The sequence below is a fragment of the Erpetoichthys calabaricus genome, chromosome 5, assembly GCF_900747795.2.
Source record: "Erpetoichthys calabaricus chromosome 5, fErpCal1.3, whole genome shotgun sequence".
Taxonomy (NCBI): Eukaryota; Metazoa; Chordata; class Cladistia; order Polypteriformes; family Polypteridae; genus Erpetoichthys; species Erpetoichthys calabaricus.
The window spans coordinates 210,506,442-210,578,530 of record NC_041398.2 but is presented as its reverse complement, the minus strand read 5'-3'; the positions used below and the strand labels follow the sequence as shown (position 1 = coordinate 210,578,530).

Here is a 72,089-nt window from a genome sequence, read left to right as displayed (position 1 = left end):
TATTTTTATTATTTTGCAGTGTACATGAAAGTTGACTTTTCATGGTCAACAAACACCGCCTCCATAACCAAGAAGGCGCAGTTTCTTCAGTGGCTGAAGAAGACAAGCCTACCTCCCCCATTTTCACCACACTCTTAAAAATACTGGTTCTTTAATGGCACTTTATGGTTCATTACTGGGTTATGTGGTTCCTTGTTAAACCTTCGGTTGATAAACCACCATTTCATTCTGGTAGGGTTCTTTGCATATGAAGTTTGTTCTCTCTGCTTTGAAAAACTTCCTATTATGTAGAGAAATTATATTTTTAATGTATGGCAAGCTACCAAGAAGGAAATAAAATAAATATGTAGAAAAAACTGAAATCTTTAATATATGGTAGACTACCTAGAAAAACATCAACAGATTAAGAAAACCTCAACGTAAAATGTATTATTGTATGTATGCAGAAAAAGTCCCTTTAAAATCATGACCCATTGATGTTACAAATCTGTTACCATCTAGTCATGGGTATGTACTGTATGGAGCTTGCTGCATATCTAAATAAAGAAACCTTTATGTGGATATGTCTTTTAGGAACCAAAAATAGCTCCACTGTGGCATTGCTCTGAAGGACCACCCTGGCACCTTAAGTATGCACCTTTTACAGGGGTACCATTGAGAGAGTTCTGACCAGCTACATCACTCTCTAGTTTGGGAACTGCAGCATCTCTGACCATGAGGTATTACAATGAATAATACACACAGCAAAGAAGATTATTGGGACCTCTTTGCATTCCATTAAAGACAACTTTATCAAGCATTACATTTGCAAAGTCTATTGTATTTTGAAGGACCACTCCCGACCCTCCACAGTCTCTTTGTTCTATTTCTATCTGTCAGAAATGTCTGTAGCATCCAAACAAGTTCTGCCAGGTTCTGCAACAGCTTGTAGCTCTTGGCTGTCTGGACTCTGAACTCTTTGTTGTTGCCCTGCCCTCAGATCTGCTCCTAGTGGCTTATAAAATGTATTATTATTAAGTGCCTTGAGCCTGGGAAAGGCCCTACATAAATATATTATCATTATTGTTTCTATTATTATTATCATTATTATTATTTTTTTATGCAACATATTTGTTAAACTTGTTACTGCTGTTGTTGTTTTATTATTATTTGTTACTATTTATTAGTGTATTTAAAATTATTACTACAGTACCTGTGTACTTGCCTATTATTTATTCATTTATCAGTCTGTATTGTAATATAGTTCTTTATCTGTATTGCACTTGTCCTGTGCTTATGTTTATGGTGTTTATGTTGCACTGCAGTCATGGGGACATTATTTCATGCCACTGTATACTGCAATACTGTGTATAGATGGTGTGACAATAAAGTCACTTGACTTGATGTTTCTTCATTTTTACTTGTTCAGCTGGATCATAGCTGGATCATAGCCCCTTTCCCATTCCATTTCTATTCCAATTACCTACAGTTGCACAAGACGCTAGTACTACTTTTGGTAAGTTACACCTCCATAGCTATAAAACAAGGCATCATCACACCCTCATAAAGTTAGACCAAAATTACACTCATTGATATTTACGTTAATAATTTGTAGACTGCCCATAGGAAAAGTGGACAACTAGTTGAACTAAATTAGTTAAACTTTGACGTTTGCTTCACAGACTGCCTTCGACCTACAATGTTTAATTTCTTTAGGAATCCTGCCAATAGGAGTTTCTGATTTCCTTTCAGCTATTGCCAACTTGGTAAATCATACACTAGCTTATTTATATTAATATATCATTATTATGAGAACCCTCAGAATATCAGCAAAGTTTCTTTGCAGTCTTTGTCAATTTTCGTAAAGCGTTTGACTCAGTTGATCAAGCTGCCCTGTGGGACATCCTGAGGCTTCATGGGATCCCCTCAAAGCTGCTGGATATCATGGCTGGCCTGTACAGTGGTACTATGAGTACTGTGCAGAGTGGAGGCAGAGCCTTTGCATTGTTCCCAGTTGAGTCTGGGGTTTGTCAGGGTGAGTTCTTGCTCCTACTCTGTTCAATGATTGCATCAACTGGGCATTGGGCAGGGTCATGGAGTCCAACGGCTGTGGGGCATCTGATTCAAGAGATTCACTGGTCTTGATTTTAACGGCAATGCTGTGATGTTCGCAGAGTCAATGGAGGCTCTGATTGGGGCTCTCGAGAGATTGAGCAAGAAGTTTGAGTGCCTGGGCTTGCGAGTGTCCTGGATATAAACCAAGCTCCTAGCCGAAGGATCAGCTTTGAACAACTGCTCAAAGTAGCCAGCCCAGCAGGTCACAACTGCAGTGTCATCCATAAGGACCGTTCCATCAGCTGCCCTGACTGCGACATAGTGGGTCCATCAGCTAGAGCCCAAATTGGTCTTGGACTTCTCGGCTCTTTCTCTGTCTTTTCCAAACCTCAAGTCCGCAATCTTGGTGTTACCTTTGATAGTAACCTCTCTTTTGAGAAACAAGTAAATTCTGTAGTCAAGAGTTGCTTTTTCCAACTTCGTCTATTAGGTAAGATAAAGCCTTTTTTATCTTCTAGGGTTCTTGAGATAGCTACTCATGCATTTATTTATCTCGCCTCGATTACTGCAACTCGCTGTATTCTGGGATTAACAAATCCCTGATACACAGGTTACAGTTGGTCCAAAATGCTGCCGCTCGCTTTCTGATTGGGGCAAGAAAGCATGACTCTGTTTCTCCTATTTTAGCTTCTTTACACTGGCCTTCAAATTGATTTTAAAATCTTCCTGCTAGTTTTTAAATCTTTACATGGGCTTGCTCCTGCCTATTTATCTGAACTGCGTGTTTTACATCAGCCATCTAGAGTGCTTAGATCTTCTGGTCAGCTGTATCTGGTTGTCCCTCATACCAAGTGTAAAACCAAGGGGGACAGGGCTTCTGCAGCTGCTGCGCCTTGCCTGTGGAACTCTTTACCTCATCATATAAAGGAGTCGTCTACAATTGAATTGTTCAAAACAAGATTAAAGACTCATTTCTATTCACTTGTATTCCGTGACTTTCAGTAATACTGATGGTTTCCTCTTTGTGATTATATAACATTACTTCTAATTTTTATGTATATAACATTGCTTCTATTTATTATGTATTTTATATATTATGTATGTTAACATATTATGTATGTTCATATATTTTATTTCTATTTATGTTTTATGTTAACTGTTTTGTTTTTCTTTTATTCTATTATTGTAAAGCACTTTGGCCACAGCATTACTATGTTGTTTTAAATGTGCTATATAAATAAATTGACATTGACATTAAACTGACAATTAACATTGACTCTCTGAGGAACAGATTCAGATGTGCGTAATGCTTCGATTCCTCTGTAAGCAGGACGTGGGTCGCTAGACCACAGATGGTGTGTCACTTGCTCACAGATTCCTCTAACAAACGCCTCTTTATCTGCCCTCAAAGCCCTCACAGCTGTCCTTCTCAGTTCCTGGTTCAGACCAGAGTTGCCATTGAGCTGTGCACTGCAACTCCTCTCAATGATATCTAGGGTGCCCATCAAGATGAAACACCTCCTTCTGGGAACACCGGTAACACCAACACAACCCTCAGCAACCTTCAGGGTCTTGTCATGGAAGGTTTCCCACATCACATTAGGATCGGCAGTCGTACCCAAATCTGAAAGTTCCTCACACAAACTGCATGCAAACTCATTAGAAACAGCCTGGTCTTGGAGTCTGGCCAAGCCCAGGCTCATTTTCCTAGTAGGTGGTAACCTACTGGACCTAAGCTGGATTCTAAGAGTAGCAACTACAAGTCTGTGGTCAGAATTCACAAACTGGGCACTTATGTAGACCCTGCAGTTTTGCAAGAGCCTCCAGCGTCTGCCCACGAGGATGTGATCGATCTCCTTCACCGAACCACCAGTATTGGAGTACCAAGTCCAACGATGCGGTTCAGGTTGCTGCAACCAGAATCCAGCGATTCGCAGCTCCTGACCTTTTGCAAAGTCAAGAAACATACCATACTGCTTACCACAAATTCCGTACTTTTTCTTTACCCAAAACCTGTTCAACCTACTGGTCAAGACAGCAGGAGAATCTCGGTAGCTAGATAGGGCAGTCATGCTATATATGGATTTTGTATCCAAGGCCCATAGTCTTCCAAGATTCTCTCAGTGTATACTGTAGAATACTTAATCTAATGTTAAGAGCAGACACAAAAATATTCATTTTGAGTTAATAATTTTGTCAACTATTAATGTTATTTCTAATATTCAGAGCAATGTTTTTATAATTTTTAACAAAGGCAAGGGAGAGTGAAATTCTAAAAAATGAAAATAAAAAAGCCTGCCTGTTAATCACAGCAAAGGGAATCCGTATTCTTGATCATTATTCCTTTCTTATTGCGACTTTGCATCATCATCTTTTACTGGGTATTTAATTATCAACTGCTTTTGTTAAATTTATTCCTGCTCAGATTTCTTATTAGTGATAATTATAAATTCTCTGACATATTTGATTGTCAAAGCTTAATTTCTTTTGGATTCAATGGAGAACACTGTGTGTTTAAATAGAAAAGTATGAGTAAGCATGTACATTTTCAATAGAAAAGCATTAGCCGTGCCACAGTATTTGTTTATTTAAAGGTTTATTTGCTTCACAGGTGTCTAACACAGCTGATCATAATAGTAAGTTATCTGAAATACTAGATTAACGTCAAAACCAGAATGTGATAAATGGTTCTGACTGTAAATATGATTAGATTAACAGTACATAAACAAAGAGCAATTCCTTTGTAGAATTCTGTTTCTCATCCTTTTCTATTACTCAATAGAAAATTTACTATATACATTCAACTGGAAACATCACCCATGACCTACCCAGAATTTGCATGAAGTCCTAATGACCAGCATAATATTAAATAAAAACACTTATTCAGATTAGGCAGTCTAATTCATAAACACTTTAAGCAAGGAAATATCAGTAGAAAAGCAATTGTAAACCCAGAGAAATAAAAGAAGGTTTAAATGCGTTAAGGTTCAGATCAATAACACGATGATATCTTTCAGTGTGAGGAGATCTCAGTGACTGCTACTTTTCTTTAATCATATTTTTGAATCAGAGTACAATTCTTGTCTTTTTGATCTTACATTAGAAGTACAATAGATGATATACTTTCTTTTTATTTTAGATCAATCTATAAATGAAACTTTATTCATCCTCAAAGGTAAATTAATTTGCTCTGGCAGCAACATAAAACATATTAAAAAGATGCCATTTTAAATTGTTCATAAGTTTTATACAAGTATAGTTCAATGAGTACTTTCTAAGTTTAAACCTGTGTAGGATGATTTGTGTTCTTTTTGTACTGCTGAGGAGTGTCTGTGGTAATTTTGTTTCTAGCTGTATTTTTTCAAAACTAATTTGCAAAGTTTTGTTTTTAAGGAATTAAAACTGTATTTGAGATTTAAGGATCTAATACTCTACTGTATTGTATAAGAGAAAATATGGATGTAATATTTATTACATACTGCATTTATTAATCACCAGTAACAATGCACTGCATGATAACGTGCAGTGAATCCACTTGACTTGAGCATTCATAGTTTTCATACTTCTTTTCTGTACGTTTAGTATTCGTTTGCTCAGAGGTTGATGCGCTTGCTGCTTCCTGAGCAGCTCTTCTTTTCTCCACCCTAGCGGCCCGCTTCTTCTCTTCTTTCGTAGGCATCTTTTCACATTAAAACTGAATTAAGACAGTGTTTGTGTTCCAATTACTTAGTATGTTTTCGTTTATTTTTCACTTAAGCTGGCACTTAAGTCTTCAATCTGGCTCAAGAATGATTTAAGATATGAAGAGGTAGGGGAAGTGACGGCGAAGGTACTAGGGAATGAGAACGGCACCTGTATACATGTGCTGCACAGCCGCCCTGCCGGCTGCTGACAAGACTTGATTCTACAATAAAATAAAATAAAAATAAAAAGAGGAATATCCTTGGAGGTCAATCATCACCCCAAAAGCGGATAGTAGACGTCACATAGTATGTGTGTACCAAATTTCAGGTCAATAGTTCAAACGGTTTGCAAGCTACAGGTGATTTAAAATCCTGGACATTCAAATGGACAGCCATGGTAGCGTATTAGAAAATTGTGGGTAAAGTTCACTTTAATAATTAATAAATAGAAATGGTTTAAGAATATGTCCTATTTCAGGATCTTTGTGGTGGATTTCAAATATTATTGAAAGCCTAAGGTTTGAAAAAAAAGCCAAAGCAAAGAAACTTTTTGAATTATGTAAAAAAAAAATACAATTTGTTTATATAATGTTTAACATATCACTTCTGGATGAAATTAATTTAGGTTCTTGATTTTTGTGAAATTTATTTGTATTGTTTCTCTTTTATGTTTAAGCTTATTTAAAGCTTTGTAAAATTTCTTATAATTAACAAATATGTTTTAAAAATCAATAATGTTACAACCAACAACATTCTCTCTGTTTCATATCCTAAATCAACCAACCAACACAGGTCAATACCAATCACCAGATCTAAATCCAGTGGGAAAAAAATGAGGAGTTTAAAATAATCTCTATCTATCTCTCTCTCTCTCTCTCTCCCCTCTCTCTCTCTCTCTCTCTCTCTCTATATATATATATATATATATATATATATATATATATATATATATATTTGCAGCTGGAGATCCACAAAGGGAGAAAAAATGAATGACGTATCATAAAGTAGCTTTTATTCGTTATTTATGTCCACTCATAAATCCAGCATATGCTAACTTAAGAAGAACATGTACATAGCAAATAAACTATACAACCCCCGTTCCCTTGATCATACGGACTTAGTCACCCCCCCCCCCCCCACCACCACTTTAATGTGTTGCTATATATTGCCTTTGATTCTTGTAAGTCTAAGCATTATCCTCTGATGAAGACCCCTGATAGGGGTTGAAAGCTCAGGAATAAAAACTACTTTATGATACGTCATTCATTTTTTCTCCCTTTGTGGATCTCCAGCTGCAAATATGCAAACCGTATCACAGACCTTCTCTTCCATATATATATATATATAAAATCCAACGTCTGTCTGTCTGTCTGTCTGCTTATCACGAGAGAACTATTTAACAGATTTAGATCGGGATTTTTTGTAGAATTTGCTTGAACATGCCAGTTGATTTGGCAACTTCTCTGATCGCACTAAGAATCATAGTTCGCTTGCAGGAGTGATATATTCACGGTAATCTGAGACAGAGGCTGCGGGCCAAGGCGAGGAGGAAGTGTGACGTCAGGAGTGGAGAGTCGGTCTACTTCTTTGTTTTGAAGTGTAACTTGCCTCTGCTTACCTAGCAATACCTTTTTCTTAATTGATTTTTAAAGTTTGTGCTGTTTCGCTACTACACGGGCAGAGCCGTGGGGAACGGCTGGTAATGAATAAATCAGCTGTCCTTCCTCACAGAGGCTTCTGCCTTTTATGAGGCTCAAAATCCTTACCATATCACCTGCATTTAACTTCCAAAAACTCTTTAATTTTCATGAGGGCCCCCCTGAGCTTTTGGGCCCCTGGTTCAGAGATCCATCTCTGATTGTACGGTCTCAAAAATAAAGGTTCCTTAATGGCATAGTTCTTTACTGGATTGTGCAGTTCCTTGTAGAACCATTGCTTGACAAAGCACAATTTTATTCTGGCAGGACATTAACAGATTAAAAAAACCTGGACTTAGCCTGTGTTAGTCTATTGAGAGAGGACATGCAGGTGATGGGTGTAACAGAACAAGATGCAGAGGACAGAAAGATTTGGAAGAAGATGATCCGCTGTGGCAACCCCTAATGGGAGCAGCCGAAAAAGGAGAAGAAGAAGGCTGTATGCAGCAAGTGTCCTTTTAAAATCATGACCCGATATTTTTTTTACAAATCTGTTACCATCTCTCCATGGTTGTTTACTGTATGGAGCCTGTTACAGATAGAAATAAAGAAGGGTTCTTTCTGGAACTTTCTTTTGGGTTGGTCTTTTGGAAGAACTGCTCTGGCACCTTTATTTTTAAGAGTGTACAAGAACACTTGCTGTATGTTTTTAATGAAGAATACACATTTAAAACCACTAAAAACAGAACACTCCATGATTTAATGAGACCAAACCTGGCCTTTTTAAACCTCAGCACCATGTTCTATATTCGCTTCCCTCCTTAGTGTGAAGTATTGCAGTACAGTATGAGCTTTATGCAGTGAGTGTTGTATACCCACGTGCATCAAGGGGACTTGAACAAACAGAAGGTAAAATGGATGCAATACAGCACATGCGTTGAAGTCTTATACTAATGGGCCGCATTGGCTGCAGGTTTTTGTTTAACCACTTTGTAACATTTCCTTAACATCGATGATACCAACTCTTTTGCATTCATTTTAGGTGAAGTACTTTTCAAGATTCAGAAACCTTAATTATTTTCAGCAGAAAAACAATACATAAGCAAAAGGACTAACAGATGTACAGATTTGTACGTGTGTGCCCATCATATGAGGCTTGAAACTGATTTTTTGAATAGGGCGGGGGGGGGGGGTCTTCCCTTACATTTAACACAAAGGAAGATTTCAGGCAGAAACCTTTGCTCTCATGTTGGCACTTAGGAAGAAAATAACAGCTTTTGAAAATTATCTGGATAAAGAAGACTACAAATGAGGAAGTGAAGTGAGGCTATCGTAATGGAAGTACTGGGGAAGCAGATGTTAACAGGGCACAGCCTCCCCCAGAGCACTAGATGGCAGCCCCCTGGGTTGCAGCGCCACCTCAGATCCCCGCAGTGCTCCATGGGAGTTGAAGAGCCCTACTTTGTCAGGGGTTCCACAACACCTGGGAGTGCTTCCAGACCCCAATAACAAGCCACCAGGAGTTCTCCCAGGTTCAGCATAAAAGGAGTTGCCTGCCTTCATTCAGAGAGCTAGAGTCAGGAGGAAGAGGATGAAGCTTGCCAGAAGAGGAGCAAAGGCAGACAAGAAAAGAGAAGAAGCTGTGTTGTGCTGTTTATTGTATATTTGGTACTGTGCTTGGTTCTGGTGGGAGATAGGTGAAAAGCATTTCACTTGAAAATAAAGCCATGTGTGTTGCAGGGACTTGTGATGGTGTCTGTGTCAGGATTGGGTGGCTTGTGTGCCCCCTGGTGGCCACAGAGGAAAAGCAACATTCTTTAGTCATATTGCTAGGGACTCGGCTGGTGAAGAACTCTGTAAAATCGGTGAAGAGAATGGGAATAAGAAAGGGACAGGAAGAAGAAGGTGATGGATGGATGGATGGATGGATGGATGGATGGATGGATGGATGGATGGATGGATGGATGGATGGATGGATGGATGGATGGATGATGTAGAAGATGTTACAGGCAGTCGAGATGTGAGACTTAACATCAAAAAACCCTGAGACAAAACCAAATAGAATTAAATGGTTGATGCAAAATTCCCAGTTTGAAGACACCAAAGACTGCATGCAGTCATGAATGTGCATTGGCAGTAAGGACATTTCAGACTCTTTGGAGGGAATGAAAGACCGGGGGAACAAAAACCCACAGTTTTGAAAGGACACACTGATTAGGACTACCACTTTACAAATCCAGCACCTGACTGTCTGTGTGGAGTTTTCATGTTCTCCTGTATCTTTGTGTTTTTTGTTTTTTTTTTGTTTTGTTTTGTTTTTCTTGTAGCTCCTCAAATTTTCATCCCACATTCTCAAAGCCTTGTAGGTTTGGTTAAATGCTCTCAGTGTCAGTCTAGGTGTGTGAGTGAGTGGAGCCCGTGATGAACTTGTCCAGGCCCTTTTCCTACATTGTGGCCAGTACTGCCAAGATAGGTTCTGACGTGAACCCTGGCCTCCTTAAACTGGCCCTTACTGCGAGGCAGCAGTGCTGCCACTACACCCCTGTGCCACCATTAGTAATAGGAAAAAAATCCTAATTAACGAAAAAGGCACAATTATTATTTGAAGAATTTAAACAAAATATGTTGAATATTCTTGCAACAAGCAACAGAGATTGCTTACCAAGTAAATTTGTGCAGGAAATTTCCTCATCAAAAATTATTATTTGCGGGAAATACTAAATTTGTTCCGAGTGCTCCTAGCTCTTTCCTCCCAAAGTCAATAGAATGCAACTGCAGCCCGCAATATCTATATGATGTCAGTCATGAAACGTCACAAATGTCAAGGAATGCCCACAACATCAATGCCAGACATGCAGATTATGTGTGAGTGAGTGCGAGCGTTTTGCTCTTCAATGGACTGGTGCCCTCAAATTAGCTGGATTAAACAAATTCTTCAAAATCCATCTAGTAAATGGTACTCTATACCTAGTTTTACTTTTAGCAAAGTTGTTGGGTTACAATTCTTGCTCTTATGTCCTTACAAAATTAGTAAGCTACTTATAAAATTGTGTGCTATTCATGAGCAAGTTTTCTTAAGTTGGCTTTTGACTTACAAACATAATTTTTCTCCACAGTATTTTCTTTCGCTCTTGAACATCCATCCATCCATTTTCCAACCCGCTGAATCCAAACACAGGGTCACAGGAGTCTGTTGGAGCCAATCCCAGCCAACAGAGGTCGCAAGGCAGGAACCAATCCCGGGCAGGGCGCCAACCCACCGCAGGACACACACACACCAAGCACAACATAGGGCCAATTTAGTATCGCCAATGCACCTAACCTGCATGTCTTTGGACTATGAGAGGAAACCCACGCAGACACGGGGAGAACATGCAAACTCCACGCAGGGGAGGACCTGGGAAGCGAACCCAGGTCTCCTTATTGAGGAGGCAGCAGTGCTACCACTACGCCACCATGCTGCCCCTCTCTGGAACAATCAACACTTTACCCACAAAAGAAAATCACTATTTTTAGATAAACTGTTTAATAACAATATCTTATTGATTCACTAGTTATTTAATTATAATCATTACAGGACTGCCTGTTTTGAATTTTGTTTAAAATTTGTTAATATGTCTTCAATAAGAGAATATAAAATGGTATGTGGGCGGCACGGTGGCGCAGTGGGTAGCGCTGCTGCCTCGCAGTTGGGAGACCTGGAGACCCGGGTTTGCTTCCTGGGTCCTCCCTGCGTGGAGTTTGCATGTTCTCCTCGTGTCTGCGTGGGATTCCTCCGGGCGCTCCAGTTTCCTCCCACAGTCCAAAGACATGCTGGTTAGGTGGATTGGCGATTCTAAATTGGCCTTGGTGTGTGGGTGTGTTTGTGTGTGTCCTGCGGTGGGTTGGCACCCTGCCCGGGATTGGTTCCTGCCTTGTGCCCTGTGTTGGGTGGGATTGGCTCCAGCAGACCCCCGTGACCCTGTGTTCGGATTCAGCAGGTTGGAAAATGGATGGATGGAAAATGGTATGTGACTTTATCCCAGATGGTTTTATTTCCTTAATTAAAAGCAGCCATACCATTGTAGAAATCTTTCTCATTAGATGGGTTCTAATTATCTTTAAATGGAGTTAATATTTTGATCAAGAGCTGTAATATTAATTTTATAAGGTACTTATCAGTTCATAAACCCAAACCTCCAGTAATTTATCAATTGTCAGCTCAACACAGGGAAAACTGTCACTCTATATGGACTTTTTCTTATATGTTTTTTATAAATAACAAAATTAGAAAATTGTTGTTTAAAATATTGCATTGATATTACCTGGTTAATAAAACACTCTGATAAGTTCCTAAATGTAAGTGATGCTTGTGTGTTCTGTAAAGGGGCTACAGATTTTATTGAACATTTATTTTTCATTGTGTACTTGTCAGTTCTTTTTGGTTCAATCTTTTTCAACACTTGAAGAAAAGAACTGGCAGAGAGATGCCCCTTGAAAGTTGCTACATACTGCTATGTTTTCATTAATGCCTCCTTTAGCGCAGACAAACACTATATTATTAACTTATTATACTAGCTAAATTTTATACTCACAAGGTGAGACCCTCCTGAGGGTTATCATCATTTATAGCTTTCGTACACACTGATTTATTGAATTATTCTACCACATTAATAAGTTTGCGATCCTGACAAAACAAAAAGTTAAGTAAGATCATTTCTTTGTTAAGGTTTTTCGTCTTTATTTAGTGTATTTTTTTAGTATTGGTTATTTCTTTGTGCTTTCCTTTATCCTGTGTATTAGAAATTTAAGAATATTTATGTTATATTTTTTTGAATGTTTAAAGAATTTAATAAAGTTTATCTTTATAAAAATGGTGTCCACCTTAGGAATTGTTCACAGAAAAAAGGCATGTCAGATTAAAATAAAAAATGATGTACATCAGTTGCACATAATAAAATTGTTTTTATCAAAAATAATTTAATTATGCTTAATGCACTAAATTAATATATCCTGAAACAACCTCATATTTTTATATAAAATGAATGAAACTTTTTATAATATAATTATATTATGTTAAATGAACATGTCAATAAAGCATAATATTTTAACAATAGTTTTATAAACTTTTAAAAAAATGCACCTCACTGAGTTACTTAGCTATAACCTTTTTAGGTTGTCAATTATATCTGTCATACTTGTTCCAGTATCATTTTATAGTTCATGTTCTATCAAGTTATTAGTAAGAAATTAACAGGTTTGCTTATACCAAAACTAGTTTTATTTAGTAAAAACAATACAAACCAACAAAAATTCAAAAGATTTGTATTCAAAAGCTGAAATGTACAACAATTGTACAAGAACACTGCTTCTTTAGCTGTGCTAGAATGCCATGACCAATGTATACCTAAATATGAACACAAAATGCACTTTGGATAGAGTGTTATATTATAAAATACATTTATTTATATTTACATAACTGTATATATTATAGAATAAATGTTAAATATTAGTAAAATTTGAAGTGCAAAAATTGCTGCTTGTCACTTTCTTTCACTATATATATACTGTATATATATATATATATATATATATATATATATATATATATATATATATATATATATATATATATATGGACCCATTGTCAGACCCTATGCTGGTGCAGTGGGTCCTGGGTTCCTCCTGGTGCATGACAATGCCCGGCCTCATGTGGTGTGAGTATGCAGGCAATTCCTGGAGGATGAACGAATTGATACCATTGACTGGCCTCCACACTCACTCCCCTGACCTAAATCCAATAGAACACCTCTGGGACATTATGTTTCGGTCCATCCAACACCACCAGGTTGCACCTCAGACTGTCCAGGAGCTCAGTTATGCCCTGGTCCAGATCTGGGAGGAGATCCCAGAGGACACCATTCGTTGTCTCATTAAGAGCATGCCCTGACGTTGTCAGGCATGCATACAAGCATGTGGGGGCCATAGAAACTACTAAGTATGATTCTGAGTTGCTGCAATAAAATTTTGGCAAAATGTACTAGCCTGCCGTATCATCGTTTCACTTTGATTTACAGGGTGTCTTTGAATTCAGCCCAATGAATTTTCTTGTCCGTAGTAGAAGAAGATTTGAATGTGTAACATTTTCAAGACCTTTTTTAGTAATTTATTATTTATTATTTTATAGCACTTTTAACCATTTATTTATTTTTTTAAATGTTTTGTCTATTTATTGACATATTTCTTGCACAATGAATTGCACCATTTTTCAAATTGCACCCCTGTGTCCACCTCCCTTACTGTTCACTTAGCCTTGATCCCTAAATCAGTGTTGATGCGTCTTCCCAATTGACAGGTTAAGAATCCAAAGGGCTAAGTTGACAGACAGGCTCAGTGTGCATGAGACCTGGCAACCAATGAATGCTCAACCAGAAGTAGAAAGCATATAACAGAGTGATGAAAAGTAAGAAATAAGGGTTTTTTAGATGTTATAAATGGAAGAGAAGCTAGTCTGACTGATGTCTAAAGTTTTATGTACCAGGACCAAATGGTAAAAAGACAAAAATGGCAGTAACCAAGGCAGAACTCATTGTAGCAGTTAAAACTTCCTATAGCACTGTCTCCATCAGGCAGTACACTACTGGCTGTCAGAAAAAGAGGCAGGCACATGACATTTTCAGTCATTTAAATTGACATGGTAATGTGACAAACTCATTAACTATGGTCGACAAATCTGATATCCCACAAGTAGTGGTTGATTAATGGGACATCGGCTTAATATGTCCTCCAGACACGTGCTTAGTTAATTTTGTGAATTTGTTCTTCACTTTAAATTTACATTTTACAGCATTTCTACCACTAAATACAGAGTTATCCAACTTTGCATCTCAGAAAACAGTTTCTGATTTAGCTAGTTTACAAGCCATATTTCTCTTTTTTGTAATCTACCTGGCTTGTCAAAGGCCAAAATAGAGACAGTGACAGAAAAATTAGTGTGGCCACCAGAATATTACTTTCATTTTCAGCATCTGATGAAGTGTCTTTAACAACACAAATAAATCCATTAGTACTTATTGTTAAGATATGGCCAGTTGACAACAGAAGGAAAGAGAAAATAAACCTTTAGGACACCCACTGTCGGTTATAACACAAAGTTATAGCCAAAGTTACACACAGTCACAATTCTGAAGACCTGAGCCAACTAATTACCACCCCCTTCTTTGCATTTTACTGTATTATATCAATTTGTGCTGCGTTTATCTTTTTCATCCTCATAATCAGAAGAGGACTTGTGTGATCTTCAGTCCACAAACAACAAAACCAGCAGTCATCAGTTTTCCCTTTCAAAATGGTGTCAACTGCAAGTTCATTGTGCTTTGTTAATGTAGGGAATATTGATGAAAGCAACACCCACTATAAGGACTAACATCCTGGCTGAGATTTGTTCTTGACATGCACCCAATCCTGCAAGAACAAACCTTGTACTAAAAAGTTTGATTTAATAAAAGAACGGATAAAATATCATCTAAATGGGCCAGTATCACCATTCACAATTGGATCATTTTGCATAGTGATGGATTTGAAAGTCCTGTGTGGCCATTACAATATTCTAGACTAGGATCACATGAAAAAAGAAATTCCAGTATGCATCACACCATGGAACTGAGATTCACTGGAAGAATAATCTGGCTGTGTTAAGAACATGATCTCACACACACAGGGTGAAAAAGTGTGGTTTACTTGGGATAGAGAGTATAATATGTTACAGCATACTCATATCTTTGCTTTGGTAGGCAAAGATGACACAGGTGATAAATGCCCACCTGTGGAATGTCAAGAACATGCTGTTTTGCCTGAAGGTATAGCTGGTCAAGAGTCATTGACAGTGTCCAGGTGCAAGAGATTCACTATCCCATCTAGTCCCATACATGCTTGATCAGGGAGCAGTCCAGTGAGGGCGCTAGTCATAAAAGTTAATGAATAGTCTCTAGGACCCTTCATGTTTTATGAGGAGAATGTGGACGGAAACTGTCTTGATGAAAGAACACATTTCCCATTTTATGGAATGAGGACTAGCTGAATTATGTTCCTGACATAGTGATGGGGACACTTAGTAGCACAACCTAACACCAGATACAAACAAGTAGTAGAACTGATAACCTTTCACCCCATGATGTACGGTATGGGCCCCATGTGGCACAGGTGAATAAATGATAAATGCAGACGCCACAGCCCACCAGAACACTCATTCCCAGGTACAATCTGTTCTCATTACTATAAATGACAGACCAACATTCTTTTTTCCAGTCAGCCCATATGATTAACCACTGAAGATGCGCATGGGTCGGTGACATCAAATGAATGGTAATTATGTCTGGTAACTGACCACTGTCCTGCTTCAAGAAGATGATTGCATATGATGCGAGTGGACACTTCAGATACAACAGTGGCTCTGATGCATGCCATTGTGGTAGTTCAGTTTGCCTCAGCCTTCTGTCTGATTACATCCGTATGCCAATACCAAACACTGTAGATACCTCTCATCCATTTCATTCAGCAATTTGACAAAAGGACCATTCCGTTTTGTGAACACCTACTATTCAACCCTGCACAAACTGCATTAATGTATAAATGGTGCACAATGATATCTACCAAGCCTGAAGAACAATCAAAGAATACTGAACAGCATATGGTATCACAAATGGCTGGTCTTCATAATGCTATGAGTACCACTTATTGATGGCAGTGGTGTGACAATGTTCAGTATCGACACTAGGATACTCCACTGACCTTCGTTCTGATTCCTGGGTGCTTTTTTTCTCTCTATCTAGTTTATTTACAGTCAGCTCCATACAAAAAATGTATTCCATTAAAAATAGAGACAAAGAAGAAAATCAAGCTGAAAACATTTGTTTCTTCTCTATGTCTAACACATTCATCCTCATTCATGTAATACAGTATATGTACAAAATACATGAAGATGCTGAATTTGAAAGATAGCTCACTTGGTAGTATGGAAGAGAAAAAATGTATATATTAAGCATAAATAGCATATTAGCATAAACAGCCATAAAAGTAATTAACAGCTTCTGAAGCATTAGATTTAGCATAAAGTAGAATGTCAAGCAAATAGTTAAATAAAAAATATTAGTCATATTGCATTATTTTTAATCTTGAAGCAGAATTACCAATTTGGGGAAGGAAGGACAGAATAGAAAGAGAATGACACACAGAAACTATTGAGGACAGAAGAAGGGGAAAACATGGACACCTGTGTTCAAGGTTAGGAAGCAAGGAACCTAACAAGGAAGAACAAATGGTCATGATAGGTGCGTGAGAAGCCAGCTGGAATAGTGAATCAGCAGAAAAATATATAAGCATTAACCTTAGTGCAGAAAATAATACAAGTCAGGCCTGCCACGCAAAGAAACAAATAAAGGTACATGTTATATTTCTTTTTAATTAAAGCTTAGCTTCAGCTGCTAAATAAAAAATAGCATGAAGGCCAAGGGAAAAGGGAAGTGATAAGAGAGTGACCAAATATGGAAGAAGGAACATCTGCCCAGCCGAAGACCAATCAAAAATAAGCAAAACAGAAACTAAAAATGGACAATAGACAGTGAAAATACCGGAGGGGCCAGCTGCAGGGAAAGTCAGGAGATAATAATGGTTCCCATGAGAACTAGAGGCACTGGCTTGGCAGGTGCAGAGGGGAGTCAGAGAAAAGAGCAAATGAGCTAATTTGAGCAAGGTCGGAATGATAAGAATTTACTATATAAGTTTGGAGTCCTGAAATGTTCAGGGCTCAGCTCAATTTGGCCGTATTGGGTTGAGTCCGTGTTATTATCATTGTTATTTTATCGCAATAAAACTATGGACTCTGTTTGCCTACCCTGAGTCTCCTAATAGCCTTCATTTCAGGTAAAAAGCCTTGTGGTGACAATTTTTCGCCACGACAGTAGTACATTTTAGGAATACATCTTAATTGTCAATCGTAATTATATGAAAAATAAAACTAATGTACTTACAGCATTTCTGACATTAGAGTAGGTTGTATGAGAACAAAACTTGTTTGGTTTAGTGAGTTTCTTCCCACAAACTTCATTAACATTTCTCAGTTCAAGCTGTGTTTTCCAAATTGGTTTTAATGTGCTTTATTTCCACAGGTATAAGAAGGCAGCAGAGACTCTGAGAGACATTCACAAGTCACAGCCAATACCCCCTGGACAACGCCTGGTTCTCTGGGTGGAGCACATCCTGCAGTGTGGAGGTGGAGGTCATCTGCAGTCTCACTATTTACAGTTGCCCTGTTACAAGTGGTATCTCCTAAATGTTGTCCTTTTTCTTATTGTGGCTCTGCTTTTGACACTGTACATTCTAGTCAAAGCATTAACCACATTTGCAAAGAATCTGAAATCGTGACAACAGTATGATCCATGTTTTAATTTTTTTTTTTTAAAGTGCAACTTCCTATTACAAAAACAGAACATTGTAATACATTACAGTAGATCATTTTAATTGGATAAGCCATGAATCATTACAGAAAGAACCTCATATGGGTAGTAGGTCTTTGTGTTCTATGAATTTTATATCAGTGATCATGAAGTGAAATTTTTGTTGTTCTCTACACAGATGATGCACAAGGGCATGGACAGGATACTACTGCTATACTGAATTATAGCATGTATATGTATATAAAAAGTCAAATTTAATGTAGAATCAAAACAAAGGAATTTAAAAAATGAATGGCATAGTTTTAACTTAAACAATGACCTTAAAACTGAACTTTTAACAAAATACTACTTGAGCAAGTACAACCTGAAATTGAATGCCTTCCTAAAAGACAAGTTGAAAAGAAGGTAATAAGAAAACAAGGCCAATGTATTAATTATCAAATTGGCACAGCATATGAGACACATACGTACATGTCAAAGTATAAAACGATCGAAACGACTGTTGGCTCTGAATGCACTGCTAAAGACTTAATTAACTGAAAGAATAAGAATCTCTTAAATGGGCATACATTAAAACTTTTGTTAAAACTCTACAAATAATATCCTCAATTGTTCATCAACATCAACGACTTAATAATTATACTCTACACAACTGTTTTTCAACTGGTGCACCGTGGAAATAACAGTGTAGTGCCCCTGGGTCCTGACCTGAGAAAGACACGATCCTCAGGCGGTCAAGACCTGTCTGAGGAGGATAGGACTACCTGGAGAAGCATAAAGGCTGCTCTGTAATTGCCATTTTGCAGATACAGCACTTAGAGAGCACTTTAGCAGCCAAAGACTTTTCGGGGGGTCCATCTGTCTGGGTGAACATTTGCCTAGGGACAGTAAGCATACAATCTGCCTCTGACCCCAGGTCAGGGGAGTGAGGCAGGGAGAGGACACACCTGTATGAGTGGGCAAAGGGACGAAATAGCTGGAAAATGCGTCCAGAATACTCACTAAGTACTGTGTCTGTGAATCCCAATCTCTGAGCTGCTTTTTTGCTGCCTTCTGCCCCGCCCCTTCAGTCAGTATATTACATTTATAGATTTAATGCTTTTGTGGCTGGTAATATTGTGGTTTGCCTTAGGATATTTTGGGATTACAAAAAGTGTGCCACCACAGAAAAACAGTTGAAAAACCCTTATCTACCTACACCTTTGCTCCTGGCATGCTAAAAAATATCTCTGTAGCTGCTATCTCACTTAAAAACTGACACAGTGCATTACTTGGATGGTTATGTTGTGGTCTTTGTATAAATTAGTAAAGATACTGCAAACTTGAATCATGGCTAGGGATACAATACAATATAACACAATTTATTTTTGTATGGCCCAAAATCACACTAGAAGTGCCACAATGGGCTTTAACAGGACCTGCCTCTTGACAGCCTCCCAGCCTTGACTCTCTAAGAAGACAAGGAAAAACTCCCAAAAAAACCCTTGTAGGGAAAAAATGGAAGAAACCTTGGGAAAGGCAGTTCAAAAAGAGACCCCTTTCCAGGTAGGTTGGGTGTGCAGTGGGTGTCAAAAAGAACAGGATCAATACAATACAATACACAGAACAGAACAAATCCTCAATACACTATAAAAATAAAAATTTTACAAGTACGGAGCAGAATTTAACAGTAGATGATATCACATAATATGATTTGGATTTGTTTAGAGTCCTGGAGATCTCAGCCATCCAGTTGCCTCCCCCATTTGGCCAGTGCTAGGCCAGCCAATCCGACCCCTCTACCCCACAATTCCTGTGATTCTCCATCAAGGATGACTTTACCTTATGCAGGCAAAACAATTTGGCAGGTGGGCCGTGGCACCAAGTGCCACATTTGAGTACCGAGAAGAGAACCAGAATAGGTGAGGGTTGTAACAAATTATAACTATCATGTTACTTATGTTTTAGTGCTAATGGCTAACAACAGAGATGCAGTCTGTACAGTTAATCAGCAGCTCTAGTCAGGATATGCTAAACTGAAGTAGTGAGTCTTCAGCCTGGATTTAAAAGCTGAGACCGAAGGGGCATCTCTTATAGTAGCAGGCAGACAATTCCACAGTCTAGGGGCCCTGTAACTAAAAGATCGACCTCCCACTGTTATTTTATTAATCCTTGGAATCATAAACAGACCGGCATCTTGAGCTCTTAATGTGCGCTCTGGTTTGTAAGTCATGATAAGTTCAAACAAGTAAGCCGGACCTTGGCCATTTAAGGCTTTATATGTTAAAAGGAGGATTTTGAAACCAGCCCTAAACTTAACCGGGAGCCAGTGAATTTAAGAACTGGAGTTATGTGTTCATATTTTCTCATTCTTGTAATAATTCTTGCAGCAGCATTTTGGATTAACTGGAGGCTGTATAAAGAACAGTTTGAACATCCAGTGAACACCGCATTTCAGTAGTCAATCCTACTAGAAATAAATGCATGAATTAATATCTCACAATCCTGTTTATTTAGAAAGCGCCCTAATTTCCCAACATTTTTAAGATGGAAGAAATGTGATTTGGACAACTTTGTAATATGCGCTTTAAATGACATGCTAGAGTCAAAGATAACTCCTAGATTGTGGGCTGATTCAGTAAAATTAATGGTGATTCCAACTGAGTTAAATGATAACAAAATATTGTTGTGATCAGCATCATTCCCTCCAACAATTAACATCTCTGTTTTATCTGTGTTTAAAGACAAGTAGTTCTCATCCATCCACTCCTTTAATTCACTAACACAACTATTTAAAGACAAGATAATCATTACACTTCTATTTTGTAGAATTTTGTCATTATATTATGGCAGTCAGCACTGTAAGCGACCTGGAAGACCTAAAAGTTAAATACAGAGGTACTAGAGACTTATTTTGGTTTTAGTGCCACTCAAAGATAACTTATTTAGCACTTATGTGGTATGACATTGATTTGAACTTCTTACAGAAACATGAAATGCAAAAAAGAGAGCATAATTTTTACTTTTGCAGCTTTCTTCTAGCATTGCACCAGGTCTGCCATAAACCCCTCCCCAGCCACTTTCCTTCCACTCCCCTGCACCTATGTCTATATGTATAAATCAAGAAAATGAACAGCAGAGCAACGTACTGACATGTGGAATATCGTTGTGAACCCCGTAAAACAAAATATTACACCTTTACATGAACATTTTATTTCATAAAATTTTTAAAGGTAGTGTATAAATATAATACTGGATGTGTATATAATTCTTTAGGTACACATTTATTTGTTTCATTGTTTTGTAATGTTAAAAATAAAAAAATATATACTGTACATGAAAATGCCACCCTGACAAATCATTGCCTAAAACGTTTGCCTTGGTGCTATCCCAGGATACAAGAATATTTTTTAAACCAATTCTGTTTTGAGGGTCATCTCATTGTTGCCCCTCTAGTGCACCCCACTCTGCTACTTAACTGACCAGATCAATATCCCAGAAGTTTCAATGACTTGATTCTATACTCTGATTAAAAGTGCTCCTTTAATTTTTTGAGCAGTATATATATACTGTATATACAGTTATATGAAAACGTTTGGGAACCCCTCTTAATTCTTTGGATTTTTGTTGATCATTGGCTGAGCTTTCAAAGTAGCAACTTCCTTTTAATATATGACATGCCTTATGGAGACAGCAGTATTTCAGCAGTGACATTAAGTTTATTAGATTAACAGAAAATATGCAATATGCATCATAACAAAATTAGACAGGTGCATAAATTTGGGCACCCCAACAGAGATATTACATCAACTAGCCATGTGCGCCCAACTATGTTGTGCATGTTAAAGTTGTCTGTGAAGGGCTCCCTGTTTAAACGCGGCTGCCAGTCGTGAACTGGGCCCTTCGTCGCACAGCATTATGATTTTTTTATAAGGGAAACAAAATTACAAAACAAAACCCTTGGACATTGATTCGATAGGAACAGCATACTCAGAATCACTGTCCGAATAGTAATTATGTGGTGGTGGAGGAGCATTTCTGCTTCTCTCCGTTCACATTCTGTCTCGTTTTCATGATGCTGTCGTTTCCTCTCACGATCTCTTCTTGACCTTTCTCCAATCTCGCAGGTTGCTTTGTGGCAATCCAAAGAGTAAGGAAGAACCAATGCTTCTTTCTTGAACTCCAAATGCCAACTGATGGGAAATCACAGAAGTGTGCCCGACTTATATACTCTGACTGCCAACTCCAAGAAGTGGGTGAACATTCGAATTGGACGAAGTGCTGCCAATGACAGTCGATAGAAACACAAAAAACCACAGTCTCGACAACGAAGCAGGTGTCGACGCCAGATCTAAACAAAAAGCACGGTGTCGACGCCAGATCTAAACACAAAGAGTGCTATCGACAGTGTGTGTAAACAAAAGTAACAACCAAGGTGTTGTGTATTCAGCCAGTACAAACAGCACATAGTCTCCTTTAGTTCAGTCCTCTTTAATCACCACACTCCAACCTCATCCAACGATCCTCCCCCTCACTTCCTCTCCTCCTCCATCACTACTGCCCTCTACTAAACACAGCAGGAACACCACATAAGGCAGTGAATTCGCGGACAAACAAAGATCAAGATCCAAATGAAGATTATATATAAAGATACTTAGTTGCAAATATAACAGCCTCTAGACGCCTCTTATAGCCTTTGATGAGTGTCTGGATTCTGGATGGAGGTATTTTTGACCATTTTCCATACAAAATCTCTCCAGTTCAGTTCAATTTGATGGCTGCCGAGCATGGACAGCCTGCTTCAGATCATCCCATAGATTTTCAATGATATTCAAGTCAGGGGACTGTGATGGCCATTCCAAAACATTGTACTTCTCCCTCTGCATGAATGCCTTTGTAGATTTCGAACTGTGTTTTGAGTCATTGTCTTGTTGGAATATCCAACCCCTGCGTTACTTCAACTTTGTAACTGATGCTTGAACATTACCCTGAAGAATTTGTTGATATTGGGTTGAATTTATCCAACTCTCGAATTTAACAAGGGCCCCAGTCCCTGAACTAGCCACACAGTCCCGCAACATGATGGAACCTCCACCAAATGTGACAGTAGGTAGCAGGTGTTTTTCTTGGAATGCGGTGTTCTTCTTCTGCCATGCAAAGCGTTTTTGTTATGACCAAATAACTCAATTTTTGGCTCATCAGTCCAAAGCACTTTGTTCCAAAATGAATCTGGCTTGTTTAAATGAGCATTTACATATAACAAGTGACTCTGTTTGTGGCATGAGTGCAGAAAGGGCTTCTTTCTCATCACCTTGCCATACAGATGTTCTTTGTGCAGATTACGCTGCATTGTAGAACGATATGTCAGATACACCATCTGCAGCAAGATGTTCTTGCAGGTGTTTGGAGGTGATCTGTGTGTTGTCTGTAACCATTCTCACAATCCTGCGCATATGCTGCTCCTCTATTTTTCTTGGCCTGCCAGACCTGGGTTTAACAGCAACTGTGCCTGTGGCCTTCCATTTCCTGATTACATTCCTTACAGTTGAAACTGACAGTTTAAACCTCTGAGATAGCTTTTTGTAGCCTTCCCCTAAACCATGATACTGAACAATCTTTGTTTTTAGATCTTTTGAGAGTTGCTTCGAGGATCCCATGCTGCCACTCTTCAGAGGAGAGTCAAAGGGAAGCACAATTTGCAACTGACCACCTTAAATACCTTTTCTCATGATTGGATACACCTGTCTACGAAGTTTAAGGATTAACAAGCTAATCCAACCAATTTGGTGTTGCAAGTAATCAGTATTGAGCAGTGACATGCATTCAAATCAACAAAATTACAAGAGGACCCAAATTTTTGCACAGCCAGTTTTTCACATTTGATTTAATTTCATATAACTAAATACTGCTTCACTAAAAGTCTTTGTTCAGTAAACACCCCAGTACTCAGATGTTCCTAGGAAATGAAAGACATACCACTGTTATCTTTTTTGTTGAAAGGAGAGTCAATTATATTTCAGGCTGAGAGGGCTTCCCAAACATTTTCATATGACTGTATATATATATATATATTATATATATATATATATATATATACAGTATATATACCCCAGTCCCAAAGGTATCACGTCCTAGTGAGTTGAATGACTTCCGGCCTGTTGCTCTGACATCACATGTGATAAAGACCATGGAGAGGCTGCTGCTTCACCACCTGAGGCCACAGGTTCAACACGCCCTTGACCCTCTGCAATTTGCATATCAGGAGAAGGTGGGAGTGGAGGATGCCATCATCTATATGCTACATCGATCCCTCTCTCACTTGGACAGAGGCAGTGGTGCTGTAAGAATTATGTTTCTAGACTTCTCTAGCGCCTTCAACACAATCCAACCTCTGCTCCTTAGGGACAAGCTGACAGAGATGGGAGTAGATTCATACCTGGTGGCATGGATCGTGGACTATCTTAAAGACAGACCTCAGTATGTGCGTCTTGGGAACTGCATGTCTGACATTGTGGTCGGCAACACAGGAGCGCCACAAGGGACTGTACTTTCTCCGATCCTGTTCAGCCTATATACATCGGACTTCCAACACAACTCGGAGTCCTGCCACATGCAAAGGTTCGCTGATGATACTGCTATCGTGGGCTGCATCAGGAGTGGGCAGGAGGAGGAGTATAGGGACCTAATCAATGACTTTATTAAATGGTGCGACTCAAACCACCTACACCTGAACACTAGCAAAACCAAGGAGCTGATGGTGGATTTTAGGAGGCCCAGACCCCTCATGGACCCTGTGATCATCAGAGGTGACTGTGTGCAGAGGGTGCAGACCTATAAATACCTGGGAGTGCAGCTGGATGATAAATTAGACTGGACTGCCAATACTGATGCTCTGTGTAAGAAAGGACAGAGCCGGTTATACTTCCTTAGAAGGCTGGCGTCCTTCAACATCTGCAATAAGATGCTGCAGATGTTCTATCAGATGGTTGTGGCGAGCGCCCTCTTCTACGCGGTGGTGTGCTGGGGAGGCAGCATTAAGAAGAAAGACGCCTAACGCCTGGACAAACTGGTGAGGAAGGCAGGCTCTATTGTTGGAATGGAGCTGAACAGTTTAACATCTGTGGCAGAGCGACGGGCGCTGAGCAGGCTCCTATCAATTATGGAAAATCCACTGCATCCACTAAACAGTGTCATCTCTAGACAGAGGAGCAGCTTCAGCGACAGACTGCTGTCACTGTCCTGCTCCACTGACAGACTGAGGAGATTGTTCCTCCCTCAAACTATGCGACTCTTCAATTCCACCCGGGGGGGTAAACGTTAACATTACTCAAAGTTATTTGTCTGTTTTTACCTGCATTATTATCAATCTTAATTTAATATTGTTTTTTGTATCAGTAAGGTGCTGCTGGAGTATGTGAATTTCCCCTTGGGATTAATAAAGTATCTATCTATCTATCTATCTATCTATCTATCTATCTATCTATCTATCTATCTATCTATCTATCTATCTATCTATCTATCTATCTATCTATCTATCTATCTATCTATCTATCTATCTATCTATAGCAGTGTAGATATTTTTTGGCAGCTATAGTGCAAATAATCAAAGCAGTTTTGGAGACAACAGCAGATTTTGTTTTGACAATCCCAGTCTTACAGAAAATAAGGCAGGAATGACCAGCCTTAGCAAATCTGATATTTGTTGATAATTACATTTGAGACTTTATTGCAGGGATTGCCTCGCAAATCGAACTCAGAGTTACCATACATTTCAAGTTTCCTCCAAGTATTCTGATAAAATCATGCATACTGTACTTGCATACATCCTGCATAAATGCATACATCCTCAAAGACATGCTTATTATGTTGGTTGCCAATTCCAAACTGGCTCTGTGGACATGAATGGATGCTGTGAAGGACTGTTTAGTGCCTTGTACTCAAGGTTTCTGGGAAAGGCTGTAGCCCCTGTGTTCCAGAATTGTATTAAGTGTGTTGAGAGTGTTATGTTATGCTTTGTGTTTCTTCCAAGTTGTTAGAGATGCACACATCAGGGTAAATGGCTACAATAAGCTGGCTTGTTTGTGTGTGAGTCTCCCCTGTGAAGGACTTTCAGACCTTTTATTTCCCACATCGATAGGAGAACATTACCTCTCTGTTAGTTATTATGATGGACAATGTTTCCAGTTTCACAGGTATTGTATATTATAGTATATTATCGGCTAAGTTATCGAGCTCTAGAAAGAAATTGCTCCATGTTTCACTACTGTAAATTTTCTCTTAATCTAACTGTACCTTTAGAGTGTAATATTCAAAATCATAATCATGTATTACAATATTGTTGATTTGAAATTTTAATCTGGTATTTCACATAACTTTACACTATTGTTTTGTTACGGCCAGGGTTTTTATTTGGAGTTTAATTATATTTTAATTATTATTTTCCATACCTTTATGTTATTTTTATGGGTTTTATTTGTTTTTTGTAATTGTGTACTGTCTCTTTAAATGTGAGCCTATTCCATGTGTGCCATCTTGACATAACCTCTCCTGACCCCTGTCTCTGGCTGGATGACACCAAGCACATTGCTTAATGCATGTTCATCAAATATAAATATGTGCTGTATACAAGCAATTGTTCTACAACCCTATACTTGTAATGCACCATGGCATGGTGCATACTATAGCAGTGGTTCTACATGAAGATTTCTAGTTAAGTTCTAGTTTGTGACTCGGATTAAAGATTGCACTTGGAACTTTGCAACATTATGGCTTAAATAGATTCTTGAAGTATACACTAGTAAATCAAGCTAATGAACTGCTTGGAAGCCCTGTGTCCCAAACAGTACCCCCAACTCACATAGAGCCGTGTTTTAGTGCTTAATAGGTTGGGAATATACAGTGCAATAGTGAGAATAACAAATTATTTAGCTGTGACAAAAAATAAGTAACAAAATGACAATATTTTCTTCTTACAAAGCAAATCAAGTATGCTTCAAATTATCATGATGAGGCTAGAAAATGTGACCACAAACTTATGACATGAACTTATGAAATTATATCTGTAAGTTTCTTACAAACTGTGTATCGACTGGGATGGCCAATTCAGATTCAACAATAAGAAGAATCAGTAAATAACACATGAAAGCTAAGCTATAGTAATCATTGTGACAAAAAAACACTATACTGTGAGTAACTATTCAGTGTGAACAATGTTGTTACAACCTATTTTATTATTTCTATTGTTTCTGTTTAAAATGTTGAGAAAAAAGGTATTATCACAGTGGAAAAATAGAGCAGATTTAGCTGTTAGACATAGTTTTAAATCATAAAAAAATCAGTTTTCACATTTATACAAAGTTCTGTTTGCATGCTAAAGTTATGTTGTTGATAGATATACCACTAACACAGATGCTGCAAATGCCTGTGCTTTAAAATTAGTATAGTACTCTAAGACTGAACTGAGAAAAAAAAACATACAATATGAGAACTATTACTCAATTTGGGCTTAGAGAAAAGCCAAGCAAAATGACACCTTTTATTGGCTAACTAAAAAGATTACAATATGCAAGCTTTCGAGGCAACTCAGGCCCCTTCTTCAGGCTTCAAAGTGAAAGCCGCTTAAATAGACAAATAACTCCAATCATTTGACAGAAAGGATTTGGCATATTTCCAGACAACGTGGAAGGCTACATGATCTGATGAAGACAACGTTTACCTTTCTTTGACCTCCATTAATTGCTTCCCTTGAGAGGAGTCTTCTTAGTGTAAAGTTCATTGGTGGCTGCATCATTCAATGAGACTGCTCCAGTATACTAAGAAGGATTTGCAAAAACAGAAGGTAAAATGAATGCATTACAGTGAAGAGAAATTCCTGGATCAAATCATGCTACAGTCTGCAACAAGAGCATAACAGAAGATCTACCTTTAAGGAACGTGACACAAAAACACTATGCTGTTACTTCAGATTATCTTCATTGGCCAATTCAATGCCCAAAACTAAACAAGTCAAGAATAGATAAAAAGGAGCTAAATATTGCTATTACAAACAACCAACACCCAATTTAAGTGAGAATAAGCATAAACAAAGAACTATTGGCCAACATTTCATCCATTTTCTGAATTCACTTAAATGGCTTTGTCCAAATGTGTGAAGTTAATAGAGACTTACCCCACATCAGAGATGACAAAATCAGTGCCTGGAGGGCCGCAGTGGCTACAGATTTTCATTCCAGTGATTATTGTTCATTAGTACAACAACAACAACATTTATTTATATAGCACATTTTCATACAAAAAAAAACTAGCTCAAAGTGCTTTACATAATGAAGAAAAAAAAGACAAAGTAAGAAATTAAAATAAGACAACATTAATTAACATAGAATAAGAGTAAGGTCCAATGGCCAGGGAGAACAGAAAAAACAAAAAAAAGAAAAGAGAAAAAGTAAAATCTGCAGGGGTTCCAGGCCACGAGACCGCCCAGTCCCCTCTGGGCATTCTACCTAACAAAAATGAAATAGTCCTCTTTGTATTTAGCGTTCTCACGGAAGAACTTGATGATGATGGTCATGCAGACTTCTGGCTTTTAATCCATCAATGCTAGGAACATTACGGTGCTTTGAGTAGATGGTGGTGGCACAAGCCGCCACCACAAAGAAACTGGAAAAAGAAACAGAAGAGAGAGTAGGGGTTAGTATGGATTTTAGAGCCACCATGAATAGTTATTATAATGAATTGAATATACAGAGTATCAGGATTAAATTAAAGTGAAGTTATGAGAAGGCCATGTTAAAATAATGTGTTTTCAGCAATTTTTAAAAGTGCTCCACTGTATTAGCCTGGCGATTTCCTACTGGCAGGCTATTCCAGATTTTAGGTGCATAACAGCAGAAGGCTGCCTCACCACTTCTTTTAAGTTTTGCTCTTGGAATTCTAAGGAGACACTCATTTGAGGATCTAAGGTTACGATTTGGAATATAAGGTGTCAGACATTCCGATATATAAGATGGGGCGAGATTATTTAAGGCTTTATAAACCATAAGCAGAATTTTAAAGTCAATCCTGAATGACACAGGTAACCAGTGTAGTGACATCAAAACTGGAGAAATGTGCTCGGATTTTCTTTTCCTGGTTAGGATTCTAGCAGCTGCATTCTGCACTAGTTGCAAACAATTTATGTCTTTTTTGGGTAGTCCCGAGAGGAGTGCATTACAGTAATCTAGTCGACTGAAAACAAACACCTGAACTAATTTCTCAGCATCTTTCAATGATATAAGAGGTCTAACTTTTGCTATGTTTCTTAAGTGAAAAAATGCTGTCCTAGTGGTCTGATGAATATGCGATTTAAAATTCAGATTACAGTACAGTCAACGGATACCCCTAAGCTTTTTACCTCCGTCTTGACTTTTAATCCTAATGCATCCAGTTTATTTCTAATAGCCTCATTGTATCCATTATTGCCAATCACTAAAATTTCAGTTTTCTCTTTATTTAGCTTTAGAAAATTACTATTCATCTATTAGAAATACAAGTAAGACATTGCGTTAGTGAATCAAGAGAATCGGGGTCATCAGGTGCTATTGATAGGTACAGCTGTGTGTCATCAGCATAGCTGTATTAGCTCACATTGTACCCTGAAATAATCTGACCTAACAGAAACCTAATGGAGTAATAGACAATTACTACTTCTAAGAGAATGGATGTCTTTTGCCTAGATTTTAAATGAATTGCTTTTTAAGATTCAGGACTTTTTTTCTATTTTCTTTAACCAGCCCCTAGACAATAATAAGATGCAAAAGTGAAGCAAGAGACAACCGACTAAATAGTGGTCTCAAACTCAGTTCTGGGTGAAGGACACTATTTTTACTCTAATTTCTTAAAGGATAAGTTTGGTATTTTTCAAGACAAAGTTATTTCTTCACAATCAATCTATATCTTGTCACACATGTGTGTTTTGGAGACAACCAAAGGGCTTGAATATATGTAATTCCATGCCAGACCAGGGGGTAGCGAAGTGCACGAACTTTCCCTCTCGATGTTTTGCAGACCAGTCTAGGGAAATCCTGCCCGGCTCTGGGGCAGCCAATGACGTCCCTTCCGGTTTCCGGTGCTGATGACATCACTTCCTTTGCTGGCCTTTAAAGCCGCCATATTGCCTGAAGAGAATTGGTTCTGTTGTGGACTCTGTTGAATAAACATGTCGCTACTTTTGAATCACTTTTGCAGCCGGGAACTATTAAATGGGTGGCTGCCCCAAACCTTCGCAATGTCTCATGGTCGTTATTGCGACAATCTATATGTATATGTTGTAGAAAAGGTGCTATATAGGCGCCTGACCCGGCACAGAACGACACAGAGGCACATATAAAATCAATGGACTTTTTATTTTCTTCTCCTGTGACCCACAGGTAATACACAGTCCCACAAAACACAAGTCCACAACAACAACAGCACTCTTTTCTCTTTCACCACTCCTCCACAAGCTTTGTCTCCTTCCTCCCAACTCTGGCTCTCTTGAGTGGTGGTGGCTGGCCTTTTTTATACCCCACCCGGAAGTATTCCAGGTGCTTGATCACCTGGGCCTAATTGCATTTCCGGGTGGGGCTGAGGAATTGACCAGCTGGGCTGCAAAGTCCATGCAGCTCCCCCTGGCGGCCATCCAAGCCCCCAACCAGACTGTAGAGGACTCCATGTCCCATGGAGCCATGCGCCAGGTTGGGGAATTATCGTCCGCCAGGGAGGCTGTCACCAAGCGTCCCGGGGGAGGTATTGAGCTGCCCATGGTGGCTCCCCCGGAACAGATGCAGCAGGGGCGTCCCTGCCGGGCATGGGACCCGGCTGTCCTTCACAATGTATATATCTATATCTATATGTAGATATGTTTTTCCTCACGAAACTGTGTTCTAAAGTAAAGCATATTTTATACATTTTTAAAAATAACTAGGTTGCTCTTGAACTTTATATTAGAAGTGAAGGGTACTAGAGTCCCGTTATAAAGAAAAGCCTTAAAACTTACAGAATACTTCCACTTTGAAGTAGCACGGATTTTGGTTTAAGAATACGTGCCTTCCATATTTTCTGTGGAATGCTTGTGACAACAAAACTAAACTGAAAATAACACAATTTATCACAGATTCTCTGCCCTATTTTTTCAAGATAAGGATACGTTTCTTGCTCGTTTGACTACTTGCAGGAGCCGTTGTGGGTTGAGTTATGACAACCCAAGTTTAAATTTCACATTCTCTGTTGTTATTTTACATAGCCTGCGGAATGAGACACATGCCAAGTGCAATACAGTGAAAAAAGCACATACGAGCTCCATTGTACTATGTACAAATCACAATAAATCTGAACATAATTGATTATACTGCATTGCATTTTATATAAAAGCCTCAGATTTTTGAAAGAGCCAAGCCACCTGAACATCACATTTTTCATAGCATGGCGTACAGTCCTTATGGGGCCCTAGGCTGGGTAATTGAAAAAATCTGTTGTTTATAATTAACACTTCTGAATCCTAAAAAGTGATTAAAATAAAATCAAGGTAAAATAAGCACATGCCTTTGGAAGCAGTAACTGGCTACTCATTACAAAAGTGGTTCAAATGAAAACCTGCAGCCACTGCAGTCCTCCAAGGTGTCAGTTTGACACCCCTGCCTGCAGTAAAAGACACAAGGCTAAAAGTTCTTCCAAAAGTATCTGTATCAATTATTGGCTAGAAAGGCAAGAAGTTTTTAAACCAGTTATTTTGTTTAGTGAATAAATAAAAGTAGAATTTAGAATACCTCACAACTCCAGAATATTGGTTTCATATCCTGGCCCTGGCACTGTCTGTGTAGTGTTTGCATGCTCTCCTCTCTTCTGCATGAGTTTATCTTTCTGCTCTCTGATATTCCTGTTACATTGTGAAGACAAAATGTGTCTAATCAGGCACTCTAAAATGTTGTGAGTAAAAGTGGGTGTGCGTATGAATGTATATCCTACGATGGAATAATGTTCCCATATCCTAGCTGGTGTTTTAGGATTACAAAGTTTTTCATGTTGATTACTTACAGATTTTAATTCAATATTATAAAACAATATAATAAAAAAAACAGGAGGTGTTAAACAGTTTTAGAGTAGCAGTAGATAATAAGCAGCCCAAATTTAGTTCCGTATATACAGTGGTGTGAAAAACTATTTGCCCCCTTCCCGATTTCTTATTCTTTTGCATGTTTGTCACACAAAATGTTTCTGATCATCAAACACATTTAACCATTAGTCAAATATAACACAAGTAAACACAAAATGCAGTTTGTAAATGGTGGTTTTTATTATTTAGGGAGAAAAAAAAATCCAAACCTACATCGCCCTGTGTGAAAAAGTAATTGCCCCCTGAACCTAATAACTGGTTGGGCCACCCTTAGCAGCAATAACTGCAATCAAGCGTTTGCGATAACTTGCAATGAGTCTTTTACAGCGCTCTGGAGGAATTTTGGCCCACTCATCTTTGCAAAATTGTTGTAATTCAGCTTTATTTGAGGGTTTTCTAGCATGAACCGCCTTTTTAAGGTCATGCCATAGCATCTCAATTGGATTCAGGTCAGGACTTTCACTAGGCCACTCCAAAGTCTTCATTTTGTTTTTCTTCAGCCATTCAGAGGTGGATTTGCTGGTGTGTTTTGGGTCATTGTCCTGTTGCAGCACCCAAGATCGCTTCAGCTTGAGTTGACGAACAGATGGCCGGACATTCTCCTTCAGGATTTTTTGGTAGACAGTAGAATTCATGGTTCCATCTATCACAGCAAGCCTTCCAGGTCCTGAAGCAGCAAAACAACCCCAGACCATCACACTACCACCACCATATTTTACTGTTGGTATGATGTTCTTTTTCTGAAATGCTGTGTTCCTTTTATGCCAGATGTAATGGGACATTTGCCTTCCAAAAAGTTCAACTTTTGACTCATCAGTCCATAAGGTATTTTCCCAAAAGTCTTGGCAATCATTGAGATGTTTCTTAGCAAAATTGAGACGAGCCCTAATGTTCTTTTTGCTTAACAGTGGTTTGCGTCTTGGAAATCTGCCATGCAGGCCGTTTTTGCCCAGTCTCTTTCTTATGGTGGAGTCGTGAACACTGACCTTAATTGAGGCAAGTGAGGCCTGCAGTTCTTTAAACGTTGTCCTGGGGTCTTTTGTGACCTCTCGGATGAGTCGTCTCTGTGCTCTTGGGGTAATTTTGGTCGGCCGGCCACTCCTGGGAAGGTTCACCACTGTTCCATGTTTTTGCCATTTGTGGATAATGGCTCTCACTGTGGTTCGCTGGAGTCCCAAAGCTTTAGAAATGGCTTTATAACCTTTACCAGACTGATAGATCTCAATTACTTCTGTTCTCATTTGTTCCTGAATTTCTTTGGATCTTGGCATGATGTCTAGCTTTTGAGGTGCTTTTGGTCTACTTCTCTGTGTCAGGCAGCTCCTATTTAAGTGATTTCTTGATTGAAACAGGTGTGGCAGTAATCAGGCCTGGGGGTGGCTACGGAAATTGAACTCAGGTGTGATGCACCACAGTTAGGTTATTTTTTAACAAGGGGGCAATTACTTTTTCACACAGGGCCATGTAGGTTTGGATTTTTTTTCTCCCTAAATAATAAACACCATCATTTAAAAACTGCATTTTGTGTTTACTTGTGTTATATTTGACTAATGGTTAAATGTGTTTGATGATCAGAAACATTTTGTGTGACAAACATGCAAAAGAATAAGAAATCAGGAAGGGGGCAAAAAGTTTTTCACACCACTGTAATATGTATTTTAAATGATGCATAATAATGCCTATCCATCAATATCTCTATACCAGGGGTATCCAACTCCATTCCTGGAGGACTACTGTGGCTGCAGGGTTTCATTGTAACACTTTTCTTAAATATAGGGTGGTCCAGATCTAATTATGCAATTTTCATTACGCTATAACAAGTTTATTACATAGAGAATTCACAGCACAGCACATAGAGATTTCACTTAAAATTCGTTTTGTTGCCAATAGATGGCAGCACCTGCCCTGCATTCCAAAGTGGCGTGGAGACGGTTGTCAGTCGAACAGTTGCATAATTAGAACTGGATCACCCTGTTGTTACCAATTTTTGCTGCTGCTAACTAACTTCCTGTTTCTTCATTTTAAGTGACTTGTTTTTTTTATGAGTCCGTCCTCTGAAATGCTTCATTTTTTTCCTTAAGCGACACCCAAACTGAAATGAGATGTGAAGTGAGTGAGCCAACAGGGTCTGAAACTCAAACCAATTTCACTCCAGCCAGTTTCCAAATTAGGTGCCAATCCTTGTTGTTAATTAGGCATGCACTTCACGTTTGCATATTACGGTAAAGTATACCGTTCCAATGAACCAGTTGCGTGTTTAAGTTTGTAACTACAGTACAGCATTTGACCTTTTTGTGTGTGTATGTGTGACGCTCGCGCAAAACGTAGTGACACCCACCCAGTTTCACTGACATGAAAGTTTACTTAATGATGCGTGCGAGTGCCTGACAAAGGTAGCTAGAGTTCGCGTGCGACGCCTCCATCCTTGAATTCCCACCCCAGTGGACAGCGACGCCTTGCCTTTCCTCACCCCACGAAGCAGTTTAACCAGGATTAACGGTCTCACACAGTCTCATATCGCCAAAATACGTGGGCTGCGCATTTCCTCGATGAATTGCCCTGACATGGCCCAGCTCATCTCTGTCTTGGGGCTCCTGATCTGTCAGCCGACGCTTGTGGAATCTGCCAAGATCCTCAGTGTATCCCTCCTGGGTAAGTGAAGCAGAGTTAAAGAATTTTAAAAAAAAAGAAGCAAGTGAGACGAAAGGAGACTTCAAATGTTATGTTTGATTGACCCGAGTGCCTTATTCGTTAGAATGCCCACCAGTCGTAGTATTTACAAACTCGGCGCGCTCCTACAGATGAGCGGACTGACCGGGACGGAGTAAGCGGGTTAAGCCGAACTCGAGGAAAGGAAGGGGGCCGAAGTGTGTGGGAGTACTAAGCAGCGTAACTAATGTCCGGTCCGCCTCCTCTTCTTTCTGGTTAATTTAACCATAGCTTCGGCGAACATCTGCTTTATATGTTTTTAGATTTATTGGAAGCAGGACTAGCAAAGGGAAGCTGCCAAATTTAACTTTTTGCCAAAATGCAAAATTTGGCTCAGTATTTGTTAGCTGGATTTATTTATTTTCGTAAACTAGTGGTCGCGACAGTTTCAACCAGACGATTTGAAGACGACAGAGTGCAATGCTATTGTGAATTTACACTCATGCAACACAGCAACCAAATCTGGTTTACCAGTGGCTGTCGGGCGGCACTGGGAGATTTTCCATCAACCCTTACACCAGAACAGTCAGCTAACTACATAAAATGATCACAGATGAGACAGCAGACCTGTTTATTGAAATACCTAGGTGAAGGTACTGTACCTGGTGGCCCCTTCTGAATAAGAGAGTGAGATGCTAGAAAGCAGTACAAGTTTAGTTCTAGCCTGAATTTGCACAATACAGTGCTATGTAAAAGTTTGCGCACCCTGATGAAAATCACTATCAATTTATACCTTACTTAGCTTTTGAGGCAGCAACTTCATTTTAACATATTTTATGCCTTATGGAAACAGCAACATTTCAGTAGTGAAATATTTTTCATTGGACCAACAGAACCAATTTAATGTGCATTTAAACAAAAATAGGCAGGTGCATACATTTGGGTGCCCCAAAGGAATAATTCTATTAATATTTAATAAAACCTCATTTTGCTGAAATAACAGCCTGTAGATGCCTCCTATAGCCACTGAAAAGTCCCTGAATTCTGCCTGGTGGTATTTTGGACCATTCGTCCCTACAAAATGCCTCCAGTTCAGTCAGGTTTGATGGCTTCCTAGCATGGACAGCCTGCTTCAAAACAATCCATACATTTTCAATGATGTTCAGATCTGGGGACTGGGATGGCCATTCTAGAACATTGTACTTGTGCCTCTGCATTAATTCCTTAATAGATTTTGAACGGTGCTTTGGATCATTGTTGTGCTTAAACATCCAACCCCTGGCGTAACTTCAAGTTTTATGACTGACTCTTGAATGTTCTTATCAAGAATCCGCTAATACTGGGAGGACCCTCAACTTTAACAGGGTTTCCAGTACCCATGCTAGCCACACAGCCCCATAACATGATGGACTCTCCATCAAATTTTATAGTAGGCAGCAAGTTCTTCTCCTGGAATGCTGTTTTTTTTTTCACCATGCATAGCGCCTCTGGTTGTGACTAATTAACTCTACCTTAGTCTCATCTGTCCACAGTAGTTTTTTCCAAAATGTTACTGGCTTGTCCAGATGCTCTTTTGCATACCTCATGCAACTCTTCTTGTGGCGAGTACTCAGAAAAGGCTTTTAGTGCAACATCCTTCCACCGAGCTGTTCCCGGTGCAAAGTGTGCTGGACTGTGGAACAATGTACAATGACACCAAGAGCAGCCAGATGTTCTTGTAGCTCTCTGGAGGTGGTCTGTGGTTTGTTTGTGACCATTCTAACCAGCCTTCGGCTGTGCCTTTCAGATATTTTCTTAGCTTACCACATTTTTCCTTCACAAGGACTGTTAAGATGGCCTTCCATTTTCTAACTACATTTCTGACTGTGGAGACAGACAGACCAAACTTTTGTGATCATTTCTTGTACCCTTCTAATTTATAATGACAAATTATCTTAGTTTTTTTGGTCAGTTCTTTAGAAGTTCCCATATTGCCACTCTCTAAGAGAGAACCAAGGACAAGCACAACTATCAATTACCTATGTTAAATAACCCTTTTCATGATTGGTTGCATCTGTCTTTGTAGTTTAAGGTCTAATGAGCTAATCAAAGCAATTTTGTGCTGCAGCCTATCAGCATTAAATGACTACATGTCTTCAAATTAATGCAATTAAAAGGTTCCCAAACTTTTGCACATCCCATTTTTTACATTTTATTTTATTTCATACAACTCAATAATGCTACACTGAGAATTTTGGTCTGATAAACATCCCCTTGTCTACATTTCTCTTGTAAAAAAATAGCATGTTGCTGTGACAGCACAAATATCTGTGTGTCCATCCGGTTGCTACACTATCGGTCGAAAGTTTTAGAACATCTGTTTGTCTTCAAATTTATTCAGTTGAAAAGCAATGAATGACCTAAAATGGTGAAAAGGTATGTAGTAAACTGCTAGAGGTTTTAAATTTTAAAGTTTAGGTTAGCAAAAACTGCAAAAAAGGAAATATCAGAATATTACAAATGGGCCATCTTCAGGGTTACTACCTACAGATGTTCTGCAGCAATTAAAGTAAATTAAGCCTTGCAAGTGGAAGCAAACATTTTCACATGTGTCCCAACCTCTGTTGATTACTTAAAAACCCCTCTGTCTGTCTTAAAGCAGAGTTGGAACAGATTGTGGTACTACACCCTCTAAGGCAGGGGTAGGCAACGTCGGTCCTGGAGTGCCACAGTATGTGCAGGTTTTTGTTCCAACCCAGTTCCTTAACGAGAACTCAATTATGGCTGATGAAGCACATATTGCTTAAGTGACATTTTAATGCTTCATTTTAGTGGTCTCGCTTGTTAAGGTTCTCCAACCTTAATTGCTTATTTCAATCTTAAACTGCTGCATTCAGTGTTTTAATTGCTCCTTATTAGCAATAAGATGTAAAACAGGGGTAGGCAATGTCGGTCCTGGTGAGCCGCAGTGGCTACAGGTTTTCATTCAACCCAATTGCTTAATTAGAAACCAATCATTGCCAGTCTCAGACCTTATTTAATTTTATGGCTTGTTAGTCTGTGCAATGTAAGGCTTTTATATCATAGATTTTTTTCCTTTCCAAGGATATCATCCAAATGATTTGAAGCCTAAAACAGATCATTTTCAGTCTGTCACATTTTTCTATTAAGTGATTTATAAAATCAAACCGTGCATGATGAACACACACAGATGTAACTGGAAAAAAGCTAGCTGGAGAACTGCTGGCTGCTTTGTCTTTTACATCTTATTGCTAATAAGGAGCAATTAAAACACTGAATGCAGCAGTTTAAGATTGAAATAAGCAATTAAGGTTGGAGAACCTTAACAAGCGAGACCATTAAAATGAAGCATTAAAATGTCACTTAAGCAATATGTGCTTCATCAGCCATAATTGAGTTCTCGTTAAGGAACTGGGTTGGAACAAAAACCTGCACATACTGTGGCACTCGAGGACCGACGTTGCCTACCCCTGCTCTAAGGTACCACTTGGACAAATTTATTCCAGTAATAATGGCAAGAAAACAGGAATTAAATGAGACAGAACATTATTACCCTTATCCTTTGAGGTGCAGAGTTATGTATTGAGGATCTTATTAGAATGACAGTTGTGTGGAAAAGTAAGTGCACCCCATGAAATTTTTTTTAACATATATCAAGGGTCCTCAATCCCAGTCCTGGAGGGCCGCAGTGGCTACAGGTTTTTGTTCTAACCTGGTTGATTAATTAGAAAGCAATTCTTGCCAATAATTTAATTTCATGGCTTGTTAGTGCTTTAACTCTGCCCTTTCAGCTCATTCTCATATCCTAGATTGTCTTCCCCTTTCTAAGGATATTATCCAAATGATTTGAAGGGTAAAATGGATGAATAATTCTCAGTCCTTCACTTTTTTCTCTTCACTTTCCTCTCAAGTATTTAATTAAACCCAATAGTGCTTGATAAATACACACAGGTGTAAATGGTAACAGGCTAAATGGAGAAATGCTGGTCTCTTTTGTCATTTGCATCTAATTGCTAATTAGGAGCAATTAAAAACCAAGACTACAGCTGTTTTAAGACTAAAATAAGCAATAAGGCTTCAAAATCTTAACAAGCGAGACAACTAAAGTGAAGCAGAAGTGTTACTTGATCAATAAATGCTTTTTATTAAGCAATTGGGTTGAAGCAAAAACCTGCAGCCACTGCGGTCCTCCAGGACTGTGATTGAGGACCCCTGACATATATGGACACATCAAGATTTGATCTTCATTTAAACAGTATCTTTAGACAAAGGTGATGTAACTGAAAAAAAAAAAGAAAATTAGATTTTGCAATAATTTATTCAATGAAAAATTAGAAGATATGCCATTTCTGTTTGTGGAAAAAGAAAGTACACCCATGGTCCTAATAGCGGATGTTGCCCACTTTGGCAGAAACAATCACAGGTAGACATTTCTTGTAACTTTCTAGCAGTCTCTAACACTGACTGAGAGAAAGTTTCTCTGATTTTTCCATGTTGAATTCTTTGAGCTGTGCGATGCTTGTGGGGTGTCTTGCATGCACACCTCATTTCAAATCCCCCAGCATCATCTTGATGGGATTCATATCTGGACTTTAACAATTCATCCACTATGCTTTACAGTTAGTATCAGGTTCTTCAAGTTAAATTCTTTATTTGTTTTTTGCCAAACCTGTCTTCTAGTCCTGTGGCCAAATAACTCTACCTTTGCCCCATCAGTCCATAGCACATTGTTCCAGAATTCCTAGAATTTTTGTAGGTGTTCTTAGAAAAACTTTAGTTTTGCCTTGATGTTCTTTCTGGACGACAAAAGTTTTCTTCTGGCATCATAAAACTGTGCAAAAATTAAATACACAATGTGCATATGGATTGCATTGTAAAGTAGGTAACATGTTTAATTGCATTTAATTTTGGCACGAATAATTTTCCACAAAAGGTTAACATTATATTTGAAAGACCACATTAAACAGAGTTCAGTGTGGCTGGGCTGGGCAAGTTCTTTTGGGCAAGATGTCATCAGTATGAATGTTGCTGGTAAAACCAGTTTAAGGGCTAAAGGGAGTTATGCAACCACGAGCTGGAATGCATAAGTAAATGTTTATGTAGTGTCCTGAGCACAGATTATGGGAGCTTTATGCTCAGACACAATAACCAGTATGTGGTATTGAACAAGATTATACTATAATGCTTTAGGATTAAAAAGTTTAGGTAATCTGTATTTTCTGATATTTTGCAATAAAATTTAAATTGAGGTCAACTTGTGGCCAGGCAGACGACCTGTTAAGTGGCGTCTAAGATTGGGCTTCGGGTTACTGAAATGCTGATTCATGGTGGATGCCATACTAACAAGACCCCACACATTTATAAAAATTGGCATAGTTGATAATGTTGTTGAATATGTCACTTACCTCAGTGTTCCTATGATCACAAGCAACCCATAATAGCAACTACTCACAGCTAGAACAAAAGACTGTGAATCCTGCAGATGCTCAAGACAATGATGAAGCTTTCTGTTATTTGCTATCTTTCAGATTCTGTATTTCTTTCTTGTATTCAGTGCTTTATATGTCTGGTTTCTCAGCAAAATATATAAAGGTATAAAAATAATATTTTGTAGTTATTTCACTGAAAAACATTGTGTTCACAAACATCGGCAATCACTGAGGGGTTAGGGGTCACGTTCCTGCCTAATAAAGTTCTTGTAGGGACACCTCTGTGCAGCCCTCAGTGTGGTGGAAAACCGGGTGAAGCCAAAGGAAAGACGCAGACTGTAAACCACAGTCCCAGAAGTCTGCGGCACATAACTGAAGGGTCCCAGTGATAAGTATTGCAGGGTGTGCAGGTAACACAAGGTTAACATGCAAGGGTACATTTAGGGGCAGTTCTCGTCCACCTATTAGCAAATTAACTCAGAGGTTTATGTAGTGTATTTTATGAAGAAGTAAACTTTTCATGATTTAACAACTAGAAATGAAGTTCTTCAACAAGAACACAGGGACAAAGATAGAAACTTGTTAAGGGCAGATCTTTCACAGACAATCGAAAGTTTATCTTCACACGATAATTATTTTTCCCTGACTCTCCTAAAGACTAAAGAAATTATATTAGACTTTAAGAGACAGAAATCTTTATGTTCACTGTTCATTGTTCTGGAGGAAGAGCTAGAAATAATTACTGAATACAAATATTTTGAAACTCACCTAAATAATAAAGTTAGGAATATTAATACAAAAATATCTATTATAAATAAAAACAATGCTTGTTTCTCCCCTGTAAACTGAAACTATTTAAAGTGGACAGAGATCTCACGCTGTGCTTTTACCGCAGCATGCCCAGTCTGTCATCACTTTAACCTTCATTGCCTCTTTTAGTGGATGGAGAAATCAAAATTTTAAAAACCAAATTTGCAGGTAAAATTATTGGAGCTGGGGTGAGTGATTTAGTCAAGAAACTGGAAGTCATCTCGGTGGATGACAGACATCCACCCTTCATGTAGCACTTACCTTTCAGTAAATCACGGAGGACAGTCACTTCAAAGACCCGCACAAACTTCTTCAGAAATATCTTTCTTTCCAGTACCATAAAACGTTTTGATAAAAAATATCAAGAGATAATAAAAATCTTCAGCATGTAGTTTATTTCTTATGTATTGTTTGTTTATGTAAACCTACAGTTAAACTATTATCAAAGTTTTGTTTTTAAAATTATTTAAAAGGTTTCAGAGTTTTGTGTACCGTATGAATCTGTTTTCTCTATGTGTTTTATTTTTGTACTTTTTTTTTTTTTTTTCAATCCAGCTACAAAGTCACATATTTTTATGTAAACATGGCTAAATAAGAACCTTAAACCTTAATGTAAACCAACTGAGAACAGTGATTAACAAGCCAACTGAATTTTCAACACTGGTTAGAAAACTGCTGTGATTACCGGTAGTAATTTTGAAAACGGCACTTAAGTGTAATAGCATAATAATGGAGGTATATCCTACATCAGACAAGATTAGATTATTGTTTATAGTGTGAATAAGCACAATTACTGCTAAAATGGTTTTGGAAAAAAACATGTTCTTATAAAATAATGAATAAATGTATATAGGCCTGGGAATCGATTAAAACAATTAACTAATTAATCACATCTAACATTAATAAATCATGAAGTAAATACACACTGATACACAAAAGTATAGTTTAAACTTACACAACCAAAACCTGAATTTTTAACAAAATACTACTTGAACAAGTAAAACCTGAAGTGGAATGCCTTCCTAAAAGACAAGAAGAAAAGAAGGCAATAAGAAAATGATGAGAATGTATTATAGGCACATACAAAAAAAAATTTGTGCTAAACTGTGTGAACATGCCATTTGAATTTTTTAAACACTTCAATCTCTCAACAGCTGTCTTTGAAATATAGAAAGAGACCTAATCCTCCTTTAGACTAAGCCAGCTACTCAGATATACAGTGCAAGAATGTTTATATTAATAGAAGACAAAGCAGCTCTCTCTTTTTTTTTTTTGGATGATGTGTCCTGAAAGGAAGTACAACCTCTCACAAGGTACTGTTGCTGCAGGTAATGAGATACTTGCATGTGATGTGTGCTAGCCTCTTTTCTTTTTGACCAACACTGCAAAGACACTCATACATCACAAGTTAGGGCTCTCATTTATATCTGTCCAGACTTTTTTGTATAGATTCAGCTCTATCATTTGTATCTGAATCAGAAGACAATAACATGATGTACTACTTCTTCTTCTTTGGTGGCTGTTCCCCATTGTCTCAGTAGATGAATACTATGTGTGCATGACCTCCTTCATCAGGTTGCTTATGAAATCCCATACCTTCACTCTGTTCTGCTTTGGCCAGACACTTTAGGTCAGAGGTGTCCAACTCCAGTCCTGGTGGGCTGCAGTGGCTGCAGGTTTTAATTCTAACCATCTTCTTGATTATTGAGCTGTTTTTGCTGCTGATTAACTTGTTTTGCCTTAGTTTTAATTGACGTGACTCAGACCCCTTAGTTGTTTCTTTTTCTTTAGTGAGCAGCCAAACAATAATGAGACACAAAACAAGCCACCACATGACCAGATAACCTGAAAATAAAGAAAGGTGATGGTCTTGGTCATGTTGGTCTGCTCAGGTCACCAAAACATCTTGCTGGTGGTCTTAGAAAAAAAACAGAAAATCAGCAGTCTGCTTTGGCAAAATGAGAGCAGCAGCAAGTCATGATATTCAAAAATGGCTTTAATTAACAGCAAGAATTGGCTTCTCATTAAGAAACTGGTTGGACTGAAACTGGCTGGAGTTTGACTTTCCAATTTAACTGGTCGTCTGTTGTCTCGTTTCACATCTCATTTCTGTTTGGCTGCCATTTAATGAAGAAACGAATCAATTCAGAGGACTGAATCCTTAAAATCAGGGCTATTAAAATGAAGGGAAAAGAAGATAATTAGCAGTGAAAACTGCTCGCTGATTAGGAAAAGAGTTGGAATGAAAAATTGCAGCCACTGTGGCCCACCAGGACCGGAGTTGGACACCCCTGCTTTAGGTCCTTGAATATGAGGTCTAGTGCAATGGCAGTCATGATGCAGTTGGTGTTTTACTTCAGTTGAGCTAGGTCTTCAGTAAACGTTTTTTTTGAACCTCACATTGTAAAGTGGGTCATCATCTGAGGGCTTCATGGCTCTGAATAAGTGACATAGTGCTGGTATCACCACTGAACAGGAGATGTATTTTTCTCCTCCCAGGATTTCAGTAACATATCTGTAATAGAAGGCATAACATTTTGAAGATTTGATTCATTTACTACTTTCCACAAGTACATTGCCCACATGTGAGTACACGCACAGAGATAACAAGGAGAATGTCAATGCAGATAGACCACAAACTGAAAACATACATGTACTAAGTACAAAGTAAGAGAAAGAGATAATTACCAGCAAGGTTCAAGCAGCTCCTCTAACTTTGGCAGCTTAGATAACTCAAGTTCAGCTAACATGGCTACTGTGCTGTTTTGCTGATCCACTGTGGCAGCCAGTGGTGATTTGTTTCACAGAATTCACTTGACCATATCGAGTGTTGAATTCCACCTACTGTAGTCACCACGTCTTGAATGAGCAATTGCTCTTTTTGTTTAAGTGCAACTTGATGTTGCCTTAATTTAATTCCTGGTCATTTGATGGACTGTGCTTGAAATGTCCAACAATTTTGTGACACTTGGCCAAAACGCTGTCAAATCTACTGTCATACAGGAATAAAGTAAACATTCTTTGCCAACTGTGCACAATGCACGGCAGGTGTTCATATGGGCGTAATGTCTTGGCTTCTGTCACATTACAAGAATTGTCTGTACCAAATGGGGTCCCCTTTTATTCCAGGGTCTACTGTTTGTAATTTTACTCACTGTTAATGCAAATGATTGTAAATTCCACTCTTCATCAATAATGTGTGTTGTGACATCCTGGTAGTTGTCATTTCTTATAGAGGTCCAATAATCTCCTTTAAATGCGACACACTTTGCTTTCTTCAAACATGCTAATTATTAGTGCCCCCTCGTCATGCAAAATCTCTATTCTTGACATAATGGTTCTCCTGCTTGTTAAATTATGTGACGAATCACCAGATGCAACTTGAATGATATCTCTCATGGTGGTCTTTCCAGCTAATTAGACTTCTACACCCATCTATTAATGCAAACAAAAAAAAAAAATACTGTTTTGCATAAAGCAATCTTACATGCAGCAATTAATTTACAAAGAATTAATTAGATGATTTTTTTGATTGTCAGGTGCTCTTCTATCGAGTACGATAATGTTTCATACACAAATTGTTTAGTCTGTGTTGGCGGTAACTTAGTATTACTTTATTCTATATCTCAGTCTGACATTACAGCAGAAAAAAAGTCACATTGGTGGCAAGAGAACACAGCTAACAGGTAGTATGAAGTTATTGAAGGACAGTTTTGAGGTTCAGCTAATATAAAACAACTAGGCTCACCCGCCTTTTAAGGCGACCGACTTTTAAGTCGACCACTTCTTAAGGCAATTCAATATGTAGAGCAATTTGATATTTTATACAGTGAAAAATAAAATTCATGTACCACAACTCATTAATTTGGTTATATTGAATCTGAGCCGCATTACTTTATTACTTGTAGTTTCTGTTATTTTTGCGACGAAATTTAAACTTTTGTTCTATAAAACTTCCTTGAATACTATATTCGGTGTGAAAACTCTATTAGTGTCTTTTATCAGTTTTCCCTGTTGTGGAGTGTCCACTACATGGACAACTACGTCCTCGGAGCACTTTGCTCTTGAAAATGTCGTGTCAATGAATGGCTGCTAATAAAGTGACCAAGTTAGAAGAAGTAAGGCAAGACAAAATTTCTTTGTGTACAAATCTAAAAATAGCCTACCTAATCTCAAAGAACGCGCACAAAAGCAAGGGAACGATGGGAGCACCAGAACTCTGCTCACATCGCGTCGCTTCGTACCGCAAGCCGCAAATAGTAAGTCTGTGATAAGCGGAATACCGCTACGCTTTGCACTCACGGGACGGAAGGACAATCCCAACCGCTTTTATATAGTGTCTTGATGCTTTATTTAGCTTTACTGAGGGAGCTATATACAGGATGTTATATTCTTATGTCCTCTGTTTTAATGCAAGTTCACTTATCTTGCACCTGATTACTTAGATTGTACATACATGTATTGTCTACCTCAGTGATTTATTCTGCTGTTGAGGGTGATTATTATGGCCTTGTATTATGTCTGTAGCTTCTGGCATTTTTCCTGGTTGCATTTTTGTTTTAGTGGTCCAGGCTTTATGCCGTTCTTTGGTTAACTCTAGCTTGCTATTTGAGCAAAAGGTGTATTCTGTTGACATTAGTTTGTGTGTTTGAGTGCAGGATGTCAGCTCTTCAGTCTAGTGCTTAATTAATAAGTTAGTATCACTGCTCCATTTTCATTTTAAATTCTTTTGACATCAGTGTTTTATTAAAATAGTTATAAGGTCTAAGACTGGGATTAACTTGATTTTATATTGGAACTTTAAAGTTCAATTTTATTGTCATGTGACATACTGCCTATTGCCCACCTACAGAAATTGAAATATCCAGTCTAATATTTGGGTTGTGCAGTGTGTTTGTTAATGTCTGGTTTTATGTTTTTTTTTTATCTGTCTCTGTGACCTTGTATGTGTTGTGTGTAGAAATGATAAAAATAGATTTTCACAATAGACAACACATATCAAAGCAAATGGTTTTAAATTTTGGTCATTTTTGGAATTGGCATTAACATGTTTTGTGTAACCCAACAGGTGGAAGCCATTACCTGCTAATGGATGAGATTTCTCACTTGCATCATGAGAAGGGTCACGAGGTGAAAATGCTGCAGCAGATGAGTGTACCTATTGTTAAAGGTACATTTTTTAAACTCGCATACTATTTGTGAATTAAATGCATGAGCTGAATTTTACATTTCAATGTCAATAACAACATATTTATTTACAAGTCAGAACTATTTTTTCCATATCTTTTAGTGGGTTCTGATTTTACATTTGGTTTCTTTACAGAATACTGTATTTTTTTTAATAGTGTCCCTTTCTGAAAACGTGTTAGCCTTGGGTTTAAATCTTTACTTCCTGGGGAGAGTTTGTATGTTCTCCCTACATTTAATAGGATTTCTATAAAGACTAGATTTATGAAAAGGACTATTTCTGTCAGGTAGGTAGAACACACTAATCTTTTTTAATTTCCAAAAATTTAACTTATAACATTACTTTAAAGTCATCTACTGTATATGCCAATTATAGGTCTTCAGTTCTGCACATCACAGGCATTTTCTACATAGGGCCTGACTGCAGTAACATAAGATAGCTTCACGATGGGTCGATGGGTGGCTCTGCTTCTTTACAGCTCCACAGTTCTGGAATATTTTGGAGTATTGATCTGTGTGGAATTTTCTCGATTTAGATTAAAAGTTTAGTGTGCCTGCTCTAGATTACCATGTCTAAAGTTAGTAATCCTAAAAATAATGCTGGGCTGAGAAATATGCCTACATGTGTTTTTCTGACTTACTCTTTTTAATATGCATTTCTTATAATCAAGCAATATTATTTTTACTGCTTTATTAATTACTTAGTGATACAGTGATTATTCCTACATTTTAACCTCGTCTCTTCATGTTTTTTGTGGTTACAACAGTTTTCCTGTTAAATTAACATCCATGTCTTTAGAGTTAAACAGGTGACCTCAAACTGGTTTGGTGTAAATATGCTTGCCTTATGTCTGTTATATAGAGAAAGGCTCCAATGCCCCACGACTTGAATTGAAGGTAGAACCAGGCTAAGCCTCCATCCCATTTTACTTCCATTATATTTTTACCAAAGGATTAAGAAAGAAAATGTCAAGGCTTAGTTTCTATTCTGTATTGAGGAAATGCCCCAGCGAGACTGTAATGCCAGGCAAGTGACAAACCTGCACTTAAAACTTGTTTACTTATCACTGTAATCTTTTTAACCTTCACTTTAGTTGTTTAGATTTGCTTTATTTTGTGAAGTACTAACATTTTGTGTAAAATTAGTAACAAGCATACTGAACCTTAGACTCACTGAGCTAGACATATAATATGTAAGTCTAGAGACAAACATGAGTGAATTTTGCTTAAAACTGGGTTGGAACAATCACTATCAGAAAATCTACAGGCAATCTGAGAAAACTGAGAATGAAGTGGATGATGATGTCTCAGTTAATAAATATTCTTACTTTTTTTATCCCCACTTTATTACTGCTCTTTAATCACTACAAGTCTTGTCATGACTTTTGCTGGTCATTTATTTGGAAACAATCATCACACCATCTCTAATTTTGTAAGAGTTTGTTCGTTGCAGGATGTTACCCCTTCACCTTATAGTGTTTGTTTGCTTAGCAGTCATTATGTCCTAATTTGCAAAAGAACACCATGTACTTTTTCACTTCCTGCTTACTTATTAATAGTCTTGATTTTTGAATTCTTAAATAATTTCCTTCTACAGATGAGACATATCACAGCCATTTATATCAAATTTATTTACTTTTTAAATATTTTCCAGCTTTATACACACTGCTCCTGTTCTATTTTTTTCCTAATTGCTTTGATTTGCAGGAAGGAAACATTTGTGAGAAAAGTTGAAAATGTGTTTTCTTTTAATCTGAAATCCAAATGGGTATTTTTTTCTTGAGCTTTTAAATATAAACAAGCTAGGCTATCTTGTTTTTTTTTTTCTGTCTGTGGTATGCAGTATTGGTAATTATTGACACAGACACTGCTTAATACTTAACCACAACAGTTAGAGTAAATGCTGACCTAGGGTACTGTGGTTTTCCTTTCCTATTGCCAAGATTTGTGTGCTATTTTAACTACCAACTTCAAATTGGCCCAAAGTGAATAAATGGTGGTTTATCCAAAGGTGTGCCGAATGTTGGACTGGCACCCTGCCCATCAGTTACTCCTGCTATTGGCCTAAATAAATACTCCACCCAAAAATTGTATATTTTCTGATGTTACTTAACCCATGAAGTTTCTAGTGATGGCCAAATAAATGTTTTCATTTAGATCAGAATTAACAAAGTTTCTGGTAAAATAACACTCTATTGTGACCAGCGTTGGACAATAGTAAGTAATATCAAAAAGTCCATGACAAAAATCTCAAATTACCACTCATTATCCACATGTCAAGTCTTGCTGTTGTATGCTCACAAACTCCCAAACACATGTATTTTTACTAAACTTTTGTTTAAAATGTTGTTAAACATACTACTTCTGGAAAACAGTCTCATTAACATAAATTGACATCCCTGAGCATTTAAATTGAAGATCTGCCTCCCCTCCTCATTCATTTTTCAGGGGTCCAGCACCAGTAACAGCTTATTCATTGGTTAATATTGCGCTTCACTTCATATCAACAAAAAGCATGCTCTGACAGGCACATAAAATTAATGATTAAAAGTTAAACAAAAGTCAGTGAAAACATTATCAGGAAGACAAATATGCCTCAACAAGTAGAAGATCAGTTCATCCATTAAGTTTTGGGAGCTGCTGCTAAATAGTCCAGGGATATTGCAGTTGTGACTCACTGCTATGAATATAATTGCAACAATTGTGTGAAAGTGTGTCTGCAATTTAAATGCTCGTTCACGTCTGAGCACTTTACATTTTCATTCATAAGAGCATTTTATGATTTTTTTTTTTTTTTTTTTTTTTTTTTTTTTTTAGTAAAAATATATTTGTTTTGGGACTTTGTGAGCATAGTCAAGTCAACTTTATTTATAAAGCACTTTACATACAACAGCCGCTGACCAAAGTGCTGAACATAGGCTAAAATAAATTTTAAACAAAAACAAAATAATAAATAAGTAAAATAAAATACAATAAATGAAACTAATGAAAACATAGTAAACACAACTAAACAGAGTTAATACAGAGTAAAATCAACTGCTCACACAGGATCAAACGCCAGACCAAAAAGGTAAGTCTTAAGAGCAGACTTAAAAATGGGCAGTGAGGAGGCCTGTCTAATGTGGATCGGCAGTGAATTCCAGAGCCTTGGAGCCACAACGGAAAAAGCCCTATCCCCCCTGAGCTTTCGCTGAGTCCTAGGCACATCCAGAAGCAGCTGACCAGCTGATCTGAGTGAGCAGGAAGGAGAGTGCATATGCAGCGAGGTAGGGCGGAGCAAGCCCATTTAAGGACTTAAAAACAAATAAAAGAATCTTAAAATGAACTCTAAACTGAACAGGCAGCCAGTGCAGTGAGGATAACACAGGTGTAATGTGCTCATACCACTGGACAACTTGACTTGTGGATTATGTGACTTGAAAAATGCAGGGTTTTTTCATTGACATTTTTAATTTAGTTTGCTGTTGTCCAGTGATGTTTACCAAAGATGCCTATCATATCAGGAAATTGGTTAGTTCCGTTCTGCAAGAAAACATAAGATTAAAAATATTTCTCTGCCATTACTACAAACTACATGGGGTAGTTAACATGTACAAAAATATAATTTTTGGGTTGAGTATTCCATTATGCTTCTGATATAGGCTCTAGTCCTACATTATCTTAAATTAGAGCAAATGGGTATAATGGAAATTTGGCTTTTGCACTTTTAAATAATTTTAACTTTGAAAGTATAGTTAATGTAGATATGAAAATTTGTTTTTCGCAAAATTAAATTTTAATTGCCCTTTGAAAACAAATTTTACAACATTAGAACTGGCAGTTTAACCCAACAACCTCACTAATCCCATTCACCTAGATTCACAAAATTAACATCAAGGTGAGATTTGAAGGTCCCTAAAGTTCTACTGGATAAGATGCAAAACCAAGACCCTGACAATCTCTTACAAAAAAGTAGGGATTAGCTTGATGTCCTGGCCACATTTCCCATAATAGTGATGGGTAATTCATGAACAATTTGTTCTTTTTGAATGACTCTACTCAATGAATCATATGAATCAGTCTATGAGCACGAATGCTTCGGTTTAGCGAAGCTCAATGGAAGGGCTAAAAAGTGCGTGTGTGTCCATTGTGATGTTGTTGTCGTCTTTCATTTTGCTGACACTAGTAGATGCATAAAGCGCATCGACAAGAACTATCTTGGTATGAATCTCATTTGATTCATGAACAAGTCACTACCCGAGAACTAGTCTAATGATTCTTGTTCATCTGATTCACAAATAAATCACTACCTGTGAATCAATGTTTTCATTCATTTGATTTGCAAACAAATCATTACAAGTTGTACAATTCCATTTACTTGTGATTCTGTAAAGAAACATCCTATTTTAATTATGCATCTTAAATATGTTATCATGCGTTGTGTATGGGGACAGGACAATGGCATATGAAAATAATTTATTTTATATTTATAGATAATTATACATAGATTCATATAAACATGAATACTATTGTTTATCCACACATATATACGTATTGTCACACACGTGTGATTAGGAGGCAGGTAAAGGGCTTAAGTAATGGTAATACTATGCCAGACCAGGGGGTGGCAGAGTGTGCTGACTGTCTCTCTCGGTCTCTTGCAGACCATTCTCGGGAAATCCCACCGGGATCCGGTTCCACTGATGTCACTTCCGGTTCCGGCCTGGATGACCTAATTTCCTCTTCCTACCTTTAAAACTGCCATCTTACCTCCACTTGATCAGTTCTGTTTTGGACTCTGTCTTGTAAACATCTCAACCTTTTTTCAAACCTTTTGCAGCCAGGAACATATTATATGGGTGGCTGCCCCAAACCTTTGTGACTGTCTGGAGTCGATTTTGTTACAATATATAGTATATATCAAAATAATGCACACATTTTTAAACTATATTTTTGTGATGTGGTCAGAGGGGACCCCAACCAAATGGACATTTCATATATGCCAGACCCTAACCTGGAAATTACTCCAGATGTGCTGTACAATTGCTGACCCTGCTCTCTGACCTCCAAATGTCATGTGAAAAGACAATTTCCCCTCAGGGATTGATACAGTTTACCAAATAAATGAATCAAAATAATTGAAAGAATCAAATCAGTAAAGTGAATCAAAATGCCCATCACTATCCCATCACAGTCTTATCCATTCTGGCCTCCTAATCATCCCCTGTGTCTAACTGTCTTTCTTTCAAACCCTTCACCTACTACAAGTAATAGCTAATATGTGGTGAGCGTACAGGCGCAAAAATGGCTGCCATTGCATCGATTAAGGTGAATGCTACATATTGGCGGTAGTGGTGGTTGTAATATGGAAACCAAAACTGCACACTATGCTCCAGATGAGGCCTGACTAGTGAAGTATATACCATAACAATAACCCCCGCTGAGTTGCATTCCACATATTGTGCTACATAATATAAAGTCTTTGGATGCCGCATTTTTCATTGCTCACTGTGTGTGCAGTTTGCATATGTATTCTCTTAGTGTTTGTGAGGCTTTTCTTCTAGTGCTCAGGTTTCTATCCAAATGCCAGAGACATGTTTGTCAGATTAATCAGCAACTCTCAATTGAGTCTCATTGTGGATGTGTTCACAAGTGTGACCTGTGATGGCTTGATGTTTAGTCCAATGTTGGTTCTGACTCACGCTTAACACTGCCAGTCTGACTCTTGAGATTCTGGAACCCCAAAAAATAATTGAAAACTGCTTTGTTTTGAATTTGTTATTCCCAATGTGTTTTTCTGCATGTGTGTGGTGTATTGCTAATGAAATGTTTTTTCACAGTTGATTAAAATGTACTAAATATTACTGTTTAGTGCATATGAATGCATTTGAATATCAATAATAGTGTATTTGAATTTCAATAATAGGCTTTCATTAGTATTCAAGCTACTTAACCACTCCTATTCCAAATTAACTAAGTAATATAAAATAAATTTTAAAACAGTGACAACTATTTATTTGATCTTGCTAAAGGAATGTAAGATTTACTGTAAGTGTAGAGAATACTGCAAAAAGGGACAAAGGCAGAATATTTAAAAAACTGTATTTAGGATACTGTACTATAGACCTTGTTTAACCCTTCCTCACAAACTTTACAAATCTGTAAATAAACATATTTAAATTAGTTTTTACATGTGCATTTTCACACAAAAGAGAAATGTTTTGATTAACGTGCAAAACTGAAGATTACATTGAGTGTGTCATTTTAGAAAAAAAATCTATTTCGAGTTCATGTTTATTGTCACATGAGCATTAAAACATCGTTCCCAAATTTCCCCTTGAGAACCATAAAATACTATATAATCTATCTATCTAAAACATATCATTCACACATATGAGCTGCACATAAAATCATAAATGTTTTGAGTGTTATTGTACTCCATTGCTTAATCATTGTGAGAGAAAATAAAACGTCAGTGCACTTTATCATGAAGGATTTACCTGTGCTGATCAAATCTCTCATTGAATTAATTTAGCAAATAGTGTAAAATCTAGAAAGCATAACTTTATTAAGTGCTTGACCTTCAAGAATTGCTTTTACTGTGGCAACTTCAGTTAAGATTGAAAAACTGAATACTGGCGATTAAATTATTTGTGTCCAAATGTACAAGTATTATGCTTCACTTTCATAGTGTTAGTTTCCTGCCACAGTAGACCACAAAAGTAGGTGCAGTCCTCAAAAACCCTACAAGACGGACCAGCCCTTCACCTAAGTCTGATTTCCTCAGGTACGCCTCATCACTGACTGCTCAACTCAAAAGTCAACAAGCAGGCCTTCACAGGCCCAATACAGTATGTGGCACAAGCGTTAAAGTCCAAAAAATATTCCAACATATTGAGTGTTAGAAGGATCAACCATCAAACCATGAGCCAAAAATAAGAAAAACATTTAAGAATGCCAAAAAAGTCAAGCAGTGAAAATATAGGTTTTACTTTTTAAGAAAAACCTGTAACAAGTAACTCCAGTATCACCAAAAAAAGTTACAAAGAAAAAAGTCTACAAGCACAATGCCAAAGCTTCACTATACACTGAAGCTCCTTCTTTTATACAGCGGAGACCACCCACCAGCTGCATCATCAGCTGGCTCCGCCTCATTGGCCTCCACTTTAAGGAAGCAGGGTGGATAATTAAAACTAAAGCATCCATGATTAATATACTATACAACAGAAAAACACGATATTAATTAAAAACATTCATCCATCCATTATCCAACCTGCTACATTCTAACTACAGGGTCACGGGGGTCTGCTGGAGCCAATCCCAGCCCAGGCACAAGGCAAGAAACAAACCCCAGGCAGGGCACCAGCCCACCACAGGGCTCACACACAAGCACAATTTAGGACCGCTAATGCACCTAACCTGCATGTCTTTGAACTGTGGGAGGGAACCAGAGCACCCGGAGGAAACCCACGCAGACACGGGGAGAACATGCAAACTCCACACAGGGAGGACCCGGGAAGTGAACCCAGGTCTCCTAACTGAGAGGCAGCAGCGCTACCACTGTGCGACCATGCCGCCCTAATTAAAAACATAGTTTGACATAAATACAAAGAAAAAATTAAAACAATTAACATATTATTCAAAGGACAGTAAAAATATTACATTAAAGAAAACTTCACTTGAGCCAGAGACAAAACGCTGGCTAGACCACAACATATAGCAAAGCAACATTTTAAAGTGCAGTACAAGTATACTAATACCACAAATGGTTATGCAGTGCGTGTTGGACACCACATACTGTAGATCATGGACATGGATTATCTAATAATAAGTAAGAATCTGAAAAGTAGCAGGTAACTGTCAAGAATTTATTAAACTGTAAATAGAGTAAAGTACACAAGATTAAGGTGAGTAGAAGGAAATTAAATTGTTGTTTTCGACATTGCAAAATCACATTTTGTGCAGTTCCTTCTAAAATGTTATTTTGTCTGCTGTGTTGTGCATTATTTTAAAATGTATATTGCAAAGTTTAATTATAGTCATAAATGGTACATCATTGAACACCATCCACTGCATCTTTTATTAACTAGATGGCAATCCAGTCAAGTCCACAGGTGATATTATGATGAAAGAGCTGGTTCACACAATTTCAAAAATGGTCAGTTTATTTGCTTTTTTCTTTGTTTTTGACCTAATCAATTACAGGTTTGAATTATGAGGGTCGGCTGCAGAGCTATCAGCTTATAACATGGTCAGCACCTGAGGACTACCTTCAGGAATATAACAGATGGTTTTCACAGGTGCAGAAAGAGAATCAAGAGGGAAGGTACGAAAGTTACTTTGAGGAAGTTTGTTCTGCTCTTAGTTTCTCTGATTCTCAATATAATACTCCATTCACACCATCCACTATTTCATTACCCAGCCAGATCCACAGCAAACTGCCAGAGGTCAGAAGTTTTACCATGCTGGCAATTGTGTCCACAATCCTATACCGGAAAAACTAAATTCAGAAAATGGCTGGGTGGATAATTAACACATAATGTTGTTTGCGGTTGCTTATTGACTGACTTTTCCAATAGCGTAAGTAACTAAATGTTTTTTCTTTCCTTCACTTAGGATGACATTAGACAAATTCATGCTGCTGATGAATCACTTTGCCCAGCAGTGTGACTGGATTTTGGAAGATTCTCAACTCATGGATTCTTTGAGGAAGGAGAAATTTGACATTGCCATTCTGGATGCCTTTAACCCTTGTTCGTTTTTGATAGCTAAGTGGTTACACCTGCCATATGTGGCATTTTTCCCTGGGAACTTGATGAATGGCCACCCTGCTCTAGCACACAGCCCCCTTTCATGTGCGCCTGTCTATAAATCTGAATTATCAAATCAGATGATCTTTTGGGATCGCTTGAAAAATGTTGTGATGTTCCTGTTTTCTGCGGTGATAGAGAGCAAAAAAAACAGTTTTTTTCAGCCCGTTATTGAAAAGCACTTTGCATCCACAGATTTTCCCTCTCTGACAGAACTTTATAGAAGAGCTGAGTTGTGGGCTTTCAATGCGGACATCTCCTTAAGTTTTCCTCATCCAGTTACTCCAAATGTAATTTATGTTGGTGGAATTTTATCTAAGCCGTCAAAATCAGTGAACGGGGTAAGTAGCACAGGACCTGCAGGTCTCACTCAAATATCTAATCTTCTTTTCGGACAATTTCTGAATATCGGTACCTTTGAGTAATACAAGCATTCACACTCTTCAAAACGTTCTTCCCAGCCCTGTCCCCTGCTTGTCCAGTACAGGTTCACTGTGGATCAGCACCCTCTGAGTGCTGTACATTAAATATACATGTAGTGGCTACACTGTCAAATGTTTATACAAATACTGTTTAAAGCAGGAAGGCAATTGAAAAATGCTTTGAGAGTGTTATTGTATTTTTGAGTGTATATTGACAAGTCTAATGGATTTGAATATGGCATGATAGCAGGTGGCAGATAGGCTGGCATGAAAGTATGAGGAACAACTGTGGCTTGTATTGAGGGCCATTATACCAAAATAATTCCACAAAAAAATTATGAATAGATTACAGTGGTACCTTGAGATACGAGTGCCCCAACATACGAGTTTTTTGAGATACGAGCCGTCACTAGGTCGATTTTTTTTTTTTTGCCTCGAGTTACAAGCCAAAATTCGAGATATGAGCAATCAAAGAGCTTGTTGCCATACATTCCGAGGAACTGACGACTGAGGAGTTGACGGAACTACAAACGCAGCAACATACAGAGGTTCTGCAGGAGATTGGTATCACAGAGGAGCCAGAGGTGGAAGAGGTTATCTCTTCAAGTGAGATAAAGGAAGTGTTGGCAATGTGCGAAAAAGTTCCTGACTTTATTGAAAAGAAACACCCTGAAAAAGTTGCAACTGGTCATGCAGCGGCGCTATTTAATGACACTTGCCTAACTCATTTCAAAAACATTCTAAAGGGGAGGAAGAAACAAAGCTCCTTGGACAGGTTTCTATTGAAACGCCCTGCGAATGAAAGTGACGAAAGCGTGGCGATAAAGAAAAGAACTAGTGAAGAAGAAAATTAAGTTAAGCAAAAGTGAAGTGAAAGAAAAAAATAATACAATACGCTAATCGGCTCAGCCAACATCTGTTTATTTCTTTAGATTCTCTTTTATGTATTAGGTTTTATTTTGTTTGTATGCAATATTTGTTCATTATAAATACATTTTTTTTATGTTGAAAACATTTAACAAAAAATTGGGGTGGTTTTTTGGGGGCTGGCACGAATTAATCTCATTTCAATTAATTTCAATGGGGAAAATTGATTTGAGATACGAGCATTTTGACTTACGAGCTCAGTCACGGAATGAATTAAACTCGTATCTCAAGGTACCACTGTATTTATAAATAGATCATTAATGAACAGGGCTAACACAACTTATGCGGAATTTCAGACAAATTACAGATGGTCACTCACTTTACAACTACGAGGGGGAGTCAAGCTAAGGTTAGAAAATGGGCTTTATTAGAAAATGGAACAAACCTTAACAAAACTGATAATGTCATTTCTCAATGGAGTCTTCACCCTTCTCACTGCACTTGCGCTACCTGCCTGAATGTGCCTAGATTCCAGCAGAATAAAAGGTTAAAACTAGTCCTTAAAACTAGTTACATTGCATCTGCATTTAACTACCTACTATCTAAAAATACTCTTAATATTAAATAAACTTTGACGAATACCAAGATGGAAAGACTGAGGCATACATCGAATAGAAGTTAATTGCAACAACAGTTGTGTTTATGTAACAACTTCAGATCACCCATCCATACCTCAGGGAGCCTAACATCCCCAGTAACACTTGCTCACTGTTATTGGACACAGGAAACAACTCATAAAATAACAGATACACACTTGACACTGGATACCGCTACTCTTGTTTTGTCCCCTGACATATAGCGAGGCTATAATCTCAGCTTGTCCCACCCACTGTTGTGCTTTTTTGAAGCTGGTGAAGAGGCAGGGGGTCTCCATTGTAGGTCTGCTGTCAGAGACTATTAATTATTATTTTTGTTTTGCTATTAAGTTTCATAACAACATTTGTTGATCCTTTCTTGAGCATGTGTCATGTAAATATTAAGTCACCAGACTTAACAAGGGACATTGCAAGATAGATATACTGTACCTGTATTACAATGTATGTATTAAATTGTGATGTCATGTCATGGAAATATTATGCAGTATTCAACCAGAGAATACTTTTAGATATTAGCTGGTTAAGCACACATGCAGTGTAACTAGTTTTAAGGAGATTTCCGCTATGGGATAAATGTAGAAACAGTAAACAGTCTTTCATTATTGAAGTCATACAACCATTAATTTTTAATATTAGGATTTATTACTAAAATCCTTTTGTTTATTTCATAATGCTTAACATTCATATCTGCCTTTACTTGCAAACATACGTTCATCTACTTAACTAATGTCTTAGTCCTGGAGGCCAACTGAACGGCAAGTTCCGAAAATGGCCTCTCCAGTTTACAGCTCCAGCTGTAGTCCCCTGAATGACACCACAGGCTCCTGCACCTAGAAGGCTCAGAGGGGTCTGCTGGGGAGGTCTGCAGCTTGACAGATTCTCCGTCAAGCTTATATGAAATGGTGGTCAAATAGTACAAGAATTTTGGACCATTTAATGAAATATTTTAATAGTATTTTGATGTTAGCACAGAACTGTATTAGGACATGTATTATGTGATTGTAAATTTGTAAGCAATGAAAATAATTATTGATTAACTGTAAAAATTAGTCTTTCTGAAATGTGGCAAGATGGCACAGATACGAGAGGTGCTGAATCCCAGCCTGATCACTACCTTTGTGGTGAATGAGTGTTTTCCTCATGTGTGAGTTTTCTCTGGTTAGGTGTGCAGGTTATGTTGATTGGTAACTATTAATAAGCTCTGTATGACTGTGTGGCATGATTGTGGCCTACAGTGGACAGGTGTAACATCCAGTGTAGATACTGTGCTACCTGCTTAGGCTCTGACTCCTTGTGAATCTGTATTGTAAGATGCTGGTTCATAAAATGTTTAGGTAAATGATTCTCAAGGGCAACACTGCCAAATAACATCAGGACCTCAGATTTAAACCCTGGCCACATCTAATGTGGAATTTACACATTCCATGTGGGTTTTGTCTAATTCTCTTTCACATATTAAAGACATTCTATAGGCTGACTGGCAACTCAGACCTGTCAAGGGCTCGTTCAGCCTTGTGCCTGATATATCTTGGGTAGGCTTGGGCTGTTCATAATACTGTAATAAAACAATTTGCCAGTAGGATTAAAGCCACCCGTGAGCCTCTACTATTATGGCTCTTTCTATGAGTGGTGATATCACCCTGACAGTAATTGTAGGAATTTTGTATTAGTATCCAGGACTCAGTACATAATAACCACCTGTAAAATATGTGATTATTTGAATTCCTGTGTAGAGCCTTAACTTTATTAAATTGTAGTCAGTGTAAATTGTATTACATTAGTCATATTTTATAAACAAACGTAAAAGAAAAGTGGTAATGATTACCTGGTTGAAACTGATGCAGCTTGTCATATTTTCAAATTTCATCTAATGAAAAATCAGGCCAATGTGCTGACTCATGTAAAGGAAAAGGAGCTTTCTGTCGGTATAATTATTATAGGTGCTGATTTCCATCAAGCAATACTTAAGATCTGATTTGTGGGTTGCCTTAGTGTTGCTCTAGCAGTGGACCCCCAGTACTGTCTTTTATTTGACACCATTTAAGCAAATATGAAGAGAAGAAACAATGAACTATGACAGTGCATTTCGTGATCTCTTATATCCTGTCAAAATTAGTTCAGAATTGACCATACTTTTAAAAGATCTTTATCAGTGTATAACTCCAAAAATCTGCTTTTCATGCAAGTAACAGGAGTATCACCGTCTCATTTGCTCTGTCTACCCTTTTCAAAATAATTCTTCTGAACACTAATGTTGTTTTGTCATTTCTCCTTTACAATTTGAGGATCTTGATGAGTTTATCTCCAGGACGGGAGGGTCAGGATTTATTGTTGTGACCCTGGGTTCCATGATTTCCTCCATCAAAGCTGAAAAACTGCTCAGAGAGATGAATGCTGGATTTGCTCAGATTCCACAAGGAGTGATCTGGAGATATCAGCATACTAAATGGCCAAAAGATCTTCAAATCGCAGCCAATGTTAAATTGGTAGATTGGATACCTCAAAATGACCTATTGGGTAAGGAACATCTTACTTTAAATAAACACACCCTCTATGGAAATCACATAAATGGGAGCTTAAAAGCCGAGACATGTCCTTGTACTACAATATAAACAGCAAGGAAACAAGAATATGAGAAAAATGACAGATTACACACCCAGCATAACTTAGTAGTTAAGCACTTGAAATGAAAACCATAAGAATGGAGACACAGATCAATCAATTGACATTGCTAGACTCTGAGTAAATCATTTCAACTTCTTGTCATGGGGGTAACAAGGTAAGCACAGTTTCCAGCTTCTCTTAATGGATAACCAAGTTCTTGGTCCTCCCCAGGGCCCCATTCTATTGGACTGTACCTATCATGTCTCTTAACAGAATTTTAAAAAGTGGCATCCTCAGCTGGTTCACAGTCAACTTAAGTGACTGCTCTCAATTCAGAGAAGCTGAGGTTCCCTAGTCTTTGACAAACTGTAAGCCCAACATTCTTACAAAGAAACCTTGTGTCTGAGGATGCTGACATACATCCACCACTAAAAAAAAAAACAAAAAACTTGTGAGTTTCAAAAACTGCAGTTCCTCACCTAAGATTATGTTTTGTCTGACGGCTTAGACCTTGATGTGTAAATAACGAGTGTTCTCTGAAATCAACTGTGAGTCAGTTTAAATTAAATCTGGATTATTTGCCTTTGGCCACTAAACTTTTAAAAGCAATTTTCAGTTGTCATATACTACTATATGACCCTAAAATATTTGATACTTGGCAATATTAAATCCATAAAGGAACCCTTACTTATTGGTTCACCATTTCTTTGATCTTCTGTACAGAATTTACCATTCTTCAAAATCAAACATGTCATGATCCACATACGATAAGCACAAATAAGATGACTTTGCCTCATTCATTTCACATTCACCTACCTGGAAAGGGGGTCTCTCTTTGAACTGCCTTTGCCAGGTTTCTTCCATTTTTTTTTTTTTTTTGGGAGTTTTTCCTTGTCTTCTTAGAGAGTCAAGGCTGGGGGGCTGTCAAGAGGCAGGGCCTATTAAAGCCCATTGTGGCACTTCTTGTTTTGGGCCATACAAAAATAAATTGTATTGTGTGCTATTGTCGGGGTCACATCCTGTGTTTCTAGAGGTGTAGTCTCTGGGGTCAAATAATATCTACTATAACTTTTACCAGTAGTGTTAAATAAAAGCAAACGGATGGATTACCATTTTTACCATTCCTTCAAATTTGTGTATTCAAGTATATATATGTATGTACTTCCACTCTCTGAATCTGAGTGATTTATCCTCAGAATGCCAAAATCACGTCATTTGATTCCTGGTATTGCAGCCACATACTGTATCAATGAGCTGCAAAATTTTATTACTGTAACATAACTTGGAAACTTTAATACCTATTGAGTTGTTGGCTTGTGAATATCAAGTAAATTCATGACCTGGCTGGTCCTAGGACACTTGGCAACTGAGTTGCTGTAGATTTTCCAGCACACTCAGTAGTAGTGCACAGGCATATCTTTCCCTGGTCATGTTTCCCACTGATGAGACCAACCCCAAATAGTAAATTCAGTAAGTTGTTAACTGATAGCCTCCTGTTAACATCAAGTTTTGAGTGGCAGTGACTGGTAAAATTTAGTCAATTTTATTTCCAGAAAACTTGTTACATAGATGTACGCTCTGCAATGCATATTGGGATTTTCCAAATATTTTAAGACTTAAATTAAAGTGATAAAACTAACAGTTGACAATTTTGCTGTATAAGTTTATAATTCATATTTTATTCAAGACAGATGTATAATAAAATGCATGTATGCAGTATAGGCTAATTTAAAAAGCTAAAATACAAAACAGGTTTGGCTATGTAGAAAAATGAGTGAGCATGGGCCTACCTGGGCCCTATATTAGCGTCACACCCTGCAGAAGGTTAAGGCTGATGGACCAATATAACACTATCAAGTAGCTTTTTTTATTTTAAAGTTCACTAGGGGGCTCTGCCCCCTGCTTGTTTCGCTCGCCCACCCCCAGGTTTGGTTTACCAGATATACAATTTAAAGAGATTGTTAGTTTCATGGGAATTGTTACATATGCATTATTTTCACTTTTATTTTAAAACTTTTGTAAAAACAATACTTTATTTCTGGCCCCGGGCGTGGTTATATCTCTTTCACGCAGGATGTTGTGATGTAAGATTTTGCATATAACTTGATAAATATTTTGTCTTTATTTGTAATTTGGGCAAAGCAAAGTAATTTAGTGTTCTTCCCCCCCCCCCCCCCCTTAGGAATGGGTCTCTTTGAATTTTATGACAGAGATGGGGGGGTGTGCTTTAAACCAGTTTGGCAAGTATTTCTCTGCTAAAGTCTTTCTACCCCCGCAAGGAAGCCAGGTTACTTTAACATATGGTTTTGGGGGATGGCAGGTGTTAAGATTGTCTTTGCCCCATTGGTCTGAAGTATGGCTGTTTGGAATTGGCTTCTATCAGAAGCTTTTAAGTACCACGATGTCCTACTGGCTGTAGGGGTTGGACAGAGAATCTATAAATCTGCTTGTTCAACCATATTCTCTCTCTCTCTTACTAACCAACATATGATGAAGAAGTATTGCGCATCACCATTTAATCAGGTTGTATGGTTGCCAATATTCAAATGTACTTTGCATATTGTTATTATTTATGAATATTATCAATAATACATTATTTTTTGTGTAACTTAACTCCTGCTTGTCTTTTTACTATACCTAATTGCCTGAGGTTATAGATATAGAAGGGAAGGTGGGGATAAGTTATATACTATAATACCTTATACACAGTGGTAAGTCTGTGGGATTAGGCATTCTGACAAAGGCTACTTATTAATAATACAATAGGGGAAAGTAGAGCAATATATTACTCTACCAAGACAAAACAACGTATAACGCTGAACGCACGCTAAGGAGATGCCGTCGGATCATCTGCTGTCTTTGTGCTGCTGATGAGCTGCCTGTTCTGCTTGTCTTGCTGCCCGATCATTTCAAAGCATGTACAGCAGCTGGCCTTTTGCCACTTTGCGTCTCTGTCGCTCACGTTGTGAAGGGGGTGGCGAGGGTTAGGTTGGCTGAACGCACACTAAGGAGAAGCAGTCTGATCATCTGCAGGCTTTTTGCTGCTGGTGTGCTGCGTTTTTAGCTTGTCTCTTGTCGTTGTTGTAAGAGCTGGGAGCACATGAAGCGTGTCTGCCAACAGCAGTCCAACAACTGCTAGGTTAGATGTCCGTGGACTTGTTTTAAATCATGTCTCACTGCCTTGTCTCGCGTGACGTTGTAAAAACGATACTTGTCCTCTTTCTCAGGACGTATAATGCTGCTCGCGTTGTCGGGGGGTGGCTGAAAGCATGCTAAGGAGGTGCTGTCAGATCATCTACTGTTGCGCTGCTATCAGTCTTCTGTGCTGTACTCAGCCCTCCTTCAAGTGGACCTAACAGTCACTTAAAACAAAAAAGGCTTCAACCTGGCTGGGACGCTACAATACTTTCGAATTTTACTGCTTTCATATTCTTTACCTTTCTCAGCATGTGTATTGTGCCATCATTTGTTTGAGCCTTTAGAATTCCATAGTCGTTGACGTTTCATCTAGAACGTATTGTCCTTATACGCTTTATATGTGTTGAGAAAACAAGATCTGTGTGTGCTACGTGCCTTTACATGACTGAGTCTTCCGTGCTCTTATTTGATATTGTTTGCATCTCGCGGGTCTTTTAATTGTCTTCTGAGAACTTCCAAGAAGATCATGTCTCGTCGCCCTGCTTTTCCTTTCTAGGATTTTTTTTTATAATAGAGAGACTAGGTAATTTTCTAATTTAGTTTTTTTTTTTTTTTTAAGTTTTTTTTTAATAGTAAATCAGGCAACTTACTTGCATTTCCACAAATGATGTCCTTAAATTATTTGTAAGACTTTGAGATGGGACTGGACCACGTGTTTGCCTGGGGGGTTGCCAACCAAGATCCTGGGGTGTTTTGTAGTGTGATGGGTGCGGAATTATGCCGTACAAGTGCATGCTCCTAGACCTGACCTGACCTGAGATGAGGTATGCGCAGCTTTAGTCATTTTTCATATTTGAACACAGACTTCCACGTATTACACATGTTTAGATATGTGGGTCCTATGACAAATAAAGTGACATTTTTGAACTATGGTTGTTTAAAAAAATTATTGTTAATTGTTTATTATTGATTTAAATGTTTTAAATTATTACAGTACTCTTTTGAGGTCATATCACCCAGCCCTAGTTTGCTGTAGAAAAAAAAAAAAACTAGTAGCTGGTGTTAAACCCTTCAGCAGAAATAACTTCTATAGATATTTCTTGTAATTGTCTAGCTGTCTCCTACATTGATTTGGTAAAAAAATACTTACACACTTATCCCTACAGAGCTGGCTCAACCATGGGATGCTTGACGGCTTCATCGTTTTGACAGAAGCCCTCACATTCTCCTCATGTACTCTCAGGTATAATATGTAATCCATGGTTGACGTAATGGTGACAATCTGACCAGGCCATAAGGTAAAAAGTCCAGTCCAGCACTACGCTTAACAGTTTGTTTGAGATTGTGGACAAAAGCTCTACATTTACTTCATCTTTATAGAGTTTATTGCTCCAGTAGTCTTGTTCTTTACCTAGCTCTTTTCTAGCAAATGTCCGTCATTTATCTGTATTCTTTTTTGAGAATAAAGGCTTCTTCTTTCCTGACTTTGCATGTAGTGTCTGTTTCAGATGGTTGACTGGTGTGCTTTGACATTGACCAAGGTTGCACTTGCCTGTAAATTCCTTTGTTGCTCAAGGGTTCTTGGACAATTTACATAGCCTCTTTTTTGGTCAGCTCTAAGGCTGAATTTAGTGGGAACCCTCAGCCGGTGGATGATTTAAATAGTCTAATGTCAGAGTTCTTTTGATTTTAACAAGATTAACAAGCCTCAATTGATAAGACTCAATGACAACACAGGTTTCTAATGTTCATACAATGCAAGGTCTTTCAAGTTACTCTCAAATGAGTGCTTGTCTGTTTGCACCGGATTATATTATCAGGTGTTTGGCACAATGATAAAGCTTGTGTTGTTTCTTTCTGCACGAAGAAATTATGTAATGGCTGATTTAAAAAAATCACAGACTTGTACTAATTTAATTAGATCACCATCATCTATTAGTATTGTTGAAATAACAATCAAATATCTGTTGTCCAAAAATGTAAAAAAAGACCACGTTTTTCAGGAGGAGTACTTCCTTTTCACACCAGTGTTTGTGTCTTTTATTTGTACCCTCAGGACATCCAAAGGCACGCCTGCTGGTGACTCACGGAGGACAAAACAGCTTGATGCAGGCCGTGTTCCATGCTGTCCCAGTCCTGGGCATCCCCCTCTTTGGAGACCAGTTTGATAATATGATATCTGCTGAAGCAAAGGGATTGGGAGTGAAAGTTGATCTAGCTCAAGTGAAAAGTGAACATTTTGCCAGTACAATAACAAAATTAATCACAGACGAAAGGTAATAACACTTTTTGTAAGCATTTTCATATTGTATATATTCTATTTCCTAGGTAATAGCACAGTGTGTCATTTTTAAATGAGAGAAGCAACTGAAGACCCCATTTTCACAGCTCACTTAGTCCAGCGATCTTAACTGCAAAAAAATCCAATTCAGTTGAAAATACTTAAAAATGAAGTCAGTCAGTCATTGTCCAACCCGCTATATCCTCACACAGGGTCACGGGGGGTCTGCTGGAGCCAATCCCAGCCAGCACAGGGCGCAAGGCAGGAACAAAGCCCGGGCAGGGCGCCAGCCCACCACGGGGCACACGCACACACCAAGCACAATTCAGGATCGCCAATGCACCTAACCTGCATGTCTTTGGACTGTGGGAGGAAACCCACACAGACACGGGGAGAACATGCAAACTCCATGCAGGGAGGACCCGGGAAGTGAACCCAGGTCTCCTAACTGCGAGGCAGCAGCGCTACCACTGTGCCACCGTGCTGCCCTATAAATGAAGTATCATGTTAAAATCAAACTGAATATTTTAACCCTGGTTAATAATGTATAAACGTATTCCAGTCTAAGATGTCCTGCAGACATGGGCTTAGTGAATTTGGTGAATTTGTCCTTCATTTGTAAATTTACATTCTCCAACCTCTTCTTTCACTAAATCCAGAGCTATTCAGTTTTCCTTCTTGGAAAACAACGGTTTATGATGTAACTAGTGCAGAAACCGTACTTCTTTCTTGTAATCTGCCTGACTGTTAAGGTGAGTGTCCAAAGTAAAAAATAACAGAAATTGACAGAAAAATGGATGTGGCCTCCAGAATATTGCTTTTATTTTCAATATCTGATAAACTCTTGTCAACAACAAATATATGTCCATTGACATTATTGTTAAAATATGGAGAGGAGAAAATAAACGTCTAAGGTGTACAAAGTCTGTTATAACACAAAGTCAGAGCCAAAGTTACACACAGTCACAGCTCTGAAGACTGTGGCCAGCGGGCCACCAGCTGTCGTGATTTAGGCTGAGAACTGATGTTTTCTAGCCTTTTCCTTAAAGAGAAGCCATTTCTCTTCTTTGTACTCAAATGTGGTACTTGGTGCCACTACCCACCTGCCAAGTTGTTTTGCCTGCCTAAGGAAAAGTTATCTCTGATGGAGGATTGCAGGAATTGTCGGGTAGAGGGGTCCTTTCATTGGATTGGCTGGACCAGCGCTGTCTCGGCTGTGGAATGGCCAATAGGGGGAGGCAGCTTGATGGCTGAGGTCTCCAGGACTCTAAACAAATCCAAATCCTATTATGTGATATCATCTACTGTTAAATTCTGATCTGTACTTGTAATATTTTTATTTGTCTATTATATTGTATTGAGGATTACTTGTGTTCTGTTCTGTGTATTGTATTGTATTGACCCCCTTCTTTTTGACACCCACTGCATGCCCTACCTACCTGGAAAGGGGGTCTCTCTTTGAACTGCCTTTGCCAGGTTTCTTCCATCTTTCCCTACTAGGGTTTTTATTTTTGGGAGTTTTTCCTTGTCTTCTTAGAGAGTAAAGGCTGGGGGGCTATCAAGAGGCAGGGCCTGTTAAAGCCCATTGTGGCACTTCTTGTTTGATTTTGGGCTATACAAAAATACATTGTATTGTATTGTGTGCTATTGTCGGGGTCACATCCTGTGTTTCTAGAGGTGTAGTCTCTGGGGTCGTGACCGTGACTTAATCAGCAGCTGGCATAGAAGGTCAGCCTTTCACTTTGATCCTTACCTGATCTGTGGATAAAATCATTACTTTCATTTTCACTTCTAGTATGATTACTTTTCTTGAATTGCCTGGTTTTCGACTTATGAGATGTTATAAAACTTTGAATTTTGCCTCTTGTCTGGGTTGCTTTGGTTTATTTTCTTTTGTTTTGTCTTTTGCTCACATTTCCCAGTTTCTCAAAAAATTTGTTATTTGTTTTCCTGCCAAGGCGAGACATCTACTCCCTTCTAGTGTTTTACTATATTAGATCGATTTTTGCTGTTTATCTCTTTAATCATCATAATCAGATGAGCTTATTATTTACTCCAGTTTTGTGGCATCTGTATTTGTCCAGAAGCCACAACACCATCTGTTTAACAGGTATGACAGTATCCCAGTCAGCACAGAGCGCAAGGCAGGAACAAATCCCGGGCAGGGCGCTAACCCACCGCAGGACACACACACACATCAAGCAAACACACACTAGGGACAATTTAGGATCGCCAATGCACCTAACCTGCTTGTCTTTGGACTGTCGGAGGAAACGGGAGCGCCCAAAGGAAACCCACGCAGACATGGGGAGAACACGCAAACTCCACGCAGGGAGGACCTGGGAAGTGAATCCAGGTCTCCTTACTGTGAGGCAGCAGCGCTACCATTGTGCCACCATGCTGCCCTTTGAACGTATCTAACAGAAAAACACAGGTGTACAAGAAAATGTGGAATGTTTAATATGAAACATAGCCACATTCCACATTTTCGGCTTCCAGTCAGTGTGAGTTGTTATATTGAGTTGTTATATTGAGACCTGTAAGCAGTCATCGGTTTTCCATCCATCCATCCATCCATCCATCCATCCATTGTCTCCCGCTTATCCGAGGTCGGGTCGCGGGGGCAGCAGCTTGAGCAGAGATGCCCAGACTTTCCTCTCTCCGGCCACTTCTTCTAGCTCTTCCGGGAGAATCCCAAGGCGTTCCCAGGCCAGTCGAGAGACATAGTCCCTCCAGCGTGTCCTGGGTCTTCCCCGGCGCCTCCTCCCGGTTGGACGTGCCCGGAACACCTCACCAGGGAGGCGTCCAGGAGGCATCCTGATCAGATGCCCGAGCCACCTCATCTGACTCCTCTCGATGCGGAGGAGCAGCGGCTCTACTCTGAGCCCCTCCCGGATGACTGAGCTTCTCACCCTATCTTTAAGGGAAAGCCCAGACACCCTGCGGAGGAAACTCATTTCAGCCGCTTGTATTCGCGATCTCGTTCTTTCGGTCACTACCCATAGCTCATGACCATAGGTGAGGGTAGGAACATAGATCAACTGGTAAATTGAGAGCTTCACCTTGCAGCTCAGCTCCTTTTTCACCACGACAGACCAATGCAGAGCCCGTATCACTGCGAACGCCGCACCGATCCGCCTGTCGATCTCGCGCTCCATTCTTCCCTCACTCGTGAACAAGACCCCGAGATACTTCAACTCCTCCACTTGGGGCAGGATCTCGCTCCCAACCCTGAGAGGGCGCTCCACCCTTTTCCGGCTGAGGACCATGGTCTCGGATTTGGAGGTACTGATTCTCATCCCAGCCGCTTCACACTCGGCTGTGAACCGATCCAGAGAGAGCTGAAGATCACGGCCTGATGAAGCAAACAGGACAACATCATCTGCAAAAAGCAGTGACCCAATCCTGAGCCCACCAAACCGGACCCCCTCAACGCCCTGGCTGCGCCTAGAAATTCTGTCCATAAAAGTTATGAACAGAATCAGTGACAAAGGGCAGCCCTGGCGGAGTCCAACTCTTACTGGAAACGGGTTCGACTTACTGCCGGCAATGCGGACCAAGCTCTGGCACCGATCGTACAGGGACTGTCATCGGTTTTTCCATTTCAAAATGGCATCAACTGTCAAAGTTATCATACTTCATATTTGTTGGGGAAATTGATGAAAACAACACCCCACTATAAGGACTAGCATCCTGTCCAAGATTTGTTCTTGACTTGCACGCAGTCCTGCCAGAATAAACCTTGTAGTAAAAAAAAGATTTTTCATAAAAAATGAAATGATTAAAAATGTCAGGTACATGGCCAGCATTACCATCCATAATTTTTAATGGCTTTACTTGATGCTTAATTCAGTACACTGAGTGTCATGTGTTATATCATACTCATTGTTCCTCATTTTTAAGTTTACTTTTTTCTATTATTTAATTAATTGATATCTAATCATGCTTGCTGTAAACAACAGATTCCATCCATCCATCCATTTTCCAACCCGCTGAATCCGAACACAGGGTCACGGGGGTCTGCTGGAGCCAATCCCAGCCAACACAGGGCACAAGGCAGGGAACCAATCCTGGGCAGGGTGCCAACCCACCGCAGGACACACACTAGGGCCAATTTAGAATCGCCAATCCACCTAACCTGCATGTCTTTGGACTGTGGGAGGAAACCGGAGCGCCCGGAGGAAACCCACGCAGACACGGGGAGAACATGCAAACTCCACGCAGGGAGGACCCGGGAAGCGAACCCGGGTCCCCAGGTCTCCCAACTGCGAGGTAGCCGCGCTACCCACTACCCAGCACAGATTCTGATTTGGCTATTTCATAGGCCATGTTTGTTTCTTTTCTTATCTGCTTGGCTGGTGACGTGAGTGCCAAGGATCAAAAACAGAGACCCTGAGGGTGTTTATGTGCGTTTTAAACAACTCGGTAATTCACAGAAGCTCGTTTTCAAAAGTGCCATGTGTACCCTAATTCCAGTTAGAGAAACCAGGGTATTGGTCTCTGAAAAACCAGGTTAACACATGTAGCTTTCTCTGTGTGTAAACTAGCTCTGTGGCCATCTAAACCCTTAATCAGATTGCTGTTAAGGGATTTGTAATCCGTGCATGTCTGTTGCACTCTGTTAGCTTGTGCATGTTTAGGGCCAGTTACGTCCAGCCATCACATCGCTCGACTTCTTTGAAGATTTTACAAATGTAATTCTTGACACCTTAAAGTTTTCCTTCCTTTCATTGTCATTAAACTCTTTCAGAACAACTCTGTCTCAACAGTCTTTGCTTCACACATATATTCAGCAGCCATGGGTAGGAAATGGTGGAAGTGTCCACAATGATAAATTTCTCTGAGGCAAATCATTCTGTTGGATGTAATAATCTAAGTATTTCAGAAATCACAAAATACATGTTGATGAGCTGAACATAAATTCTAAGCTCAGCAGCACAATCTTGGGAGACACAAGCTCCATGCTTGTCTTCGAATGCTGACATTTAACTCTTTTTTTTTTGCGTAGTTTAATACTGTTGGAGCATTTTGCCAATGGAGAACTCCGTAAGTTGACTTACGCATGTAAATGGAGGTTCTTAAAAAAAAAAAAAAAAAAAAGAACAGGTTTCTGACTTAAATGGATTACTCACCGTATCCCGGTTCTGTGTGTGCATGTAAACGCACTCACTGACAGAAAAATGGAACAATATTCCTTTCACTTTCATTTTCTAATAAAGTATCATCGACATGGGATGGTGGATCGAGATTGTCCTTAGAAAGTTAGAAATCCATAGAGGTAGTGTGAGGGTTGTCTCTTTAGGATTTTAAAAAGAAAATAGGTACCCTGTAGGTTAATCCAATCAAGTAGCTCACCCAAAATTCAGAAACTGACATTTCTTTACAAACTCTGAAACAGTGAAGCCACGCTTTTCAATTTTGGCTGTTTTGTTTGTGGTTATTTCTTTGGCCAATTGTTGCGATTCTCTAATGAAATATAAAAATCCAGAGTGGCAAGATGCAAACAGAAGGATGAACTTTCTACACAACACCTTAAAAAAAAATGCTAAAAAAGTTAGAATTTTAAACTAAATTTGAAAATTTATAATTCTTCCTTCCTTGTTTACAACAACAACAACAACAACTCGCACTGACTGGAAGCTGAAAATGTGGAATGTGGCTATGTTTCATATTAAACATTCCACATTTTCTTGTACACCTGTGTTTTTCTGTTAGATACGTTCAAAGGGCGGCACGGTGGTGTAGTGGTAGCGCTGCTGCCTCACAGTAAGGAGACCTGGATTCACTTCCCAGGTCCTCCCTGCGTGGAGTTTGCGTGTTCTCCCCGTGTCTGCGTGGGTTTCCTCTGGATACTCTGGTTTCCTCCCACAGTCCAAAGACATGCAGGTTAGGTGCATTGGTGATCCTAAATTGTCCCTAGTGTGTGTGTGTGCTTGATGTGTGTGTGTGTCCTGCGGTGGGTTAGCGCCCTGCCCGGGATTTGTTCCTGCCTTGCGCTCTCTGTGCTGTCTGTGATTGGCTCCAGCAGACCCCCATGACCCTGTGTTAGGATATAGCGGGTTGGAAAATGGATGGATGGATGGATATGTTCAAAGTTCCAGACATCCCAAAACTGAAAACTAAATGGTATACAGTATATTTATAAAAATACTAAAAACAACTAAAGCAATTTGATGGACGTCTTTCACGTCTGTGTCTAACATATTCAGCCTTATCCACGTAATATCTGCATTGAGAAAGGTGCTGAAGTTGAAAATTAGCTGACTTGATAGTAATTCTGGGAATACATCTTATCTGTCAATCGTGCTTAGGGCAAAAATAAGTCAAATCTATCTAAAGATTTTCTGTGATTAGATTTTAGATGTTGTACTAATATTCTGCATGAAAGCAAAACATATTTTGTTTATAAAGTTTTGCTCCAAACTTCATTAAGACTCTTCAGTTCAAGCTGTGTTTTCCAGATTGGTTTTAATGTGTTTTATTTCCACAGGTATAAGAAGGCAGCAGAGACCCTGAGAGACATTCACAGGTCACAGCCGATACCCCCTGGACAACGCCTGGTTCTCTGGGTGGAGCACATCCTGCAGTGTGGAGGTGGAGGTCATCTGCAGTCTCACTATTTACACTTGCCCTGGTACCAGCGGTATCTCCTAGATGTTGTCCTCTTTCTTACAGTGGCTCTGCTTTTGCCACTGTACATACTGGTCAAAGCATTAACCAGACTTGGCAAGACTTTGAACAAGTTCTTCAAAAAACGGAAATCTGAGTGACAATCGCATGATCTAGCTTTCTACTGCAAAAATGAGCCATTATGTTAAATTATAATAAAGCATTTGAGTCAGGTAAGCTCGTTACATTGGCACACACCACTACATAAAGGCCATCATATGAAATGTCATACTTTGTATCAGTGATCCTGAAGTGCACTTGATTTTGGCACGAACATCAATGCTGCTTTAATTTGTAGAATCATGTATACAGTAAATTACAAATAAATCAACCTAATGCTAAAAACATAGCAGGTCAAGTGCAGTCATCTGGGGACGATCCCTTGCTGACCTGGTCTTAATATGTGTTTCCAATAACAAGACTAACTTTCAGGTTTAGCGCTGTTGCAGTCTCTTGCATCGGACCAAGACTAAGACTAAGTGCAGCTGCAGGTGCGTTTTGGAGTCTGAGGAGAACAAAGTTGTGTACTAACTTAGAACACCTCATGAGCAGGTTATACACACTTAGTACGGTGGGTAATGTTACAAACAAAATTCCACATGCTTTAGACAGACTGTTACAGACATGATAAAGTACACAAATATAGAAACTATTATATATTTATATTTGGACTGAAATATAGTAGGGCGGCACA

General features: G+C 38.6%; 1 protein-coding gene across 1 annotated transcript; it reads left to right on the top strand.

Annotated features, from left to right (window-relative positions):
- The first annotated feature begins 34,192 nt into the window (after window positions 1–34,192).
- On the top strand, window positions 34,193–71,740 carry LOC114652210 (UDP-glucuronosyltransferase 3A1-like). The gene is made up of 7 exons (XM_028802464.2): window positions 34,193–34,546; window positions 45,851–45,952; window positions 54,154–54,274; window positions 54,565–55,099; window positions 58,989–59,220; window positions 64,502–64,721; window positions 71,217–71,740. Exons 1-7 carry the CDS (start codon window positions 34,444–34,446, stop codon window positions 71,494–71,496), a joined length of 1,593 nt encoding a protein of 530 aa, XP_028658297.1. The 5' UTR covers window positions 34,193–34,443; the 3' UTR covers window positions 71,497–71,740.
- Window positions 71,741–72,089: the final 349 nt, after the last annotated feature.

Coding starts and splice junctions, on each gene's coding strand:
- LOC114652210 (XM_028802464.2), top strand. CDS start 34,444: ATGAATTGCCCTGACATGGCCCAGCTCATCTCTGTCTTGGGGCTCCTG. Junction 34,547..45,850: donor CCTCAGTGTATCCCTCCTGG/GTAAGTGAAGCA, acceptor GTAACCCAACAG/GTGGAAGCCATTACCTGCTA. Junction 55,100..58,988: donor CGTCAAAATCAGTGAACGGG/GTAAGTAGCACA, acceptor TTACAATTTGAG/GATCTTGATGAGTTTATCTC.